This window comes from Pinus tabuliformis, chromosome 7 (assembly GCF_031772625.1).
Source record: "Pinus tabuliformis cultivar Carrire ecotype Pingquan chromosome 7, CPIR1, whole genome shotgun sequence".
NCBI classification, from domain to species: Eukaryota; Viridiplantae; Streptophyta; class Pinopsida; order Pinales; family Pinaceae; genus Pinus; species Pinus tabuliformis.
Window position 1 is genome coordinate 1,257,867,694 of NC_142293.1, and position 72,089 is coordinate 1,257,939,782.

General features: G+C 37.5%; 1 pseudogene; it reads right to left on the reverse strand.

The window, feature by feature from the left end:
• Positions 1-2,444: 2,444 nt before the first annotated feature.
• On the reverse strand, positions 2,445-40,356 carry LOC149251965 (phytochrome pseudogene; annotated as a pseudogene).
• Between the last annotated feature and the right edge of the window lie 31,733 nt (positions 40,357-72,089).

The following is a 72,089-nucleotide window of genomic DNA, read 5'->3' on the forward strand; positions in this document are numbered from 1 at the left end:
TCAAGGGAATGGGGTGTAGGAAACTAATCCAAGGGAATAGAAGTAGTAGAAGACAATACCCTGTGAAAATTTACAAGACAATTTGGAGACAGATAGGGTTTAGTTTTTTAGACACACAAATCACCATAATTGATGAAAATTCCTTGCTAGACAAGATGAGAAGCTTCACTTACTTGTTGAGAGGTCAATTGAGGAATTTGAAGCAAAGGAAGGTGATGAAAAACATTTTCAAGTTCAACTGATATGTGCGAAGCGCTGCCTCTCAGGTGCGCAGCGCACTTTGTATGCGCAGCACCTAAACAAATTGTAGTGTAAAACCTGCGCCAGGTGCGCAACGCCAGGTAGGTGCGCAGTGCCAAAGCCCAGATGCGCAACGCTGGTGAAATTTCGGGTTTTTGCTCAGTTTTTGCCTCTTTCCTCCAAAAAAATGATTTTTACCTTTAGCTCAATCACTTGCAACAATAAAGACTTTCAAACACATAGATGACTTTTTATATCTCCTTGCTTTTGATTTTTCATTTGCCAAACCCACTTCTCTAAAGTCTTAGTCACTTTCCTTTAAAAACTCTATTTTTCATTTGAAGTTTGACTCTTCTTGATCAATTGATGGACTGATGCATAGGTGCTTTTGTTTTTTGCAGTGGCTGGAGTTGGCAAGGTGACCAAGAGCAGCTGCTGAACTTATTACATATAGAAACACTTTAAATTACATAAAATTTGTACATAAAAAAAAAACTATGTTTTCACCTCAAAATAGAGTTTTGAGGTAAAAACCATTTATTGAGCATATCATCAGTGAATTTATGATTTTATGAACTAATAAAACCTCCTCATGTGTCTGCTGACCTTTTATTGAGTTTTGGATGACCATGATGGCAAACCCTAGACCTAGTGAGACTAAAACCCTAGAATTAGTTTTTATGAATGAAATGAAACTGGATGACAGCAAATGACCTAAAAAATGTGACAACAGGTCAGCAGATGAATGTCATGAGGGAAATTGATATGAAACCACTACCATCAGTTGATCCATGACCTAGTGGAATGCAGCTGATCGGATGGGACACCTAACATGCATGCAAAAATAGAAATTTGATCACTGATGGAGCAATGAAGATACCGACACTAACACATAGTAGAATTCAAACAAAGACTTTCTGAATGTGGTCACAATTGTTCTGTGTGCTTGGAACATTTGTTCCAAAGTAGATAATGATAATTCCCACATCAAACCAAAAATTAAAGGTATACATGATACTCTTATATTACAGAAAAAAGAATTCTTCAGCACACATGTCAAAGTTTGACAGAAAAGCCGAAAGGAATTAAAAAAAAATCAGATTGGAAATGGTGTATATAAATGCAAGTGACCTATCAAGCACCTGAAAAGAAATAATGAGTAAACACATTAAATTTCACAGTGTTCACAGAACTGGAATTGTGGTTGTCAAATCAGGAGAAACCTCTCCAAGCATTGATCCACTCTGAGTTGTTAAAACAAAATTGTCCCGTGCAAGTCTAAGGTTTGATGAAGCTTCAATTGATTTCAAATAAGATTCTCCTTCACATACTAACTTGACTGGATTAGGTTTTAGTTTTTGAATTGAATTAAATATCTCACATCTCTCATTATAGATTCATAGAATGGATTTCGATGGTTGTGTTGTAGGAAACATCAGATCTTCCCCACAGTCACCAAATGTGTAGGATAATGAAGTTTTTAGTAGAATTTATGAGATTTTCTTGGTCTTCCGCTTGGTGATGCATCTATGAAAATCTAAGCTTCCATTATGTATAATTTTCTTAGTGAATGAAGATGAGAGAATGGTGAAGGAACTAGTACACTTGGCGGATCTACATGAACTCTATTCATAAGAAAAGGCTATTGAGGAATCCATAGAGGAAGACTAGTTTTCCTGGCTTCTTTCTTCTAGCCATGCCCTGTTTCTTGATCCCTTCTGTTCTTATTTCTCTGATATTTTTATTTATGTCAGTGATGTTTGATCATCAATTTATGATGATCGATGTTTGTCATTGTCCTCTATTTTTTCATGGGTTCTTAGTGAATAACATTGGCTTGCTATGAGGGCAACCTTATCAACATGAAAGAATAATTGAGTCTCCTTCGACATGAAAAAAGGAAAGCATCTCCCATTGAACCTTTGACTATGAATTCTGGTTTTGTCCATTAGACTCTTCATATGTGAATTTAGCATCCTTCTCTACAGAGAAAAGGATCGTCTCTGAGAAGGCCAACACAATTCTTACACAATTCTTCCTCTAATAAATGATATTTTATGTAGCTTAATGGTGCTCCATCATTTTCTTTCACGGGTTCCTTTAATGAGGGAAATTATGCCACCTATTTAATCAGCTGTCATTTTGACTGATATATTTATGCCCTTCAAATCTGGAGCTGCAGATTTTATGCCTTGAAATTGTGCTCATAAAAAATTGAATCCAAAACTTTGGCAGATTTGACAGTAATAATTAGAACCTCTTTGTCTCCATGGCGAAGTCCACTCAGAACACCATCCACATTCATCTGTTCCAAATATGGGATTAGGGGACTTGGATTCTGAACTATTGCCCTGTAGTCACCTTGAATGTGAGTGAACATGTCCATAACGATCTTTATCTGGTCACATCTTGGGCAAAAAGGCACACTCCCACAACATTCTCCTTCAAGTCCCTGCTCAAGTAAGCATTAACAAGTAAAACTACGGGAACTTTTTCCTCCTCTGAGCCATGTCTTTTCAGCTCAATTTGAACAATTTTCTTTTTAGCTCCTTGCAAAGCCAAGTGTACCATCGTTCTTAACTGAGGTTTCCTCGACGAAATTGATTAGAGGCTTCCCCAGGACCTATTCCACTAACAACCCTATAAGTTTGAAATCTTTTATATTCCATCCATTTACTACTCCATAAGCATTGATTGCCAAGATTGGAGTATTTGTTGTTTCAATCAGTCTCACCATCTCATTCGTCATTGCATTCAATTCATCCATTTCCTGAAGTTTCAAATTAGTGAGTTACCTATTTATCGAGATATTTTTGCTACTTCCATCAGTTTCTTTGCAGGAACCTCACAGTATTAACTGCAATGAATGGATGGCATCCATCTCAACATCCTCCCAAGGAAAAATCTTCATTTTTACCATTTCAAGGAATGCATCAAATGAAGATCATGGATGCATTTTCTTACCATTATCTCTGTCCTGCAGGTCATGTTTGGCACCTCCCCAATTGATTTCTTTTGCAGTATGGGATCTAAACCAAAACAAAAGTCTTTTGAATTAAGTCTCACCGCAGCGATTCCACAAACTTTATTCCCTAATGATCCCACTCCAGGATAGCCTGCATAAACAAGACTATCTGTGCTCAATCTAGTGGAATCCATGTGATGCTTAGACAACCATGCAACAATATCTTAGATCTGAGCCTCAATAGGAGTTTCCCCCATAAGCCAAAAGTTTTCTTCATAGTAAAGGGCAACACCATCTCATTTGACAAGATCCATGATGTTGGGCTTCTGAGTGACAATTCCCAAGGTGTGTCGCGAAGTAGCATGTTGCAAAGCAACGCTTAAGTGCACTTAATTCACTTTTCTCTCATCCGAGGAGCAAATTCAACCTCCTTGTTTAGTTGAATTCCAAAAACTTACATTAAGGACTCACAGGAATACCTCAAAGGAAATGGAACATAGAATGGACTAGTGTGATGACAAACCACTAGTCCCCAAATCCTTCTTCCTTTCTGTTGCATATGCCCCTCACTACCTCCATCCAATTCCTTCTCATTGATTACTACAACCATTACTAGAGATGCTATGGAACCCATGTTGGCCATGTATTGAGCATGGAAACCATGAGGTGCTATCAATGTAGATCGATAGAAACTTAGGTGTCTAGGCAATCTCTTGTCTTGAATCATTGTTACAAGATGTCCATAACAATCACAAATCATTCTTCCTCTGTTCCTCATAAAAAAAATCTTGAAACCTGAATGACATCAGTTGCAGGGTAGTGAAGACCCAAATAAGATTCTAAATCATATCTTCTAATCTCAGATATCACCTCACCATGATCATCATCATGAAATTTATAAGCCATAGCACGGTCATATCCTATAAGGTAACACACCTCTTATACAATCATGTCACACAATAACCCAATATTTCCACTAGGGATCGATTTTCAATCGTGATATTTCCTTTTACAACAAGCTTATAGGATTGTAATTCTCTCATTGCAGAGGTGGAAACATTTGAAGTCCCAATAGGCTCAAAATCTATCACCAACGCCACATCAATTCTATGGAGTATATCATAGAAGGGCTTATCCGAACTCTTGGAATGGACGAAAACAGGATTCAGAAGATTGTGTTCTTCAAACTTGGCAGCCTTCTGCAATGCCATGGTATTCGAAGGAGTGAACAAGGTCCTTGCATTACTGCCAATACAAAGAATTTGATGGTTGTCCATGCTGGGAACTACTGTTAGAAAAATTATATATTAGAGAGCAATGGAACACATAAAATACTACAGAAATATAAACACAGAAAACACATAAAACAAGAGAGATACAAATATACGTGGTTCACCCACTTTGGGCTACGTCCATAGAAAAATAGCCAATCCTTCCTTTTATATTATCCAGCAAACTAAAGAGATACAACCTACAACAGATTCACTGTAATTCTTTCTTCACTCTCAATCTCCTCTCTCTTCCTCACTCAGAATACAGATCTATGTAGACGCAATACAATTCCCTCATATATAGCGAGGGGTTTCCTTCTAAGGAAAAAAAAATCCTAAATTAAACATAGCTTCTACCATCATATCTCCGCCTAATGAATGGCCCAAATTGACTACGAAATCACAACATTTTACAAGGCAATTTTACATCTATTTTTAGCTTCGGGAGTGCTTCCCCCAATCCCCCTGCCAAGGGTAGGCTCCCAAAGGTCGTAGCCACCCCCCTAGACCCCCCTATAGCGAATATTTTACGGGCATCGTTGCTACCTGTTATAGACATTTTTGTGCCTTACAACTCCGAGCATGAAATGTCCATAAACCAAGGGCTCCTAAGTCCCTAAAAGTGTTGTTCTAACCCCTAAAGGAACAAGGTCAACAAATTATAGCTTCTCCCAGAAGTTCTCCACCAGAAACTGCTCAGAATAAGTCAAAACAGGATCATTTCAGCTGCTCCACTAGCTAAGTGCGTTGCATAGCACCTAAATCCACTGGCTAGGTGCGTTGCAACATATATAAATGCACTATGAAGGTGCGTTGAGCGAGAAATGACAAATGGTAGTGTCATTCCGCGAGGTGGAGAGACAATGGAAGCTTCCAGAATCTTCTCCTATGACACTTGCCTCACTGAATTCGACCAAGGATGAGTAAGAGGCCTTCAGTCTCCAAGTGGAAGCAAGAACTGACAGAGAGAAGACACTAATCAAATCACAAGCTGACTCATCCTCCTTACACACATCTATATATGGATCCCTCATCTCAGAGATCCAGAGGCTGGAATTTTGCACATTGTAAGGAATTGTTGTTGGTTTTGAGACAAACATCAGAGAATTGGGTGATCTATGCTTTGTTGGAGGTGAAGAGGGGCTTCTTTGTTGGGAGGTTGATGCTGGGTCAGGAATCATCGGTTGTAACTCCTCCTGGATCTTCTTGTTTATCAATAAAAACTATTTGAGTTTCTCCTCCATGCTTTTGTATCATTGATGCTTGTTACATTTGTATGGTTAACTTAAATCTGATCCTAAGTTGTTTATGAATATAGATCCATGTCTTTGTGTAGTTTTCTTCTTCTGTGATCTTACAGGTACTTGGTGAAGCTGGGCAAGTAAGGGAGCAGGTAGCTGGAAGCTGTCAAAGAAGAGAGGGATTGAATCAAAGGATTAGCGCAAGACACAGGTTGGTTCTTTCTATTCCTCTCTATCTATAGTTCATAAAGGAAATACAAAAGTAGTTTTCTCTGTTTGTTTCTAAGGAAGCTGTCACACCTTAGTGGGATAGAGAAGTTCTAAATAGACACTTTTCCCGGTAACAAAATGGCGACTCCGCTGGGAGAATGTCTAATTAGTTTGTTTGTGTATCTCTTGTTGTTTGTTTCATAAACTTATAAGTAGCATTCGAACTGCATTTTCCATAACAAATGCAAAGTAGACATCTGCTGCTTCAATCCATTCACTGGATCTGTTTATGATTTGAACAGCTGATTCATAGACTATCTGATTGCCCTTGTGATAGCTCATAGACCCTCCTTAGATCTACCCCTGATTGTGCATTATTGATTGCTTTTACTCGGCCAAAAACCAAAGACTAAACTGCAAACTGTGACCCAGAACCCGGACAGATTCTTGTTTTTGGCCCAGCGCAGGTACTGTGAAGAGATCCTGCATTTCAACGCACTTCCCGAAAGGGCAACCTGCGCTGTAATGCAGTTTCTCTGTGTTACAGGTGCGCTGATCAGCCTAGCCCTGTGCAGCTGAGGTTCTTGTGCTTCATTCTTTTCAGTTTTGTCTCTGAATTTTGCAGCCTGTGATCAGTATATGTCTGTTTAAAACCCCTTTTCCTTACTGATATTCCGCCTCATTTGTACAAAAGAACTGTAGATGTTTTTGTGTGTTTGTTGAGTCATTTACAGTTTTCCATTGCAAAAGTAGAATATTCGTGCTGTCGTCCTTTGACTTAGATCTGTCGCAAGCGTCGATTTCGATCATAGGAGAAAGTTTAATTGCTGTTTATGGTCGATTATACTTTTACTATTGCCTTTGGTTTGAATTTGTGATTTTCTAGTGTCAAAACGAGTATTCATTTCAAAATCATAAAGTGTCGTAATCATCTCTATCTTTTGATTTCGAAAAGAAGCTTGTTTGTGTTTGTTGCTTGAAAGCAAATTCAGATTTGTAGATCAACTTTCTTTTTAGCATCAATATTAAGAAAGTGAAAAACAAATACATGCATGTGCATTTGCATATAGACAGTCTGTTTGGCTCGATTTAGGAAAGTGCATTTACAGTGTGCTCTTTGCTCTTTGTGAAAAGATTGTGTCTCTCTTTTCCCCTAGTAGCTAGGATTTTCATTGCAGAAAAGAGATAAAAGTTTGCTTATCATCTTTAGATTGCATTTTAGGAATTACATCTACATCTCGTGGTGAACCCAAAAGGCAAACTTCATAAGCAAGATCAAATTAAAATAAATTCAATGAATCTAACAACGCTTTGGAACTTAACGCACAACATTTAGAGGTCTAGGCTAGAGACGTATTCCGGCGTCGTAAAGCCTGGTAACTGTTGTCCTCACTGATGGTTGGGTGATTCCTCCACTTTGAGACGATAAGTGCCAGTACAGACTTGTGCTCCCACGTACCGTCGAGTATATTTTGGGAGACCCCTATAGGCTTAAATCCTTTATCCATAGGAAGCCGTGTCTGCCGCCCTATCGATCGCAATGCACTGAACACAACATTCGGGAAGATTGACTGCCGTACCGTAAAAAGTATTCTGCAGTTTTGCGATTGGTTTGGTACTCCCTCTACCTAGACCTCCAGAGCAGTCCCTTTCATTCCTTTTCAGACTCCTTAACGGAAAAGGTCCATCTAAGCACTTGTCACTTCAGGCTCATTAAAAATCAAAGGAGACTAGAGTCATCTTTTGTTTTTCTCGACTCTTAAAAACTGAAAAAACAAATTGTGTCAAAGCGTCTAAAATTCATTTAATTCGGAAACATACCTTCCCTTTATTTTAGTTGATCGAGTAATCCGCAATCGTGGAAGAAAAGTCAATTGAAACCCCATCGTTCGCGGAGGCTTACGAGTCAACCATCTTTGTCTCCGGAATCGAAACCGGTACGGACAAAGCGAACTCGTTTAACCGGTTCCAAATCTCCTATCAAAGTTAGAAAAAGTGTTCCAACGACATCAGAGACTCCGGTTACTCCAAACATTTCTAGAATCCCTACCTCTACAGAAGAAGTTCAACAGCCACAGAAGGACAGTGATACTGGCCCTAGTTTGAGAATAAACACTTGTGTTACCGAACCAGTTCCATCTACAACCGGTTCGGAGAGTCTTACTCTTCAAACATCTGTCGTTGCCGATTTCACACCTTCTTCGGCACCAGAAATATTTTACGGACTTGACGGTCTTCCCCTTCCACCTGGTCTGATTGCAATAGAATAAATTGTAGAAGATCCTCAAACAAGTACTCCAACGCACTTTGGAGTTGGGATCACTCTATATCCTTCTTCATTAGAAGTCAGTCTACCACCAGCGGAAGCTCCTGTAGGATCGCTAGGTAATATTTTGGATAGACTATAAATGTCTGAACAACCGTCAACATCTAGGACTGTGTCATCTGACACAGCGACGACAGAACTCCCTGCTATCACTCCGACAATGTTCGCCGGCATACCATCTGTCCCGACTAGCTCTCAACCGCTAGAAGGAGCTCACTCAGGGGCTATTTCGACAGTATGGTCCGTTCCTGTTTGTTCATCCGGAATAATATCCGGAAACTCTTATGTTGAGTCTCAACAAATTGATCCATTTGGAGGTCAATTTGGGCAGTCCGGTCCCCAAGGGCAAACAATTACCTTGAGTTCCGGAATACAACCATATGGGGGACCGTACACCCTTTCATTATCCCTTCCGGGAGGATATCCATACGGGAGTTCACAACAACGTTCAGGTTATACTGGAATTACCTCAAGTGGTTGGGTACCTATACTACCTCAACAACCAAGAGTTGTGTATTCAATGCAACAATGCGTACCTATGTCGAACATCCCGACTACGCTAGCTATTGTGACGGTGTCGCAAGTTCAAACGCTGCCTGTTGTATGCCAACCTCAGGTTTCTCAGGTTGTAATGCAACAACCCCTTGACCCTACGACTCAACCACAATCGCCGACTAGTGGAGCGACACAGGTCCAGACGGGTACAATTACCCCTCACCTTGGTCAAACGGTTAGTATCGCGCAACAGCACATGGCTTCACAACCATGGCTGGTGCAATACCAACAACCGCAATTCCAACAAGTATACCAAGGTTCTGAGTAGCAAATCTTTGCGAACAGTGGACAGCCGTACATTCAAAACGGTCAAAATCAACCATTTTACAATGGTCATGTCCACCAACCTTACCAAACATACCAGCATCAAATGCATTATGCCGGTATGCAAAGACCAACTGCTCAGGCAATCCCATCTTATCCTGGGTATGCTTCACCTAACCTGAATCAACAGTTACCCTTTGTGGCAACCTTAGAGTTACCTGATTTAAATCGGTTAACAAACGATCCAATTGCTTACGCCCCTTGGTGGCCAGCGATTCTGCATAAACTTCCATCAGATATTCCTAAATTTAATGGAAATCCGGGTGAAGATCCATCGAATCACGTGATGACCTTTCATCTATGGTGTTCATCAAACACCCTAAATGATGATTCGATAAGACTTCACCTCTTTTAGAGGACGTTAATGGGTCCGGCGGAAAAATGGTACATTGAATTGCCTAGAGCTTCGTTCGACAACTTCAGTGCCTTAGCCACAACCTTTTTAACCCATTTTCAATTACCAATAAAGTACGAAACGGGAACAGAACTTCTTACCAACTTCAAACAGACAACGGCCACTCACATATCTGATCATATACATGAGTGGCGACGTCGTCGTAGGATGGTAAAAACGTACGTCCCCGATCAGCTCTTAGCTGAATGGTTTATCAAGTCATTACTGCCTTCCATCACGGAAGATGTGGCAAAGGGGGGAGTCGTAACAGAAGAGCAAGTTATCGCTCATGCACAATATCTGGACTTGATTTATTCTCAGTCCGACACGCTCTACGACAAAATACCTGACGCCCCTAGACCAGAATTCTCAATTCCTCCTCCTCCTAAATCAAACAATGACTCTCATGCCGGCGATGGCGTGATTGGCACGACAGACACGAAATCGACAAAGGCTACATCCAAAAAGGCCCGTAAGATTTCTAGTCAAAATGAAAATGAGGAACTTCTTGCCTCAGAAGTAAATGCCGTGTCGACCGACAAGGGCAAACAGCTGAAGCAACCAGGGGGCAAGAAGAAAAAGAAAGGGAGAAAAAAGAAGCAGGATGATTCATCTCCTGAAAACCTTCTACAAACCCTTCTGGGCAAAGGAAACCCCTTGCGGGGTGTCATATATGCGATGAGGATCATTGGACGAGAGATTTTCCACATAAAGTTGAAGTTAAGAAACTCTTTAAGAGTTCAAAAACCTCAGCAGTATTGACTGATCCGTTTCCAAACCCAGGAACCAAACTGGTTGCTACGGGAATCCACAGCTGTTGAATAACAAGGCTAATGAACAACCTAGTAGTTCGACAACAACTTTGACCGAAGTTGTGCCACCCATCATTCCTGAACAAATGATAAAGTCGCCAAAGGGAGTAGTACACAAATCGACATTTAATCCTCGTGCAAAAATAGCACATAATTATAATATAATAGAGGACCTGGCCCAATCGTCGTCCGCTATGTCGACACTTGAGGTACCGCAAAATTGCCTCTCCCAAGAGCAAGCTTTATTATCAGCAATAGGTGGGATTGACCCAATGGATTCCAATCTTGTGGCCTTTGATCATAAAGGATATGACCCTCAGTTACCAGCTCAACTAGCTTTCCTTATTCAAGTGAAAGCCCTCAACAAAACTGTTCATCGAACAATTATTGATGAGGGGGCATCCACATGTATTATGTCGATGAGTTGCTGGAAAAATTTAGGCTCACCACCCTTGTCACGATCGTCAACAATGTTAAAATCATTTGATGGACGATCATACACTCCATACGGGATTTTAAGTAACTTGCAAGTTGATCTGGGGCGTAAAACAGTAGAAATTGATGTTGAAGTAATCAACGGAAACCTTGATTACAACATCCTACTGGGAAGGCCCTGGATATATGCCATGTCCACAGTTGTGTCGACCTACTTCAGGAAGATTGCATTTCCCTTCCAAGGAGGAATTACAATCGTCGACCAACAAACATTTCTCCCCAACAGTTCACAAGTTACGGGAAGCATTCCAATGATCCATGGAAGCAATCATTCGCTCCAAAATATCGGAGTAGGTCTCCTAAAAGACCCTGCCTTAATGGGTACTTTTGCCCTACCGCCTCCGAGTAATCTGGCGGAAATGGCCATAGTGGAATATGAAATCTTCTATATCTAATGGATTCAGAAGATTCCTAAACATTTTGTCAGCATGGATCAAACCCAAATCAACGCTCATCGAGTGTTTGGATAGATAGGTCTAAGGAGTATGGCACCTCTTCAAATCCTTCATCTCATGTACATTCAACAGAGGAAGGAATCATTCATTCAATGATAGGAGAGGCACCATGGGAAGATTACCACCATCACTCCCATCTTCAAAATTACCGCGAAGATTATTCCAGCAACCTTAATCATCCTTCAATTTTTGATTCTCTATCAAATACTGTAAATATGGAGGAGTCTCGAGGATGGTTCTTATCTCGTGTCGACCTCGTCAAAAAATGAAACAAGGAGTCATGAGGATAGTTCTTTTACTATGTCAACCTCATTAAAAAATGAAACAAATCACCTTTCCAAATCTCAAAGGTAAACCTTCATTCCAACCACTGAGTTGAATGCAATGAAGCTTGGGGGCATGCACCTCGATTTGCGTGCACCTCGATTTGCGTTATTATGCTGGGGGCATGCGAACTTATCACGAGCAGTGTTACTGTAGGGTTCAAGCTCATTAAAAAATAAACCCGCCATGAACAGTGTTACTGCAGGGTTCAAGCTCGTTAAAAAATAAACCCGCATCGAGTAGTTTTAGCACATAGTTCAAGCTCGTTAAAAAATAAACATAAGACATGAGCAAATGTTTCCACCCGCGTTTAAGCTCATTAAAAAATGAACTATTCCCTGGTAAATAACCACCGTGAATGTAGTACTTCAGCCATTAAAGCCTTGGTCGTGTTTGCACCGTCACCTCCACTTTTTCATTGGCCGATCATTCACCTCCACTTGATTGTTTACCCATTTTGAGGAACAACTGCGAAGAGTGATTTCATTAGCCATCATAGTGACACTGCCGTGATTGGAAAATTCCAAACCTTACCTAGAATCAGCTGCTACCCATTTTATCACTCGTTCCTCAAAAGACGAGTCTTCTTTAAGCTCTTTTCAACTGACTCGTAAAATATGAAAAGATTGCCGAGTCCTTGGCCTTCCAGCTCGTTAAAGGGACAGGAAGTGCTATCCCTCATCTAGATTTTAATCTTTTTGGACCTGAGGGATTATTGCACAAAAAGATCGAGCGCTTGTTTTGTTCGGCTCGTTAAAACTATCAAAAATTCATCCCTTCTGTATTGTTTTATACTTTTTCGGACTTAAGGGATTAGATGACGAAAAATGAATTTTGGAATTACCTTTACGTACCTTTTCAGACTCTCTAAAAATGAAAAGGACCGAGTTATCTTTGTCGTTAAACTCGTTAAAAAGATTAATAGCGACAAACTTGTCTTTAGACGAGAACGAGTTTCACTATCGCTAGGCTCGTTAAAACATAGCGATGGGTTTGCCCAAAGGGAAAATTATAGAAAAAGCATATGTTATCCTCCTCAAGCTTGACAAAAATAAAGAGGTACTGGTCAGCAATGACTGGGGAAAAATTGGGAAGAAAACTCAAAGAATCTTTATTGGTAGCAAGTCGCTCTTGAACATGACACTTCCACTCCGTGTCCGAGTCAGGTTGGGTTGTTTCATTCACCAGTCACATCGCCATGGTCACACCATACCATCCAAATTTGGGGTTAATGCTACCAATCCATCACATTAGTGTCACCGACATGTTCAAGAGAAGTCATCTAGAAAGGCCACCTGTGTCCCACCCACTACCATAGATTATACTCCATTCTTTCATGACTGCCACCCTGAACCGTATATCATCAGATCGTTTTCACCTCCATCAAAATCATTTGCTCCGTTCCATGTCATTGATGTGGGATTCATTAAGGCCCTCCTATGACGGACCACTTCTTGTCGACATCAGCTCATTATCCAAGAAGTTGGTCTAGGAACACCCCATTCAGTACTTTGAAGCTTGCATGCCTCAATGGCAAGTTTCTCACTTCCGGCGACAGGTTTACATCAATGACCTTCGACCGAAAGATTTTGCGTGGTGTTCGACACCAAGTCCTTTATTCACACCACGTGAATTGTACTGCAGTACCTTGAGGATCATTATCATTATCGGTGATTGCTCTTGCGCTTGTTAACAGTTTACATCATTGACTGGTAATCAAGCGATGTCTTTCCATGTTCGACTTCAAAAAATTTCTCACATGGATCGACTTGTACTTCGAGTGAAGATCGGATGAGATTGAAGACCCCGGATCTAGTTTCATCCATCCGGGCTGCGATATATATTCAGGGAAATAAAGACATTAAAATGTACAGCATTGCAACACAGATAATCATCTTACCAAAAGAATGATGGCTCTATCAGAATCATCAGTCTACAATCAGACGATTGTCTGTCCTATGTACATGAAAATGAATTTATAAAGCTGAGCATGGGAATGCCCGCCTCAGCTAGATCATGAAAACAGTATGAAGATAATGTATTGTATTGTATCTTATTACAGGTCTCCTCCCAGCATTGAAAGAACTTCGGATCCTCATAATAAAGCATTTCACCCGATTAACGGCCTCATACTTTAGGGGGCAACTGTTATAGAAATTTTTGTGCCTTACAACTCCAAGCATGAAATGTCCATAAACCAAGGGCTCCTAAGTCCCTAAAAGTGTTGTTCTAACCCCTAAAGGAACAAGGTCAACAAATTACAGCTTCTCCCAGAAGTTCTCCACCAGAAACTGCTCAGAATAAGTCAAAACAGGATCATTTCAGCTGCTCCACTAGCTAAGTGCGTTGCATAGCACCTAAATCCACTGGCTAGGTGCATTGCAACGCATATAAATGCACTATGAAGGTGCGTTGAGCGAGAAATGACAAATGGCAGTGTCATTCCACGAGGTGGAGAGACAATGGAAGCTTCCAAAATCTTCTCCTATGACACTTGCCTCACTGAATTCGACCAAGGATGAGTAAGAGGCCTTCAGTCTCCAAGTGGAAGCAAGAACTGACAGAGAGAAGACACTAATCAAATCACAATCTAACTCATCCTCCTTACACACATCTATATATGGATCCCTCATCTCAGAGATCCAGAGGCTGGAATTTTGCACATTGTAAGGAATTGTTGTTGGTTTTAAGACAAACATCAGAGAATTGGGTGATCTGTGCTTTGTTGGAGGTGAAGAGGGGCTTCTTTGCTGGGAGTTTGATGCTGGGTCAGGAATCATCAGTTGTAACTCCTCCTGGATCTTCTTGTTTATCAATAAAAACTATTTGAGTTTCTCCTCCATGCTTTTGTATCATTGATGCTTGTTACATTTGTATGGTTAACTTAAATCTGATCCTAAGTTGTTTATGAATATAGATCCATGTCTTTGTGTAGTTTTCTTCTTCTATGATATTACAGGTACTTGGTGAAGCTGGGCAAGTAAGGTAGCAGGTAGTTGGAAGCTGTCAAAGAAGAGAGGGATTGAATCAAAGGATTAGCGCAAGAGACAGGTTGGTTCTTTCTATTCCTCTCTATCTATAGTTCATAAAGGAAATACAAAAGTAGTTTTCTCTGTTTGTTTCTAAGGCAACTGTCACACCTTAGTGGGATAGAGCAGTTCTAAATAGACACTTTTCCCGGTAGCACTACCCCATTAAGAACTGGGGTCCAATGCAGCGATACCTTTGAATACAGAAGATAATCAGGCTCCACACCCAACAATCTCCCACTTGGAGACTAATTATAGAAACTCTATCATTGCTTCATTTTTTGGACAATGACTCCACTTTAGACCTGGATGTTTCTCATCTTCTTCATCATACTTGAAGACCAATTGAAACTGAGCAGCTTCTCAGCTTCTCCCTGGTTACAACTTTTGTTAACATATCTGCGGGATTATGGCTAGTGTGTATCTTTTCCAACTTCAACTGTCCATCTTCCAATGCTAACCATATGAAATGGTACTTGAGCTGTATATGTTTAGTCTTGGAATGAAATGCAGATTTCTTTGCAAGATGTATGGCACTCTGGCTGTCATTGTATAGCCTACCCAACTCCTGCTTCTTACCCAATTCATCCAGAAACCTTTGTAACCAAATCATTTCTTTACTAGCCTCTGTAGCAGCAACATGCTCTGCTTCTGTTGTTGAGAGTGCAACAACACTTTGCAGTTTTGAGACCCAACTAGCAGCTGTTCCACCTACAGTAAACACATACCCTATTGTTCTCCTCCTGTTATCTCTATCACCCGGCATATCTGCATCAACATATCCCTATAGAGCAATGTTTGAACCACCAAAGCATAATGCTTGATTTGTGGTACTTCTCAAATACCTGAGAATCCACTTCACTACCATCCAATTTTCTTTTCCTAGATTGTTCATGTACCTGCTTACAACTCCCACTGCATGTGCAATATCAGGCCTTTTGTAGACCATTGCATACATTAAGCTTCCAACTGTTGATGCATATGGAACTTTAGACATATGAGCCATTTCTTCCTGAGTCTTGGAACACTCCTCCTTACTTAATTTGAAACGGCTAGCCAAAGGTATACTAATTGGATTTGCATTCTGCATATTAAATCTTTTCAACACCTTCTCTATGTACTCACTTTGAGACAATGTTACTTTGTGATTCTTCCTGTCTCTAGTTATTCTCATACCAAGGATTTGTTTTGTAGCACCCAAATCCTTCATTGCAAATGAGTTCACCAATTTTCTTTTGAGCACATTTATTTCCTGCATGTTAGAACCTGCAACAAGCATGACATCTACATACAATAACAAGATAATATAACTACCATCATTTTTCCTTTTGAGATAAACACAATGATCAAAGTGACATCTAATATAACCTTGTTTAGACATAAACCTATCAAATTTTAGATACCATTGGAGCCTGTTTTAAGCCATACAAGCTCTTCTTCAACCTTCACACTAGTTTCTCCTTCCCTTTTACCTCATATCCTTGTGGCTGCTGCATATATATCTCTTCCTCCAAATCCCCATGGAGAAAGGTTGTCTTTACATCTAACTACTCAAGTTGAAAATCTTCAGCGGCTACTAGACTTAAAATAGTTCTGATTGAAGTCATTTTAGCAGCAGGAGAAAATATCTCATCAAAGTCTATACCCTTTTTCCATGCAAACCCTTTCACCACAAGTCTAACTTTATACTTTTTTCTACCTCCATCTTCTTCCTTCAACTTGTAAACCCATTTATTCTGTAATTTTGTTTTACCCGCAGGCAACCTGACTAAGTCCCAAGTTTGGTTATGTGCTAAGGAGTCCATCTCTTCTTTCATGGATTGCTCCCACTTCTTCCTGGTTCCTACCTGCACTGCTTCTTCATAACATTATGGTTCACCAGAATCAGTCAACAGTACATAATATAATGAAGGAGAGTATCACTCAGGGGGTCCACTTATCCAGGTAGATCTTCTAACACCACTTTCAGATGTTTGAGGTGCTTATTGCCTTTATGGTTGTTGTTCTAGACGTTGATCATTATGATTTTAAGGCACCATCACTATTTCTATGATCTCGTCAAGCACTGTGTATTCTCTGTTTTCTTTTTCCTGTTTCTTTTCTTGCAGCTGATCCTTATACAAAACCTTTTCATTGAATATGACATCTCTACTCCTAATGATTTTGCGTTTTTCATAATCATAAAAGTGATAACCAAAATCATTAACACCAGATCCAATAAAGGTACATTTCTTTGATTTTGCCTCAAGCTTTATTCTATTTTCTTTATCAATGTGGACAAAGGCTTCACAACCAAAAGTATTTAAAAAAGAGTAGTTTACCTTTTTACCTATCCATGCCTCCTCTAGAATACCACCATCCAAGGAACTTGAAGGCCCTCTGTTTATTAGATAAACAACAATATCTATAGCATCTGCCCAAAATTGTAAAGGCAATCCTACATGTAATCTCATGCACCTTGCATGCTCCATGATTGTCCTGTTCATCCTTTCTGACACACCATTTTCTTGTGGTGTTCCTGGAACTGTCTTCTCTCTGCGAATTCCATTCTCTGAATAGTACCTATCAAACTCTTTGCTGCAATATTCACCTCCATTGTCTGATCTGAGACACTTCAACCTTTTTCATGTTTCATTTTCAGCCAAAGCTTTCCATTTCCTGAAAGTATCAAATACATCAGATTTATTTTGAATACAATAAATCCAAGTTTTTCTAGTTGCATCATCAATAAAAGTAACATAATAACAAGAGCCACCAAGAGATGATACCTAAGAAGGTCCCCATACATCTGTATGCACAAGCTCTAATTTTTCGCTCTTCTTTTATTTCCCAACTTTAAGGAATCTGACTCTCTTCTGTTTTCCATAAACACAATTCTCACAGAATTCTAAATCAACATGCTTCAAACCTGGCAACAAATTTCTTGTGTGAAGAATCTGTATCCTCTTCTCACTCATGTGCCCAAGCCTATGATGCCATAATGTTGTATTTTCTCTTGTAGAGGTTAAAGCATTAACAGAATTAGAAATACCATTGCATAAATACAATGTAGCAACCTTTTCTCCTTTTGCTATTACTAGGGATCCTTTAGTGACCTTCCAGGTTTTATCTGTAAAAGTAATCACACAACCTTCACCACCCAACTGCCCTGTTGAAATAATATTTTTCTTTAGATCTGGAACATGCCTTACCTCCTTCAATAGCCATTGATTTCCATTTTGATGTTTTATGAAAACTATACCCATTCCAATGATTTTAAAAGGTTTATCATCACCAAATAGAACCTTTCCAAAATCTCCTTGAACATAATCATGAAAATGTTTCCTATCAGGTGTGGCATGGAATGAGGCGCCCCTGAATCTACCACCCAAGCATCAATAATATTTTCTAAAGAAAGAATCAAAGCATCTTGCAACACATCACCTATCACATTCGGTTCATGATTGTTTTCTTGGTGCATATCTCCTTCTTTTCCCTTCGAAGACTTGTAGTCTTTCTTCAGGTGTCCTTTCTTCCCGCATTTCCAGCACACTATCTATGATATAGACTTGGATCTGCCTTTTCTTGACTTACTGCGATATCCAGGACTCTTTCCTCTTTCCATTTTTCTTCCCCTAGTCTCTGCAGTCAAAGCATTACCTGATGTCTCACCAGAGCTTTTCCGTCACATTTACTCGCTAAGGATTGCACCGACAACATCATCAAACTTTAAAGTACTAGATCTAGAGAAAGAGTTACTAATGGCCATAACTAAACCATTCCAACTTTCTGGCAATGAGCACAGAAATAGCAGAGCCCTAACTTCATCATCAAAAGTTACCCCTATAGAACTTAATTGACTGGTAACTGTATTAAATTCATTTAAATGATCAACAACAGATCCACCTTCTGACATTTTCATATTAAATAAATGCTTCATAAGAAATACCTTATTTTAGGCCAAGGGTTTTTCATATAGTTTGGCCAATGTCGACATTAAACCCTCTGTCGTCGTTTCCTTTGAAATATTAAACACTACCGACACCACTAGGCATAGCCGTATTGTTCCAAGTGCCTTTCTATCGAGAATATCCCATTCTGTGTCTTTCATACTCGTCGGCTTCTTTGCCTTTCTGCTCAATGGTTGGTACAGATCTCTCTAATACAAATAAGCTTCCATCTGCATCTTCCACAGCTGGTAGTTTTGGCCATTAAATTTTTCAACCCTAAACCTACCATCTTCCGCCATTGCTCCCACTCGAACCAGGAACCCTTCTCTCCTACGAGTTTATCAGCCAAATATACCTTTGGCTCTGATACCAATTGTTAGAAAAATTATATATTAGAGAGCAATGGAATACATCAAATATTGCAGAAATATAAACACATAAAATGCATAAAATAAGAGAGACACAGATATACGTGGTTCACCCTGTTTGGGCTACGTCCATGAGAAACAGCCAGTCCTTCCTTTTATATTATCCAACAAACTAAAGAGATAAAACCTACAACAGATCCGCTGTAATTCCCTCTTTGCTCTCAATATCCTCTCTTTTCCTCACTCAAAATACAAATCTACATAGACGCAATACAATTCCCTCATATATAGTGAGGGGTTGCCTTCTAGGGCAAAAAACCCTAAATTAATCATAACTTCTACTGTCAGATCTCCGCCTAATGAACGACCTAGATTGACTACGAAATTACAACATTTTACAAGGCAATTTTACATCTATTTTTAGCTTCGGGGGTGCTACCCCCAATCCCCCCGCCACGGGGGTGCTCCCAAAGGTCATAGCCACCCCCCTAGACCCCCCGTGTAGCAAATATTTTATAGGCGGCATTATGAACTGGGGTCCAATGCGGCGATACCTTTGAATACAAAAGATAATCAGGCTCCACACCCGAAAACTGCACGAGTTGACACTTGAAACATATCTGTGGAATTTTCACTCTAAGAAATCATGTCAAAAGTATTCTCATTCACTACAACCATGCACCCAAATGGATGAAGCATCTTTCTCCTTTGTATTTTCTACAAATATGCACTAACTACAACTGACAATAGAAAATTTTAGGGGCAAATGTTCGCCCTTTGGCGAAATTAAGGGGTTTTAAATTTTTAGTGGGCGAATATTTTGTATCATAGTACATTTTTACAAATCACCTCAAGGCCACCTTATTTTAAGGGAGAGCCTAAAAAAGGTAAATTTAGCCCTTGAAATTAGGAGTTACAACCTTCCATTCGCCCATTTTCAAGAATAGGTTTTATTTAAGTGAACCCATTTTCAAGAATAGGTTTTATTTAAGTGAATCCTATGGGCCAAAGGCCCAAATACCATATGTATAAAAGAGGTATGGTAAATAAATAAAACATCTTTTTATACTTACTCAAAAGGTATGGTAAATAAATAAAAATATAAATAAACTAGACGCATGGTAAATAAATAAAACCTCTTTTTATATTTAGTCCATAACCCTCGTTTTATTTATGAAGGCTCAAGAAAGAGGTTTTATTTAAGTGAATCCTATGGGCCAAATACCATATTTGTAAAAGAGGTATGGTAAATTAATAAAAGTATAAATAAACAAGAGGTATGGTAATTAAATAAAACATTTTTTTATATTTACTCCATAAGTCACCTTATATTTACGAACACTCAAAAAATGCGTTATATAAACCTATGGGCAAAATACTATGGGACAAATAACATGGACTAGATTGTTATTAATACCATGCAAAAAACATTATTAACCCTAATATCAGTATTAATAAAAATAAAAATGGCACATGGTATTGACCCATGGTATTCACCAAAATGGCACATGGTATTGACCCATGGTATTCACCTGGAATGTAGCCTATTTAAATGGGGGAATTAAAACAGCATAGATCCATCTTTACTCTGGATCTACTAACCCCTGAGAGGTATCAAATATCGTGATATGCAAACTAGCATAGAGTGAAAAAATATTTGATCCGATCAAGAGTAAAAATGGATGTTGTAATTTAATGTATGTTAAACATTTTAGCTTGGTTAAAATAAAAAATAAAATAAAAATCAACTATTAATTTTATTAATTTTTATAAATTACTAATAGTAATTTTTAAGCTCCAGGTTTATGATAACCCATGGTATTGACCCATGGTAATACCATGGTATTCATGTGAGCATAGACTATTTAAAGGGGAAATTCTATCATCTTAGATCCATCTTAATTCTGGGTCTACTAAGTGCTCAAAGGGATAAATAGATTTCATCCCCCTAAGAGTGGTAGATGTGGAGTTAAGATGGATATAAGTTGGTTTTTATGATAATGAAGATATTAAATAGACTTAAGAAATTATATTTTAAAAATATCTTAAGGTGAATGGTTAAAGCATAGACATTGGACAAGCATATTTGTATACTTTTGTTTTAACCTGAAACAAATCCAGGGCTAAAAGGAATGGATTGATTGCACTAGTCATCCTTCTATAACTTTCCAACATATGCTGGAGCAAACAGATTGTAATTTGGGTAATTTTTCTAATTGCAAACAGGAACATACTTGTTTATTGGCAAGGTGGTTACGAGGTCCCTAGAAGTGATGAATTTGAATTTTTCTTGGTTTTATATATAGTATTAGATTTTTTCTCATGCTTTCTGTGAATGGCACAGGTGAATTTTATTCTACACCCACTAGGTTATTGATATGTAATTTCGGTAATTTTGATTTCAAAAGATATTTTAAAGAAATGCAATGATTTCATTTGTGTATTCAATAAACACAAGATTTTATAATTGAGTAAAATAGTCGCCATGCCTGGTGAGAGATTCGCCAAAAAATTATATATACATATCATATTATTTATAAAATCGCCTTCCATTTTTCCTATATACCATGGAGATTCGCCCATTTATTATACATGTAAATTTAAGGGGGTTCTTAAAATTTTCCCTGGATGGAACAATCTCTAAATCCTTGTTATCTATTGTTGAGTCACAACTTTTAACACCTTGAAATTTAGTCCATGCATCCCAACTTTAAGAAATTTAAGAACTTGTCTCAATCCCTCATCTCCCACATTTGCATCATCATTTTTATCAGTGTCAGTGTCTGAGTCTTCAGTAGCTTTAAGTGATAATGAAAAGGAAGCATCTGCATATTCTCCATTCCACTGCAAGTAGACCACCTTCTCCTTGTATTTTTGATTTTTGTTGAGAAAAATTCAAACATAGGAATGCCTGAAGCTCCTGCAGCGTTAAATAACAACAAAATTATATGTGATAACATAACTAGACACATGAGAGAGAAGGCGCCAAAGGTTGGTCTCAGTCTGAGACTTGCAGAGTAAGAAAGCATGGCTTTGGGTTCACAATGCTGACCTTCTTCACTGCATATACCCTTCGATGCGAGATGAACATGAACACAAGGACTATGTTAGGAATGTGTTTCACAGGATGCATGCTTGTGCCCGCAAGATCTTTACCGCATATACCCTTTGATGCAAGAGGAACATGAACACAAGGAATGTGTTAGGAATGTGTTTCACGGGATGCATGCTTGTGCTCGCAAGTCATTATGGGACATTGGGAGTCCCACTGGGAGCCCCTCCTGGAGAATAGATCTCAAATCTGGCAGGCATGCTAAGCCGAAAGTGGCATCGACCCTCGATCCTTCCAAATGCGCCCTTCCTTCTCCTTCTTCCTCATGGAAAAACCTTTCAAATGGAGGGAAATAAACCATTTTGATATTTGGAAAAACCTTTCAAATGGAGGGAAATAAACCATTTTAATATTTGAAAGAAACAAGTAACCTTAATGAAAATTAAATAAAACCTTTCAAATGGAGGGAAATAAACCATTTTGATATTTGGAAAAACCTTTCAAATGGAGGGAAATAAACCATTTTAATATTTGAAAGAAACAAATCCATGAAACCTTAATGAAAATTAAATGAAATGCTCTTCTGTTTATCAAGGGAATTAAATTCCATTAAATAAAAGGTTGAGTCTTTTCTTTTGTTTAATGGGAGGTATTTTTTATTATAAATAATTATTAATTTATGAAAAAAATAGGTTTTTGTGTCACTAAATATTAATTGAGGGAGTTTTGGTTGATTTATCAAAAGTGAATTATGGTGATATCAAAACAAGTTTTGTGTGGTTAAAAAGTGAAGAAAAGTACTAAAGTCACGGTAATGATCAATCATTATTTCCAATTAAATGTTTGGTTTAATAAGGATAATTTAATGGTGAGAGAGCTTTGGTAGTGGTGGTGCATAAAAAAATATCCAATGGTGAGATAGCATTCGAAACGTTATAAAAGGACAAGAGACTATTAAATAGAAAGTAATATTAGAAAAAATAAAACAATAAGAAAGAAAATTTCTTGAGTATCAGCAGATGAAGAAGATAATTGAGCTTGGGCTAGTTGGTACTGAAGTTCTTTTGCTTCAATTTCAAAGAGACAGTTACTAGAAAATTTTCTCCATCAGATCTGTATTGGGAAATTTCTTCCCATTGAGCAGGTTCATATGCATTGGTGAAAATTTCCACGATCTTCTGCTGATATTTGGATTTTGGATTTTGTCGGAAATTTATAGCCCGATGACCTTTCTTCTTACATATACAATAGTCAAAATTCTTTGAAGGAATCTTCCTTCATTTAAATAATGATTTTGGCCTGGTTGAGATGATGTTTAATAGAGGCAGTCAACATGAGAAAGGTAATACTTTGGCTCTCACATGTTTTAGAAAATTGATATCTCTTGATATCTCTTTTTCCATAAACATTAGGGGTGAAAAAATAGCATAGCTTCTAGAGCTAAGTTTGTTCCAACTTAGTTATATATTGAACCATAAAAAGGTGTTGACCTCATGGATATGATAGAAATTTGGTGGCTTATAGGATAGTATTGTCATAAAATAAGAAGGGTAGACATCAAAATAACCTTTGTGTGGTCAAAATGTATAGTGAAGTGGTAATGTCATAAGATTAATGATATTTCCAATGAATTGTTTGTTTTAGTAAGGATAACTAATCTATGGAGATTTTCCATGATGTTCAACAGAGGGAGTCAACATGGAAAAGGTTATCGTTTGGCTCCCACGTGATTTAGAAATTGATCTCTTTGTCTATAAACATTAGAGGCAGAAAAAATCCCAGGCTTGAGAGCTAAGTTTGTTCCAAATTAGCTATATCTTGAACCACAAATTGTTGTTGACCTCATGGATATGATAGAAATTTGGTGGCTTGTAGGGTAGTCTCATCATGAAATAATGTTGTCACTTATTATCTAGTCATATATTTTAATCCTAGACTAAATTAGTCATTTAATTTAGTCACTTTTAGTTTAGTCACTTATTAGTTAGTCGTATATTTTATCCCTAGACTAAATTAGTCATTTAAGTTAGTCATTTTTAGTTTGGTCACTTAAAATTGCTCAAATTTAGTAATAATTTACTTGAAATAATTGCAGTGACTAACATTTTTAGTCACCTAGTCATTAATTTAATCATTTTCTACTAGTGAGGGAGGAACTCATCCAACTAGCTTCACCTAAGCCTTCTCCACCTTCTGCCAAGGCATACCAACCCATAGTTCTAATCTTTGTTTTGCAGCCACCATGAACAACCACCTTGGGAAAATCCAACCTCCCTGGAATGCTCAGCTTAGCCTTGGGTAGTGTGCACCTTCCTTACACATTCTCTCACTTTCATGCATCTCTCCAACACCTTATTCCACTATTCTTTCCTTCCTAAATCTTTCAGCTAATTTCCCATAGAAAACTAGGACATCCTGTAGCAAACTAGGACATCCTATAGCAGTCCCTGTAGTAGATTATTTGACCCTGTTTTGATAATAAATTCTAGTTTGACCATAGGTTAGGTCCTCACCTTAGATTCCATGCCTCCAAGTTCCACCTAAGACCATCTCTCCCATGCCTTTCCTCCCTGCAAGATCAGATAACATAACATAGCATTTACATTTCTGAATTTAGAAATTAAAAGACTATTTTTTTGTAAATGCAACTTGAGATAGTTAGTGCATGCATATATGAATCATAAGATGATATAAAAACTTCCCATGTCCAATTAGGCCAAATAGCAAGATGATAAAATGAAAGGTTAGCTTAGTTCATTTTTGCAAGTAATTTGTGTCATTTCCTAGCTAGATGATTCATGTCATTTTTCTTTTAGTAACTTTCATTTCCTAGATAGACAAGCATTTACTTTCCTACATTAGAACTAGATTTACATTCACTGTCAATAGTTAGTCTCCTTCTAGACAATAGAAGACTGGTTTGAAACCCTAGTGGTCTATCACCCCAGTTGAGAAGTGACATGAGTAGAACGTTGCATTTGTTGTACATATAGCACTGTCACCTCCAAGTTTGTACAAAAGCCCAAGTTGATAAAGTAAAGTTAGTAGCCTTAGAAGGTGCAAAATCCTTACTGCAATACTGAGGCTCCTCAGGTACCTCTTGTATCAAAGTCACACTGGTCTTTGAACCTAAAAACATTTGAATGGCATATTGTGATAACATAGTTAGTGAGGCTAATAGCTTTTGATCCCAACCAATCATTATTGTTGGTGTTCAAACTTGCCACTAGAAAACGGTTGGAAGGACCCTTTGTTAGGGAATTCTGTTAAAAAACTAAGGATAAGTTTATGAAATAGAGAAGGCATGCTTACTTGTTTGGTGAACAAAATTACACAGATTATTTACACTACAAACAAGTTACATTTGTTAAGGGACATTGTTGAGGAGTATCTATTTTGTTAAAGTAATCCAGGACTTGAAACATGCACATGAGGCCGTGTTGGTATGCATAATGAAACCTTGGGATTTTTTACTGTGTTAGACAATTTGCCAGGGTAGTAACAATGCCCCACTTTTACCATCCAAGAAAGCTCCCATTGATGAAACATGCCAATTATGAGTAGCAGTTCCTTTTGAGGGTATGTTTTCCTTTAATGCCACTTAGCAATCAAATACCCCAGGACTTGGACCTAAAATTGTTTGAATAGAAGACTGCACTAGCACAGGTAGTGAGCCAACTAGCTTTTTCAAGCATTCAAACTTGCTACGAGATAATGATAAACTTCATAGATGAACCACACTACAAAGAGGTCACCTTTGGCTAAGGGTTTCTATCAAGTATTATATATTCTATCAAAGTAACCCAAGACCTGATCCTGGCCTTATCTGTGCATAGAAGACGGTTAATATGGGTAGTGAGCCCCCCAAGCCTTTTAACTTGTTCATAATCATTGTAACCAATGTGTCATTATTGAGTAAATGGATAAAAAATTTGTTAAACCCACTTTATGTTGGAGGGTGGTTATCACTTTCTACAATGTAGTTAGTGAGCCTTACCTGTTTGGAAGATATTACAATAAGCCACATTCAAATGGGAGACATGGTGGGGGGAAATAGTAGTGCCTTCTTTCTCCCGCTACAACAAGTCCTCTTTGATCAAACATGCTTGTTTTGATGTGTGGCTTCTATTGAGCGTATTTATTCTATTAAGATCACGTGGGACTTGAATACCTAGTAGTGCTAGTACTTGAACCTAAAATAATATGAATAGAAGACTGCACTAGCACATGTATTGAGACCACTAGGTTTTTAACCTGTTATTCATTGTTTCCATGTTCACACTTGCCACTAGAACATGCTTGGATGGACTTTTGTTATGGAATTCTCTTTAAAATGAAAAGAATTGGTATAGCCAATTTATATAGCCTAGTCTATAGAATAGAGGAGGCCTAAACATCTGTCTATGATTTAAAACTTCATATATGATCCATACTAACAAAATAGGTTACCCCTAAGTAAGTTCCATTTAGGAGTATCTATTCTGTCACAAGAAACCATGTTTTGAATCTAACCTTATCTTCTGCCAGCTTTTGAACATCAGTTATTATTGTTGCTTGTGTTCTAATTTGTGACTAGACAACAGTTGGGTTGTACTGTGATATATAATTTTGTTAAATAACTAAAAGAACTATTTTATCTATTTTAATTGGCTTAATACATGAAACAAGCAAGGCATACTTTGCCTTTTTAGGGCACACAACTTCCTAGATGATCCACACTACAAACAAGTTACATTCGACTAAGTTTTTCCATAGAGGAGTATCCACTATATCAAAGTAACCCAGGTCTTGAACCTAGCTTGATTTGCTACTAGTATTTGAACCTAGGCCATCATTGTAGCTAGTGTTCAAATTTGTTGCTATACCATGGTTGGATGGACTTTTTTTAGGCGACTAAGTCATATCTCACATGTGTGGGGGGAGTTTGGGATCTGCTCTGGTGATTTTTTAGGTGGTTATGGATTGAAACAGAGGTTGTTTCCCTCCCAAGAAACCCCCCATGGCTATAAAACCAACCCTCCCCCTCCTAAACCTTAAATCTAAAAAAAAACCTAACTCAACCCTAGCAATTTTGACAATCAATGGTAATGTTAAATTCTTAAAGTATTTTTACTTAAATTTTTAACAGTACCATTAATTGTCATAGGATGTCTGAGATTGGTTCCAACCTTATTGGATTTCATATGGAGAAAGTAGAATTTCATATCCACTTAAAATTTAATAGACTTAACAATTATCATGATTTTAGGATTGGTAGGATTGCAAAAATCTCATTGAATTCTATCATGTATGTGGGTATGGGATTGGAATTTAATCAAGAGTGTGAAGTCCTTTATGTACCTTTGATGTTGGTGGTATTGATTTTTGAACTCCTCTGATGTTGGTGGTATTGATTTTCAAACTCCTTTTCTATGGCCTTAACAAAAATGCACCCATCACTCAAATCAAAATAATTGGCTAGGCATGTTAATATTTTTCTACCATATTATAAGGTTGAGGAGATGAACCCTTCTCAAACCAAAACAATTGGTTGGGAATGTTAAAATATTTCAACTTTTACTAGATTATAAGTTGAGGAATCTAATTGTGAAGTTCTAGTAGTGGTGAATAGGTGATGAGTTTGATGAGTGATCATGTTGATCAGTGATTTGTAGTAGGCTAGTGGTTGCATTGTTTTTGGACTCTAGAGACCATTTAGAGCCTCATTGATTATGTATTTTTTTGTTGATATGTATTGTGCTCAATTCAATTTTGATATATTCTCCCTTACATCTAATATACATGAGCAAAATTTACATATCTGTCTTCAATGACTTGGAATCATGGTTTGAAATATTAAAAACAATTTCTTTCATTATAGATTAATTATTTATATGTATTTTTTCAAATCTGGTTCATTGAAAATGATTAGACCCCATTCTGGTTCAAAAATCGATTAGATAGGTGGGCTATTGTTGAGACAGGGTCCCCTAGGGTCAATTTTGGGGAAAAAGCCCAAGTTTTGGGGAAAAAAGCCTAACTTTTGTTGTAAAGAATGTAAAGTCTCCACAAGATGTGGTTGCAGAGCACGTAGATAGTAAAGTATCATAAAGGGTTTTACCGTTCCTTTATGTATGTTGTGTCAGCTTGTATAGACCTACGCATGGTCTGCGGACCATGGGATTGTATAAAAAAGAGAGTCTTACAGAGTCTAAAGCAATGATAATGATAGATAATGATGAAATGAATGTAATGGGTGAGTAGAGGAAAGAGTGAAGAAGTCTTAGAGTAGAAGAGAGGCTCTGCAGTTGTGTGTGCAGAGGCCTAGAGTTGAGTCCGCAGCTGAGTGTGCGGACCCCTGCAGCTGTGTGTGCAGGGAAGCCTTGAGTCTGTAAGAAGAATTGAAGCATTAATAAAGATATTATTCCATAAATTCTTGTGTTTATCTATTTATTTCTGTTAGGAATGAATGCGCTATTATGTTATGATGAATGATGGGTTTATGAACTAATACTATATTGATGCGTGATTTTACATGATTTATATTGTCATATGAATGCAAGTAATAGTAACTATTTATGTGAAGAATATCTTGTTGCCTCTTAAATTTATTGAACACTTAAATCGATCTAGGTATATACAAAGTTAGGAGTAATCACAGAGGCGCGTAAGTGGTTTATTCACCTGTTTAGGGTCCGCAAAAGATAGTCGTAGACCTTCGTGGAGGTATAGAATATTATTAAGGGAAGTTATATCGATAAGCCCTAAGGGCTTACCTATCTACACGAAGGTAGGTTTAGGGCATAAAACGACATCACACTCATCTCTGGGTGCGGAAACTTGGTTCCAGCATCCCCCCATACTGCTTCAGGTTGTTATCACTCAGATTTTCCCTGAAGTTGTAAGAAGAGGGAAAGGGGTCCAAGGTAACCACAAATCAACTTTTGGGTACAGAATCTAGCCAATCTGTACTCAGAGAGGGCTCTCTCTTTAAGATTTAGCTTTGTTTTATAAGGTATTAGGCTAGTTATGAAGTCTTGAGGGTTTTGATTGTGTTTGGTGGTGAAATTCAATAGCAGATGGGTAGAATTGACTATTTCAGGCCATTGGGCTAATGGAGTCAAAAGAGGATGGCTCAACTGGATTTGGTTTTTTCAACAAAGGATGGCTTCACAGGGCAAGATAGCTAAACAGGGAGTAAATGGAGGCTTGAAAAGGTGGAATGGACTTAAAAGGGATGAAGGGAAATTAAGAATCCTTCAACATGTTTTAAGAGGAGGGAACTTGGATGATCACCAATAAAAAGTAGTTAAGAATTTTTTACTAAATGATCAAATGATAAACTAAAAAGTAAGAGCAATTAAGAGTTCCTTGCCTATGATAGTTTAGAAGAAAACATTTAGAATAAAAATGATTGAATATATATTGCACTTAAGCACTTTCTAAATTAAACTTTTTCGTTTTAATATTCAGATATGAAACGTAATTGAAATATTAAACAAGAAAACTGTTGGAAATAATACTGAGAGGGGGGGTGAATCAGTATTATCAAGTTCTTTTAACAAATCTTCCTTATTTATACTTTGAATTATTTTTGCATATCAGTACCATAAAATAATGAGCATGAACAAGAAAAATAGATAGTCACACCAAAGAACACCAGATGTAAGGTGGAAACCCAATGTGGGTGAAAACCACCTGCTGCAATATGTCTCTATCTTCTTTCAAATTAGAAACTCCTTTTACAATGATTTTGTACTGGTGCAGTCCTTTACCAGTACACAGGCTGCAACCTGCAGAGAGCTGCAACTCTCTCTCGTTTTCCAGTCTTTCTTGGAAGGGAGCTACAACCCCCTACTTCTTTTCTTACAAGGACCACTTTTCATAAATTTTCAAACTGGATCCGACAACAACATTGAAGCTCATAATCAAACAACCTTCTGAATCACCCAATCACCAGATCCATACATATACAATGATATTATGAGAGTTATCAACCATATCTAGTACATAAAGATAAGTCATTAATCATGTTGTTATCTGAACTCAATACCATTAACCAAACATCAGTTATGCACCCAAAACCCTACAGAATAGTCAAAGGCAGTTAAAACAAATTTTAAGCAGGGATCGCAACTTCACTGGTATAGATCTGCGGATATCTGTACTACCTCCGCACCTGCGCCTTCTGTGGCACTGCGACCACCGCACCTGCGCCTTCCGTGGCGCCTCCGCACTGCGCCTTCTGTGGCGCCTCCGCACTGCGCCTTCTATGGTGCCTCTGCCCTGCGCCTTCTATGGCGCCTCCACACTGCGCCTTCTGTGGCACCTCTGCACTGCGCCTTCTGTGGCGCCTCCGCACTGCTCCTTTTGTGGCGCCTCTGTGGCGTCTCCACACTGCGTCTTCTGTGGCGCCTCCGCACTGCGCCTTCTGTGGCGCCTCCGCACTGCGCCTTTTGTGGCGCCTCTGTGGCGTCTTCGCACTGCACCTTCTGTGGCGCCTCCGCACTGTGCCTTCTGTGGGGCCTCCGCACTGCGCCTTCTGTGGTGCCTCCGCACTGCGCCTTCTGTGGCGCCTTTGTGATGTCTCCGCACTGCGCCTTCTGTGGCGCCTCTCTGGCGTCTCCGCACTGCGCCTTCTGTGGCGCCTCCGCACTGCGCCTTCTGTGGCACCTCCGCACTTCCGCAGCTGCAGCGCTCGAGAGATCACCCTTCACAGATTCGCTTTCAACTTCCCTTTCATAGATCAAACTTTTAAAACAATAACCCAATATTTCAGATCTTAAGATATTTGATTTGCAAGAATGAATTAGCCAAGTGATCTCCTTTGCTTTATATAGGCAAGCTTCTTCCTAAAATCATGGATCAATACCATAGATAACCAATACAAGGTGCCCAAAAACATGGGGCTCAATAATACCAAGGACTAACCACCATGGACCAAAGGTAAGTTCTCCAACATATACACACTTTTGACGAGGTACCATGGTCCAAAACCATAGGTTCAAATACCAAGGACTAACTACCATGGACCAAGGGTAAGTTCTCCAACATGAAAGTGCGTGAACTTTTTCTCTACATGAAATAAACTTTTCTCTGCATAAAAGTGCGTGAACTTTTCTCTACATGAAATAAACTTTTCTCTGCATATAAGTGCGTGAACTTTTCTCTACATAGAATAAGCTTTTCTCTGCATATAAGTGCGTGAACTTTTCTGCACTATAATTTATCATCTGAGATGAGTGGGTTGCCATCAAGTACAACATATGTATCATAAAGCCATACCAGAATCATAATGCCAACAGAAAACAATAACACATGAGATATAAAATACTTATCTATCCGGTGTTTGACACATGAATCCTGTGAAAAGTCCTTTGTATTAATTCTTCATCGAGTCAGCCATACAAGATTTTGTCCAACAACGCTTTATTCCAAAGTAATAAGTTTTACAGAAATTCTAAGAATCCACCACAATACTTCAAATGAAGAAGTATTTATACTAATTTCTAAACTAAAATATCTTGAAAAAATATCAAGATTGGTTTTACAAATATCTCCAACTCTTTACATTAATTGAACTTAAATGAAGAACATTCAAAATTAATGAATCTATTTGGTACTATGTTTATGGATTTATGGTGATGAAGAAGAGAAAGTCGAATTTGGTAGCAACTCTCAATTGATGATGAAGCATCCCAGTCACTAACTGCATCCTTCCTTTGTGCATTCTACCCCAAAAATTCTGCAAACTTAGGGTCCAATGATACGCTTGTATATTTCAATACGAGATAGATATGTAAAAAGTGAAAGAGGTTATTATAGATAAGAATGTTTTTGAGATAAAACTCTCTCAATTTCCCAAAATTCAGCTTTAACTGCTCACAATATTTTTTTCAAAAAGATGTCAAAAACAGGACTTTGCACAAACTGAAAAATAGGTTGTGAAGACATGAACTTATCTCCCTTTTGGTAATACCTGTGTAAAAAGTGATATAGGTTTTTGTAGATTAGCCTGTTAGGAACAAAAAAATCCTCCATTTTCTTGAAATACTTCTTGGATTTTCCACAATAGTTTCTGCAAAACTATGACTTAAACAGGAAATTTCTGAAGAATGTACCATTTCTGCTCTGATTTCATCTTTTAACCTTAAATTCCTTTCAACTGTTTTTCACTTTTACTTTGGATAAAATTCATTGTAGCTAGTGGAAGTGTTTTCATCTTTGTTTAACCCTTAATTTCTTCATGCTTACTTTTACTTTTTACTTTTACGGCTCTGTTTTTCATCTATCTTCACTTTGACATGAATTTGTATGCTCTGTTTTGTAATTGTCTTCCCTGTTGTTTGTCTTCATGCTAGGTGATTTACTTGAATTGGTATTCAATCTGATACTCTTTGACCCTGATACACTTTGACTGTTCTTTACTGTGTCCTTTTACCTTCACTGTATATTTAGGTTTTTACTCTCTATTTCAACAGTAAATCATTTAATTTCATGTTTCCTCTGCTTATATTTTAACTGTATGTTTTATTTTCCATCTCTATTTGAATAGATTTGATAACAATCTTGGAGTAAACAGGTCTTATGACTAGTATTAAGATTGTTTATCCAAGGTTGTGGTCTTCTGTTCACCTGTAAAACAAAACAAACTGTTAAGAAAGCATTGGTTTTCATGGGAGGTTGAAAAGGTTACATTTGAGCTTGAAAGGTCTGTGAAGTGAGTCCAGAATTCTTTTAGGGAGGTAAGCCATGCTCGAATTGTTTAACAGAGGATTAAGGTGGCGCAGATGGGTTTCATAGGGTTTTACTACACAATTAGGTGAAAACGAGCAAAACTGGGGTTTTTGTGTTTAAACGGGTAAAAGATTGATATTGGCGGGTAAGTTTTGAATGAATAGTGGACAGATGGCGTCAAGTTGATGATGTGACATCTTGTCGTTAGCGGGAGGCGGTAATTGGTTTTTATCACACCATTATTGGAGGGGAGGCGGTATTTGGGCTCGAGCTAGCGATTCCATAGAATGAATGACGCGTGGCGGAGGCACTGTTCACAAAACCACTCCGCGATCGCACGCTAACGTTCGGTCGTGGAGGGTCCTGCGATATGCATGACAGTTGTCAGATCTGGAAGGCATGATCGGATGGTTATCAGGGATGAAAAGTGAAGGGAGTTTAATGAGGGCGGGCCCAATGCAATTAACGATTATTTAATCGTATAGGGAGCAACATGATTGGTTGGGAAGGCTATTAATTAACTGTGAGGGTTAATTAATCCTGTTTTAATGTAGCAGGGGGGTCGGGGTTCTTAATGCATTACTGATTAACTTATTAATCCCTTTTTAAAACATATATTTTAATCGGGGGCGGGATATATAATATTTCGGGGTTTTTACATAGTTAAAGTAATACGGGAATGGGTAGAGTTTTATAAGGGATTTATATATTAATCAGTTAGCAGTTAATATGACATTGAATGGGAAAAGTGCTAAGTGTATAAAATTTTCATGTGTACATTAAAACTTAGGCTAAGTGAATAATGAGGGTCTTTATGTAAAATATATTAATTTCCCTAGGTAAAATAGGATTTTACTTAGGAAAAACTTATCAAGGGAATGTATGACTTATAAAGGGGTGTGATTATTGATGAATGAGCTTAAGTACTTAAGGCATTATAAATTATTGGGCCGAGGGTCCGGTCCCTCCAGAAGTTAGAGAAATGCTCTGAGCCCCTCTAATTTGATAGATACCTTGGTACTTAGGGGAAATTAGTGAAAATTTAGGGAAAATGAATAGGGGAGTTAATTGTTCTGACTTTGCTTGCTTGATATGTCTTTCATGTACTACATGCCTTTGCCTTGTGATGAAAATAAAATATTTACACATTCACACTTATCGTTCATCACATGTTATTCTGCAACTAACATCTACCTACCCTACCTACTTTAACCTAGCAATTTTACTTCTTTATTAGGGTGCACTTAGACTGGCAAACTCTCATGAAACTTTCTTTTCTTTTACATGGTAATGCCTATCTAAGTCTACACTTATTACATCCAAGGGCTCATATTAAACTGTTGAGCTCATTTTTTCACTCTACCTATCTACTTATTTGCCAAGATTACACTGTTTGGTCAGATATTTATTCTCTATTTCTACAACATGAAATTGAAATGTGAACTAGCCAAGCTTAAACTATTTGACTACTCATGAATTGTGGCATAGGTGACAAACTGCACACAATTTTTATTATACAAAAGTAAAAAAGTAGTGGCATTTAGACTTGCACACTTTCCTGGTCTTTTCTTTTTGTTGGCGTTCATTTTCTTTCATTTTTTGACCTCTTATTATTTTTTTTACCCTTTTATTATTTTTCTAGGGTATACCCTCTTTACATTTTTTTATTTTTTATTTTTCATAAATATGGAAAACCTTTGCAGCAATTAAAGGTATGAACATATTTCATAACTAGATCAAGTCAATCATGATATATGACACCTATTGGTATAGGGGCATAACACGGGTGAGACTTCATTCTGCGTTTTGCAGGTTGATACTAAAAGGGCCAATAGTGTAGTGATTTGTTTGGTAAACTTAACTCTATACCTGGGTCAGGACCCACTAAGCCAACAAATGGTTTAGTTGCCAAGACCGAGATTTGCATAAAGAGATGTGTGATGTCACATCAGTGGAATCCAACAAAGAAACAAATTGAGGAGTGGTTGGATAGAAAGATCCACGAATTCGTGGCGCAAGAAAACAAAAATTTGCGATTGATGAAAGAACAGTGGTTGGACAGGTATCTATACAAAGAGGTACACAAAAATTTGTGTTGTTCCTTCCCGATAAAGCTATACAAGTGGATCGCTAAATTGGCAGATGGCTAGGGAAGGTGGAGGCTTGACGGTCCAATACTGTGGACCACGGAGTTAGTGCAGAGATTGGAAGCCTCTGAAGATAAGATCACGTGCACTGTCAATCACTAGCTTGATCATGTCATAAGAGGATTTGTGACAGAATTCGTGGTCGATACGTCAATCAGCTACAACGAAGCAGAAAAATTCTTCTTCAAGGGACTGTGAGGTAAGTATTTAAGATCTTTGAATACTTGGATTAAAATGATCTTGTGTGAAAAGCGGGTTATGCAATTACCTAGATGTTTGGAGCTATGCAAAGTGGAAAGTTATTCAGGGACAGAAGGAGAATAGTTCCTGAATATAGCCCACTAATTGAGCCTCCTCTGAGTGACAACGAAGGAGCAACACAGGCTTCACCGCAGAGTGTTACCTAGTTAATAAGGCAAGGGTTCCCGCAAATACCCAATCCTCCCACACCACCTCCATCTTCACCTCCACAGCATACACCTTCGCCCACACCACCACCACCTCCAATACTGTTCAATATGGAAAATGTAGTGAAGTTGCCCATTTTCAAGGGCCTGGGAAATGAGTACCTGGACTAGTTTTGGTTTGTTGCAAAGGCCGTGTGGACAACCCAGAATATTACAGATGATCAGATGAAGAAAGCAACAATGGTTACTACTTTACAGGATCACACGCTAACGTGGTACATTAACTACTACATTGATAACCCAATGTCTGCATTGGCAAACATTCAGACTGTATTGAATAAGGAATTCAGTAGGCCTAAGTCTAAAGCGCAATCTATCGTTGGATTCAAGGAAATCATGATGAAGCCTGGTGAAACACCCTAGGAGCTAGATTAGAGATTGAAGTGCAAGATCCGTGAAGCTAACATGAATCTTACGGATGGACAACACCGCGAATGGTTTGTAGCTTCGCTCTTGCCTCACCTAAGGGTTGCTTTATCATAGCAAAATATTGGGACCTGGGCAAAAGCCCTGGAAATTGCGATGATATTTCACGAGACACCGATTCAAGATGCTGCTTTGGGATTTCATCAAATTCATGCGGAGTTGCAGAGCTTTGCCTAGAGTTCCAAAGTCTAAATAAGGATAGAGTGGCTCAGCCAGAGGTATGCGAAGAAGTTTGGTGTTTGCATTGTATGAGTCAGGGGAATCATAAAGATCATTGCCCCGTCTTCATGAATTATGTTGCAGGAGGAGGAACGATGCCTCTGAGGCTGGAAGCTCAAGTCGGACCAAGTACAGGGCCCGCAATGTGGTGTGCTATCTGTTAGGTAGCTGGAAAACATGTAACAAACAATTGTCACTTGCTACAGAAATTTGTACAAACACCGCAATAACTCTTTTGCAACTTCTGCAAATCAGTGGGCCACAATGAGTGGAACTACTGTAGCTATGAGTTGATGATGGAAATAATGCCCACGTATCTAATGCAAACAGAGACTCGGCCTCCGGATCAAAGCATTGGGGGAGCGCAGTGGATATCAAGGTTGTGGATGAGGCCGAGGCGGAGGAGGACCTGCGAGAGGTTGGGGACAAATTATTTGCTATAATTGTGGAGTGCCAGTACACTATGCATGAGAGTGTATGAACCTGACGTGCCTATCATGCCGATACTATACTCAGTTTGACCACGTGACAAAAGACTGCCTTATATTAATAGCTAAGATGTGGGAAAAGGGGACACAACCTCAACAACCTACCCAGAACCTGCATATGGTGAGGGTTGAACCCTGCGAAGAAGATCCTAAAGTGTATATTGTGATGCGGAGTGGGATGACGACTGGAGAGGATAAAGGAAAGAAGCATGAATAAAGTGACTGGGTCTGCAAAGCTCCAGAAAAGGAGGTTGGATTTGATTTGGAGTGCATGAAAGAAACTTTCATGGAGGCGAAGAAAAGCTTCACTGAGGTCACTACCTCAGGAAGTCAGGATAAGCTATCTAAAGTAGTGGACCCCTGAAGTTGCTTCACAATAGCAAGGCCATGAAAGGATTACAAGAGTTGATAAATAAGTGTGCCAAAAAAGAAAATTCTCTTAAAGGACCTTGCGTACTCAGAAAAATTGGTAAGCATAAGGCAAGAATAGGGAGCGAGATGAGGCTCACTATGCAAATAGGAGAGTATGATTCAATTGAGGATGGCAAATCAACAGAAGGTTATCTCCATGGGAAGATTGTAGGGAGTGACAGTAGATATTAAAGGCGCGAACGCGTTGGCTGATTTCGAAGTGATAGAGATTGTCGATGGCAACAATCCTCACCCCACGCTCCTTGGGGTCAATTGGGATATTGACATGAATGGGGTGATCAATTTGAATAAGTGGGACGATGTCATTTGAGAGGAATTCACTCTGTGTAGTAGTACCTTTGGACCCTGCAGAAGGACCGCGCTATACTGAACGGTCCGCGATTACAAAAGTGACAATGATTTGGACCAGATCTATAAAATAACAATGTGAGACCAAGATTGGGTGAATCTGACAACAGATGGACGCATTGCATGGGACCTCGAAATTTCATTTACATCATATTCAGATGAGGAGTTGGAACACTGGTAGAATAGGTTGCATGAAGTATCTACGTTGTGTTGTAACCTAATGACTAAATCGATGCACTGCATATCATCGCAGGTGAGATTGACTTATTATGATGGTCTAATGGATGTAGATAAATTTTTGGATGCATTTGAGAGGGAAGTGCCTGAGAAGCATCACTTCCAGGAATTGGATTTCGCGCTGCATGCTATACCAACAAGATGGTGGGGTATGCGTAAAGATAGTTTTAACAGATGGTGTGCATACAAAAAAATGATGTGGTTGCAGTTTGGTCACCCAAAAGTGTGACTGATAGAGAAATATGATGGGAGGAGTGATCTACGTGAACACTTGGAAAAATGGACTGATGCTTATGGAGCAAAGCTACAACTGGAGTGGTTGCATTTGTTCTGTCACACTTTGGATGCAATACTAATGAATTGGTACTTGGAAACAGAGCTCCTCCATGGCACTGACGAGTGGGACATTTTGAGACAGGGATTCTTGATGACATTCAGCTTTGAGGATGTATTTGAGTGCATTGATGAAGTGTTGTAGGAGGTCAAGGCAATGATCTTTTGAATACTGCAGGATCCCTTGGATTTGAGTCAACCAGATTGGAACACACAGCTGCACCATGTGCTAGAGTGATACAATGTGACTGCTGAAGAAGAAGACGAGGACCCAAGGAACATTAATATTCCAGAGGCATAATGTCACCACGAAGTGGAGGGACGGTAGATAGAGAATCCAGATATCACCGTTCCACTGAAAACTAGACAAGTAAACATTGGAACAAAGGCAGAGCCGAAGTTTGCAAAGATAGGGGACTACTGGGATAATGCTACGTTGGATAAGGTCACTGAGTTACTTCGTGAATATCAGGATTTGTTCCCCCAAAAATTTTCAAACTTAAAAGGAATCATAGACGATTTAGGAGTGATGAAAATAACGTTGAAACGAGACACGAATCCTGTTAAGCAGAGGCCATATCGCCTTAATCCTAAGTACAAGGAAAAGGTTCGCTTGGAGCTAGACAATATGTTGGCAACAGGTATTATTGAACCATTGGAGGAATATGATTGGGTGAGTCCAATGGTAGTTCAGGAAAAGAATCATAAGGATGAGATAAGGATTTGTGTAGATCTCAAGAAGCTAAACGATTCTTACTTTCATGATCCCTTTCCAACTCTGTTCACAGATGAGGTATTGGATAATGTTGGCAGAAAGGAATCATATTCATTCATGGATGGGTTCTCTGGATACCATCAGATAATGATAGTGCCTGAAGACAGAAGTAAGACTACCTTCGCGACTAAGTGGGGATGCTTTCAGTATATGGTAATGCCTTCTGGACTTAAGAATGTGCCAACAATCTTCTCACGCATAGTCATTGCAACATTCAAAGAGTTCATTCCCAAGTTTCTGGAGGTATATTTTGATGATTGGACAATGTTTAGACTAGTAAAGTGCCATGTCGCTAGTTTGTGCTTGATGTTGGATACATGCCAAAGGTATCAGATCGTGTTGAACTTGAATAAATGTTTATTCCACGTCCCTTTGGAATCTTGCTAGGTCATGTGGTATGCAGACAAGGCTTAATCATGGACCCTGCTAAGATTATGGTTATAATTAATTTGGAGGTGCCAAGGAGTGTTAAACAGTTGCGCACAATGCTAGGTCATACTGGATCGAAAGTTCATCAAGAGTTATGCTCAGATTACCATGCCGATGGAAAATCTATTGAAGAAGGACACTACATTCTGTTGGAATGAAGAATGTTAGGGGAGTCTGGATGTATTAAAGAATAAAATGGTTACCGCGTCGATCATAGTCTTCCTGGATTGGAAGAACGAATTTCATGTGCATGTGGATTCATCGTGTATTGCACTAGGAGTAGTGCTGAAATAGGCCGATGAAGGAGAATTGGATCACTCGATAGCGCTTGCAAGCAGGAAATTGTCTAAGGCTAAAAAAAATTACTCTACAATAAAGTGGGAAAGGTTGGCTATGATGTACGCGCTCCAGAAGTTTAGGCATTACTTGCTAGGCAGACACTTTAAGATGTATACAGACCATTCTGCATTGAAGTACCTAGTCAACAAGCCTGTGTTGGGGGGAAATATGCAGCTGGCTAACGTTGTTTCAAGAGTATGATTTCAAAGTAATTGTGAAGCCAGGGCGATTTAATGGAGGGCCAGATCATTTATCGTGCATTGAAATAGGAGAGGATCCTACCAATTTAGAGGAGGGCTGCTTGATGCGCAACTCTTTGCAGTGTGTGTAGCAAACAATCATTTTGCAGACAATATCCACTTCCTGACTACGAGAATGGCTCTAGAAGGACACACTAGTCAATAGAAGAAGGAATTTGTGGTGTGTGCGGAAGATTTTTCTGTTATTGCATGTCACTTATATAAAATGGGATCAAACGAGATACTACGACAGTATCTGCCTGATTTTGAACGAAGCAGTATCCTACTGAAGCTCATGGAGGGCTTGCGGGAGGCCATTCTTCAAGAAAAGAAACAACGCAAAAGATTTTACGCGCTGGGTTGTGGTGGCCAACATTGCATAAAGATTCCAAAGCATATTGTAGGGTGTGCGATGCATGCCAAATAACTGGTAGGCCATCAAGGAGGGATGAGCTTCCTTTGAATTCGCAGGTATCATTATAGCCATTTGAGAAGTGGGCGATTGATTTTGTAGGACCGATTCAACCTTTGGGAAAGAAGACGGGTGTGTGTATATCATCACTGCAACTGGGTACTTGACCAAATGGGCAGAGGCACAACCTGTAAAGGACCGTGCAGGGGAAACCACAACGAAATTTCTGTTTGAGTAAATGTTGACCAGGTTTGGTTGCTCGAATGTTTTAATGAGCGATCGGGGTATGCACTTCCTTAATGAAACAATCAACGTGCTGATAGAGGAGTTCCAAGTTTATCATCAACAGAGTACGCCATATCACCCTCAGGCCAATCGGATGGTTGAAGCGTTTAATAAGATATTGGAGGACAGGATGAGAAAGGTTTGCAATGCACAGAGGAATGATTGGGATGTGAGCATATCAGCTGTGTTATGGGCCTATAGAACTACTTGTAAGAAGCTTACTGGTCATACACCATTTAGATTGGTCTATGGCATAGAGGTTGTGATGCCTATGAAGTATATCATGCCTAGTCTACACATAGTGATGTTCACAGGGATGGTAAACTACAGAGCCTTAGAAGAGTGGCTCACACAGTTGTCAGAGCTCGAGGAAGATAGATTATTGGCTAGATTCCATCAAATAGTTCAGAAGGAACGCGAAAAGGCATGGCACGATCAACACATCAAACTGTGCACCTTCAAGGTAAACAATTTAGTTTTATTGTATGACAGTAAGTTTGATAAATTTCCAGGAAAATTCCAAATGCACTGGCTCGGTCTATACGTTATCAAAGATATTATTGATGGTGGAGCAGTTCATCTTGTGAAATTGAATGGAGATCCATTTCTGGGGAAGGTAAATAGAAGCTGATTGAAGCCATACATTGGGGATCCAATCCAATGACTACATGATGGTAGCACAGTCTTAACACTCCAAGCAGCTGCAAGGAAGTGGGGGACTATAAAATACATTGCCCAGGTTATAGAGCTGCATGATAAGAGGACTACGCTAAACAAGAGGATGTCAAAGTACAAGAAGAAGCGTGAAGGGAGTTGTGCCATAGGGGTGGAGACCATGCAATGTAGCCAAAAAGTGACCATTATCGTCACTGTTCATGATTTAACTACCAAAAGATGGTTAGGAGGAGGGGGCACCAACATTTAAAGAATTTAAAGCTCAAATCAAGAGTGAAATCTTTGGAAATCTTCCGCCAATATCACATTTATGGACGAATTTTAGGGGGAATGGTCAAATTTGAATTCGAATTCGCCTATAAATTATAGGTGGCCATCCAGTAAGAAACACTTTGTGTTATGAGAATTTCTGAGTTGTGCTGTCTATTGTGCATGAACTGTGAGTTCTTTGAGGATTCTCTTGCAAACCCCGTGTTCGCTCAATATTCCGAGTCAGAGAGAAAGATTATCTGGGACATCATGTTAGGACCAATTTCCATAGAAACTGCAAGCGCTGGAGAGACAGTTGCCTCTGAGGGAGTTGCCCCTGAAGTTGTGAGTATGGAGGTTCCAGAAACGGTGCCTATGGTGCCAAGGTTGCCTAGGCCGAAGCCTACACCGACGAGAGAGGTTCCCAAGCCGAAGAAGGATAAGCAGAGGAAGCTGATGCCAATGCACGAGTCAACAAGGAAACATGTAGCTACACAGGCTGAGTGGAAAGAAAAGCCTAGTGAAAAACAAAAGGGGAAAGTGGTAGATCTTAAGGCTGAGGAGGGTATGGAGGAAATAGATATTGAGGGGGTAGACCCTATTTTTAAGTTGTTGGAGTATATCCCTCCACGCCAGGGCAAAGTAAAAGTACCAAGGGACCCAGATGAGGGAAAATTCCTCCTTAACACACCCTTGTTACTGGAAAACCTATGCTTTGAAGGTCTGCACTTGGTGTGGATCCCACATTTGAAGCTTGAAGATTGGGATTTGGCAAACCTCGAGATGTTCCCCCACCTGGCGACAGACACCTTCATGAGGAGGGTGTTCTACAAGGAGTCTAGTGTCACCATGCTGGAGCTGGTGGAATGGATTCATGGAGTTAACAAGTCGGGGTTGCTGAACCTGCTATGGGTGCCTCACTACCACCGCACTCTGATAAACCTAACTTTCATCAAGCAGTTTTTATGCCTGGTGCACGACGGGTGCCTGTGGATGAGTGAGTCAATCCCCATAACTGATATGTTGATCCATCATATCAAATTATTACCTCATTCAGGACTGAATCTGGTCAAGGTGTTTGGCAGAAAAATGAGCGAGCGTGACCTCACTGAGAAGATGAATGACGAGTTCAAACCTGTCAAGAAGCCGCGCAGGTATTCCATTACCAGCATTAGTGACCTCGCGTGAAGGTTGCAACTCAAATTTGGCTTGCAAAGTCATGAGGAAGTGCCGTGTGGACGAGGTGCTAGCACCGATAGTTTCTTTAGCAGCTAAGTGCACAGAGGGCGTATAGTTCACCTGGGCACGCTACCTGTGTAGCGAGTTCCTCGCGAACTGCAGAGAGGCACAGGACAAAAGTAAGACTTTTCATTATTCATGGCTATTACTCTCGATTGTGATAGTCACGTGGGAGTTGCTGGAGGATAGCCAGTTCCCTCTGATCGAGACAAATTTACCAGAAGTATCCAAGTTTGCATCTCTATGGGCTAGAAAGGATGTTGTGCAAGTTAGAGAAAGAAAAGTATTTTGGGTACTGATGGAGGCGATAATCCGCGCAACATCAACCAAAAGTCGTGGTTTTCGCCAACTGTGTATAAGCATCTACCTAGGTACGTGGAGTTCAAAGCAGACTTCCATCATGTTTATGTCCGAGTGCAAAAGGATCTGGATCAGAAGTGGTTCGACTTACCCTACTTGGCTTTGGATGAAACTATTATAGAGGTCCTCAAGCGTTGGCCAGCAGATTAGCATGTTGCATCTGATGAGGCCGCTGGGACTAGCAAGTCTATGGAGAAGAAGAAAAAAGAAGCAGTGAGACAGAAGGTTCAACTGTTGGCTGAGAATAGGAAGAAAGGGGTCGAGGAGAAGGCCTTAGTAGAAATGGAGTGCACCACAAAAGAACAGGTAGAGAAGGAAGAGCGCAACTCCAAAAGGAGTCAGAAGTCTCCTTCACCCCAAATGGAGGAGGAAGAGCAGTCAGACCAGGGCGACAGAGATCAGTAGGAGAGTACTTCCTTACGAGCGAAGCAATATAGGGAGCATGAAAAGGAAGGACCATGCAAAGGATGAAAGCCACCAAGTTGTCACTAGATCCAACTACCTTGACAGAGGGCGACTTGGATGATATTGGCGATAAGGTGCAGGATACAATAGCAGAACTGTTGTAGAAGTTTGAGTAGTAGCAGAAGCAAGCACTGGTCACCATACAGATGGTTCGGCATGAGCTATAGATCCAAACAACTAGACTCCAGGCAGGTGCAGGACAAAGTAGTGTTGCATCAACCAGTTTGGCCCTGGGGACCACTCTAGCAGCGAAGATGGTTTGGTCAATGGATCTCCGTAATTTGTGTTGCCTGATGGAGCTTTGAACACGGAGACGGCCACTGACAAGGCTATTGTTAGCACTTTGAAGAATGTGGGCCTCAACTTGGCTGCGCTCCTCAGTGAGTTCCTTCACACACTACAAGTAGGTGTGATCGCAGAGATTAAGGCCTGGGAGCAGCGTGTGCTGAGCATGATTAGCGAGTACAGGGTAAAAAATGAAAAAAATTTGATGGAGAAAACAACCGTGATGGATGCATAGAAGAAAGTCCAGGCGTAAAATGAACAAATTTCATCTGTGGTGATCGAGGCATGCAGGATAGTCCCTGAACTGCATATCCCAGAGGAAGCATTGATGGATGTGAAGATAAGGAAGTTGGCTACATGTGTGTGCAACATGAATATGGAAGTGGTCGAGGTTCAGCTTGAACTGAACCTAAAGATAATAGAGCTTGAGTTGAATCCACAGCCTTCAACTCCACCAAAGGTCAAAGAACATCGTGAAGTAGCTATAAAGGATAGAGTCACAACAGTGGATGCTGCGGCGGTAGATTGCACCATGCTCTTTGAGCAGTCCATGGAGGTAGTCACAACACTGCAAGAAGATCCTAACCTAAAAAGGTTAAACATAGAAGATCGTGAATTGCAGTAGTAATATGATGAAGCAAGAGCGATGATGCGCATGGTCGCTATATCACAGCGATTGTACAAGCTGCATGTAGCAAAACAGTTGCTCGAAAAGGTGGAGGTAGCGCAAAGGAAAGAGGCAATCCCCAAGGCTAGATTGGGGCCTTAGTTGGATGAGGCCTATGTTATCTCTACCACCATTGAGGAAAAGTTGGCAAGCCTGTAGAGAACGCAAAAAAATATCAAGGAAGACATCCCAATACCAGCAACAGAGCAGCTAATGGAACAGATCAAATAGGAAGCCACCTAGAGCGCACTTGAGGTAGCAGTGGTACAAGTCGAGCTAGGAGGTCTCTGCAGTAAGATCTCTGCGCCAATAGAGTGACTCGGGGGTGAGTCACAATATTTGTGTTGTGGGCCTGTTGGGATTAGGTCCCTTATTGTGAATTTTGGGGCAAAATCCCAAATTTTGGGGCAAAAAGCCCAACTTTTGTTGTAAATAATGTAAAGTATCCATAAGATGTGGTCACAGAGCATGTAGATAGTAAAGTATCATAAAGGGTTTTACCCTTCCTTTATGTAAGTTGTGATGGCTTGTATAGACCTTCCCATGCTCTGCAGACCATGGGATTGTATAAAAAGGAGATTCTTAGAGAGTCTAAGGCATAATGATAGATAATGATGAAGATGAATGTAATGGGTTAGTAGAGGAAGGAGAAAATAAGTCTTAGAGTAGAAGAGAGGCTCTGCAGCTATGTGCATAGAGGCCTAGAGTAGAGTTCGCAACTGAGTGCGTGGACCCCTGCAACTGTGTGCGCAGGGAAGTCTTGAGTTTGTAAGAAGAACTTAAGCATTAATAAAGAGATTATTCCAGAAATTCTTGTGTTTATCAATTTATTTCTGTTATGAATGGATGCACTATTATGTTATGATGAATGATGGGTTTATGAATTAATACTATATTGATGCGTGATTTTACATTATTTATATTTTCATATGAACATAAGTAATAATAATTTTTACGCGAAGAATATCTTGTTTCCTGTTAAAGTTATTGAACACTTAAGCTAATCTGGGTAAATACGAAGTTAAGAGTAATCAAAGAGGTGCATAAGTGGTTTATTGACCTGTTTAGGGTCTGCGAAGGATAGTCATAGACCTTCACGGAGGTATAGAATCTGATTAAGGGAAGCTATATCGATAAGCCCTAAGGGCTTACCAATCTACGTGAAGGTAGGTTTAGGGCATAAGACGACATCATGCTCATCTCTAGGTGCGGAAACTTGGTTCCATCATCCCCCCATACTGCTTCGGGTGAGAATTCAGTCCATGCTCCATAGTTTGATGCCGAAAGGGCCATTAGTGTAGGGATTTGTTTGGAAAACTTAACTCTGAACCTGGGTTAGGACCCACTAAGCCAACAACTGGTTCAAAACCTAGTTCTGGTTTTTAAAACTATGCATAGATATAGGGATGGATCTCTATGAATTTGGGACAAACCTTTGGATTTGGTTGAAAACAATGAATTTTGAACTTTATGGTTGAATTTAAGTGAAAATTATGATGTAGCCTGGACATTGTGCCATTTTCATAATCGTTTCAAGCATTCTAAATTGCCACTATGTTAGAAAAATTTGTTGAATAACTAGATAAAACTTACACTTATTTTAGTGAACCCACATTTTTTTTTATTGGCTTCGTGTTATCATGATATGCCTATTGCACCCTGACCTACTTGGGAGAGACTATAACCAATGACATTCAAGTTGGAATTTTTTGGCTAATAGGCTATGTGTGGAGAGTATCTTTTCCGAAAAAGAAACCTAGTACATGCACTTAGCCCTCAATGCTAATATGTGTGGTGGCACACCCACAAGCATGAGCACAAGAATAAGTGTGTGCCATTGCTGAGACTTGAACCATGGTGGGGGTCATATGCAATGCCCCACTTAGATTGATCTAGCATTCCACCTTATTTACAAAACCCACTTATGGAATAGAAGGGGTGAAATTATGTGTTTAGGTAACTTCAAGCTCAGTGCAGCCGTGTATAAAGGTAAATTGTGTATAATTATATAATGACTCTTTGATTATAGAAAAATAGTTGACTATGGTAAATATAGAAGAAACACTACCCATAAAAGAATACAAATACATGTCATTTATAAATTTAGCTTGAAGTTACTCAGTAAATGCCACTCTTCATTCATTGGCAAGTAAAACTTAAAACCATTATAGGTAAATTACCATTTGGTAGTCAATTTCAGTAAATTATTCTCAAATAAGTCCCTTACGGTGGATTTTAGGCACTGTAAAAGCTGGGAGATTGTGAATAAGGGGTCGTGGGCCAAGAAAATCCCATACTCACTAAGGTACTACTGTGCTATACAAAAACCCCCCCATTTCAAATTTTTAATCTTAGTCTAAAAGATGCTAAATAAGAAATAGGTTCCCTTTAGGATATAAAAAAAGCAATAATTTTTTTGAGTAAAAATAGATTTTCCATACTTTTCATATAAAAGTTGCTTTATGAGTGTTTGGAACTGCTCATTGCAAATTGCAACTGCTTAAGATCAATGAACATCCATTTGAAAGGTTGCGATGCGACCAAAGTCATCGCAAATTACTCATCACAAAGTTTTAAATTGAAATGATCCATTTATAAACATGCGATGCGATATAACTATCACATTTCGCATATCGACAATCCTAAGGAATAAGTTAGGGCACTTCGTTGAAACTTTGTGATGCGATAAGGCTATCGCATATCACATATCGCCATCCATAGGAAAACATTGAAACCACTCCATTGAAACTTTGCGATGCGATATAACTATCACGATCACATATTTCATATCGCGCTCCCAATAGAAGCAATTAACATATAATATGAATACTCACGATATAATGTTAAATCAATTATAAAGGAAAACATGATTTACGAAGGAAAAACACGATTTTCCAAGTATGAAAGGAACCGACCAACTCTATGTTCCAGCTCATCACTCATCACAATCGCAACAATACAAAGAATTCTTTCGGACATAGTGCTTGTAACTCTTGATTTGTGATATGCTATATCTCTACAAGTATTAAAATAATACAATCTCTAATCGCAAAATCGCAGAGTTATGACACTTGTTCTAAAAGGACCATTGCAAAACTTGTGATGCGATATATATTAATTTGGCATTAAAGTTTCATGTCATGAGGTTACAGTAAAGCATTAAGAGGCAGTTATGGTTACAATCCTTTAAGGATTTCATCCTTTGTGGCTATGTACAATATGAGATCTTTTGCATCTAATGCGAATAACTGCTTTTAATATGTAATTAGTTGTATTGACTGCTCTCAAAGTTTTTTGCCTATCATGCTCCTCTTTCTCATTTTGCAGTGTAAATCCAGAATCACACAGTCAATCAAGATGTCTAAGAATGCTTGAAAGACAAAGGCTCCCCTTACAATGGAAGAAGGACAAGGAAAATTGGTGTTAATCTCAGATACTACCTATCAAGGCCTTGGTAAGATCTCGTGGGAAGGCATATATGCTTTGCTTGAAAGTGAGAATCCAAAGGAGATAGAAGAAGAAGCAAGAGTTGATTGAATTGATGAAATTAAAAACATGCTCAGTGATTTGGCCAGCTCTTTCCTCCATCGAATGCCTGTGCAAAGATTTTACCATATAATGATATGGTAAGATAGGTAATCGAGAGCATTAACATAACGACAGAGCTTTCTTCACAACTAATGGAAGGATGTTCAGATCCTTCAAACCTGAAGACATCAAGAGAATGTATCACTTGCCAGATCCCCAATGACACTACAACAAATCATTCCTGGAAGCTTTCGCCAAGGAGAATCAGATAGAATCAGAACCTATCAAGCAGTGGAGACACTTTCCTAACAAGAACAAACATGAATCATCTGGTATGTATTCCGTGGACTCCTTAGTATCTCCATATTGTTATGCTACTACTATGATGTGTAGACTCTTTGGAAGCCCCGATTCTACTAGATTTTCTATTGAGATGGTTCCATTGATAGAAGCAGCGATAAACTCCTTTGTCATGGATTGGGAAACTATCCTATCGGATAAAATGGCTAGTCAAATACTGGATTATAGAAAGAATAGATTTGTCACTACTCGAGTTATTCCCCCGTTCTATATCAGTGCTTATATAGTTGACACAATTTGTTTTAATTCCGACCTTCCCATCCTAGGTTGGAAATGGACTGTTCAGGATCCAACCCCCATTCATATTTACCATAAATAATTATGGAAGTCTAAATACAAGAATCATTTATACAGGATTTTCCATGGTTTCATTTTACCTGTCCATCAAGCTATCTTTAACAAACCTGATCCTCGGCTGTCTGACGAAGATAGCTTTTATTTAACCTCAATCGGCAGTTGGTTTGGGGAATAGAGGTTCACCTATATTAGGGTTTTGGGCAGCATTATAGATCCTCATGTCCTTCCACTTTACATTCCAGATAAGCTATTAGCCAGGGAAGTATCCTACCAGATAGTGGAAAATGGGATGTCTAGAAATTTTAAAGACTCCAAGAAACAGTTGTGGCCTCCCTTTCCTCTTTGCTACGGCACCTACTCATTGCATCATGTTAAACATGCCAAGAAAGAAGAAGACAAGACAAAGGATATGATTCTAGTTGTTATCCCTAAAAGGAAATATGAACCAAATAAGTTTGCTTTCAATTTCACCACTCAGATGAAAGTTAATAAATTATTGCACGAGAAAGATGAGTTTGATGACTTATTTGCTTCAGCAAAGTTATTCTCAACAGTAAGTCATCTAGAAAAATTCAAATTGGGTGCTAAGAAAATGGGCAAATTCATTGAATACAGGACACAAAGGTTACTGACAGTACCTCTGGATTTATTAAGTACTACACCAATCATTTAGCAAGCAGAGCACAATAGAGAGTAGGTTATAGAAAATATTTCTGGAGAAGTTGAAACAATTGATAAGGCGATTGAACGACTAAACACTGATTTTCACATTGATCCCATATTGATTAAAGAATGGGAGCAATCTAATCAACAGATCAAAAGTCAAAATGATCCTCAAAACATTATCACAACAGTGACTCTTGGAACACAATGGCTCATTATTCCTGATATTGTGATTGAAGAGACACCTAGCAAAGACACAACTAGAAAAGAGATAGAAATAATCCCTGAAAATCCTTCAGGAGAGATTACATTGAACATTGAGGAAATTCCACCCTTGGATGTGTTTTACAGCCCAAAACACAGGGCTGTAGTCAAGAGGCAGAGGAAAAAGAGGAAAATAGACCAAACATCATCCACAACTCCTCAATTTGAATTTATGAATGTCATATGGAAAGATTCAGAGGTCAATCCTTCTGAGGATTTGACTAAGTTGTCTCAATTTGCAGGTGCAAACACAGCTGCTAAAATTGATAGGGCAACTGAAGTGAATCAATTGATCAAAGAAAAGGATCAAAAGATTGATCATCTTGAATAACAATTGGCAGTAGAGCAGCAAAATATTAATCAGCTTGAAGAACAATTGACAATAGAGAAGCAGAAGAATGAGAAGCTTGAAGAACAATTAAATCAGGAAAAGCAGAAAATTGACCAGTAGGCTATGCAAAGACAACAAAAACTGTCTCAAGAGCTCGAGAATCTTAAATTGACACATCAGCAAGAGATTAAATCTAAAGAAGAGAAAATCACACAATTACAACTCTCTATAGAACAATTCAAAGATTATCCCAAGGTTGAGGAGTTTAAGTAGGAAGCCTTAGAGGCAAATAAGGCTTTATCTGAATAGCTGAATCTACTCTGCCAAAGAATATCTCTTATTAACCATTATGCATCACAATGACATCACTGATTGACCAAGAAGTTAATACGAGGCTATAATTTGAAGATGCGGATGATAAAGTAAAAAATTATCTCTCCTGGCAAAGCAGAAAAGATGGAAGAGCTCCTAAATTACCTAAAATTGAAGAGTCTCATAAAGAGATATTGTTTTAAAAATGGGAACACAACTGATAAAAGTAGAAAGACCTACCTCTAGGGCCAGGGCTATAATGAATAATATTGTTGGGCTGGTGAATACAACTTATATGGTGCCAATTTAATTTCTGATTGTTCCCCAGGAAATATTCCAAAGGCAAAAGTTTTAGAGAAGCAATGGAAGTAAGATTTGGACACCAAGGAGGAGCAGCTCAATAGAGTACAAGGTCTTAAATGGGATGCACATTGGTCCTTTGTGGTTAATCCACATATACAACAGATGAATATCAAGTGCCTTGGTGATGCCATTGATTGCATGACGCCCGAGCTCTCAGATGCCATGTACACAGGACAATTACACTCCAGGATGAGTCATCCTCCAGAAATCCAAAACATGCTCTAGATTTGTCAGTTGAAGATACAAGAGAAAAAAAAGATGCGATGAATCTCTTCAAAGGTTATCACAATTCTATTTTTGAAATTCAAATCCCATATTTTGAGGAAGGCAGTTCCAACAACTCTCAGCAATTTTTTTGGACAGTTTGTTTTTAATTTTACTATAAAGACCCTTTCATGTCATTTTAGAAAGGGTCCTCAATTCGTATAAAAATAGAATTGATAAGTTTGCACTTCTACACTTCTTATTTTATTTTTTATAAGACATGGATCGAGGTTCAGACGTGTTGTGAAAGAGCTTCAAAAGACTTGCATCTTAGTATCCTCTTGGAGTTTTCAGAATAAGGAGATTGAACCAGATTGTTACTTGCATAACGAGACTCAAATGCATATGGTACTTCTATAACTATTCTTTTTTTCTTGTTTTATGTAATTAGCATTCCATTGATTTTATATTATCGATATATTCTCATGTTTCAAACAACCCTGTATTATTTCACTTTTGAATGACCTAGAATTGTTATATTGTGCATAGATGTCAATGATAAATATTAGTATGTTATGTGATATGTTTTCACATTAATTTGTTTAGTTTCTTATTCAAAGTAATCATCATTTAAATACATCTTTCTATAGATAAGTGAATAATCTATATTATCATTTGTCTGTTAGGAATCATCAATAATCGCATTATTATGAGATCACTCGGGTTATATAGATATATCTATATATTTTAGAGCTTATAGATTAATCCACCTATCATCTTTTTATACATTTAAAACACCCATTCATCAAACCATACTTTATTGGGACACTGGTCCCATAATATCCAGTCGGAGCCACCATACCAAACGGAAAAGGAGCTACACTAAGGTCCGGACCGAGTGGTTATCCCCCAATTTTGGTGCTACAATTTTAGAGGCATCAACATTTTTGGCGCTAGAAGGAGGGCCTCACTATGAATGGTGAGTAAATCTAAGTCTACATGCCATTCTAAGAGAAAAACTCCCTCACCATCACCTCCAACTTCTCCTTCGCATTCTAAATATCCTATTCCTAAGCGAGAAGTTGAAAATAAAAATACAAAACCCATTGCTGAAAACATAAACAAGCTAGACAGTTCTTCTCCTGAACCTCCTGAAATACAATCTTTGATTCATAATCACCATTGGATTTCAATATCCCAAGAAGAGTCTGAGTTATCCAATGTAGTGTTACTTCCCAATATATTCCATCGCAACCGTTTACTAGGGAAAAGAGTGAAAATCTTGGCATTCCACCAGTTGAATTCCCTCTACCAATTCGTAAAAAGGCTAGAAAGACACCATCAGAATCTAACAGTGAGACTTTGTCCTTATCATCATCCATTCCATCCATAAATTGCAAGGCCATCCATCTATTTCCCAACTTCAGATCATAGTCCAAACAGGTACAGGAGCTTCAACATCCTCTACCCAATCACTTTCAACTGCTTAGTCACCCTCTTCTACTATTTCCTCAAGAATGACACATAATCAACCTCAACCAAGGCCATGGACCAACCCAGGAGTTGTCAGAAGGCCTACACCTTTAACCCAATTTCCAACACATCCAGAAAAATGGCTACCTAAATTTAATCCTGACAATGGTCTGTTAGCAGAAGAACATATAAACAATTTCATGTTATCGATTAACTTGAATGGAGTAATAGAAGTAGATGCTGTTGTTAGACTATTTCCATACACTCTACAAGGAGCAACAGTATCATGGTACTTTTCGTTACTACCAGGTCCTATCAATAGCTGGGATGCTTTCCAAGAGCAATTTCTAACTAAGTTTGGAGACGATAGGTCTACAAAAACTTTGATTAATGACCTCTCCAACCTGAACGATGAATCAAAAGAGCCCATTAAGGACTTCAACTCACGCTTCAATAAGTTGTTGAATAAAATACCTATGACATCCAAGCCTAGTGAGGAGGTCTGAAATGAATGGTACATTTCTGCTCTGCCTTCAAACATAGCCATCTTCGTTGATAGGGTTGCCAAGCCAACATTAGCAGAAAATATGAAGGAAGCAATAGTTGTTGAAAAATGTATCCTTGCTTTGGAAAATAAAAACACTCTAGATGAAAGGAAATCCAAAAAAGTTACCTCTAGAGATGATTCAAAGAAGAAAGCAACCAAGGATCCATATGACATGGAATGTTTACAAAATGTTCTTAAAACTATGTCTAATGAAATGGTTGAAATAAAAAAGCAGGTAGCTGAAACTTTTACGAAAAGACCATTTAGGAATTTTAAAAGAGATCAGCCAACTGATCCTAAACCACCTAAAGCTATATCTAACACATAATCCAACCTGGATGATGAAGAAGAAGAAGATATAGTTTTATCAGCTGAAGAAATGGAAGAAGATGAAATAGTTGAATGTCATGGAATGTGGGACTTTTTCCTACCCAACTCTGATAATGAAACTGAATAGGAAGCTCTGCCAGTAAACACCAGAAGTAAAAGTATAGTAGAGCCTAATCAAGCAAATCATAAGAAGAAAAATTCAAATCCTGTTACTAAAGAGAAAGTTCCTGCAACAAAAGCTCCTGTTGCATCTCCCCACAATCAACCATCTTCATCCAATCCTCCCTCATCATCTAAAATGCTAGTAGTTTCAAATTCCATGGATTATAACATAGTGGAAGATATGAAGAAGACCCGAGCAAATATTTCTCTGCATGAACTTAGCAAGCTCAAGCATCAACAAAAGTTGCTACTTAAAGAATTAAATGCAGTACCTTCTTCTCCTCTTCCAACTAGTGTATTATCAAATGCTGTTAGAGGATCAAGTAAGCCACCATCTGATAAGGTGGATGCTACCGATGCCGTTTTGATTGGGGATAGGTAAAATTCTCATAATCCTCCTTTTCTCTTGACTTATGAGATCTACAATAGAAATTTGCATAATTGATTGATTGATTCAGGGGCTTCATCAAACATAATGCCAACATCAGTTTGCTCCAAGTTAAATATTGAACCCCAGAAGTCCGCAATTCATATTGTCCAATTAGATCGAACTAAGGTTCAAGTTTTAGGAGAAAAATTTTAGTTACTATCAGATTATCTGTTGATCCCAGAGTTGTCCAAATAATTCATATATTAATTGATGACATCCCCGAGTTTTATGGTTTGATCCTTAGTAGAGATTGGTCTGAAAAACTTCATGGTTATATTTCAATTGATTGGTCTAACATGTGGCTTCCCTATAATGGGAAACCAAATCAAATCCGAATTGATCGCGAAAAACATTTGACTCATGCAATAACTGAGTTTGAAGAAGAAAATCAACCTGTAGCCTTCAATAATAACATTCTTAGAAACTATTCGGCTGAATCATTTTTTGGGAATTTCAATGCTTAGCAATCTATTTTTCCTATTAATAGTGTCATATCACAAATCGAAAATGTCTCTCGTACCGATACTTCTAAGTATGTTAGTGTTGCAGATGAACTTGTAGATAAACCTAAATCTAATGACGATGCAAGAGCAAGATGTATTTTAGTCAATCCTGAAGGAGAAAAAATGATGTCATCATGTAGATTAGAATTTGAGTGTACCAACAATACTGCCGAATATGAGGCATTGATTCAAGGTCTCTATAAAGCAATATGACTGAATATCCAATATATGAAAGTATTTGGTGTTTCCGAAATTGTCATTAAACAAGTGAGAAATACTATACATTGTCTTTTGGGGCATTTGAAACATTATCAATCACTTGTTCAAGATCTCATAATTCATTCTCTAGCATTTGACATTTCTTCTATTCCTAGATCACATAATGTAATAGCAGATCTCCTGGCTAATGTTGCTTCTAAACTCCTTCGATCCGAGGATTATAGTCCAGATAGATTCTCTATTGAATTAATTTTTTGGCCATCTGTCCCAGATAATGTCACCAATTGGCATGTGTTCAATCAGGATGAGGATATGTTAAATTTCTTGACATCTGAAGGATCTTTTGATAATCAAATTATCGATGAAAGCGATCATGATCTTCAATTAAAGCAGAGACTCAATGAAAATCCTATTCCTAAATATGTGGTCAAGATAGAAGATCTTTACGATATTAAGGATAGATTCAAAAAGGTCACTAATGCAAAACTTCAAAGTTCAACTTTAAGGTTTGAATTAGTAAATCTTGGTATTGATGCCAAACCAAAAAATGTCAATCTAGGACTTGGACTTTCATTAAATGAAAGATTTGCTTTCATCAATTTATTCAAGAAATACACAAATCTTTTTGCTTGGAATTATGAAGATCTGAAAACTTATGATACCTCTATCATTCAAGACACAATTCCAATGATCTCTGATGAGAAACCTGTACAATAGAAACTAAGGAAAATTCACCCAAATCTTGAAAGTCAAATCAAAGTAGAGTTGAATAAACTCCTTAAAGCCAAAATAATCTTTCCTGTTAGACATTCTAAATGGGTCTCAAATTTAGTACCTGTGAGGAAAAAGAATGGTGATATTAGGATTTGCATAGATTTTAGGAATCTCAACAAAGCATGTTAGAAAGATAATTTCCCATTACCAACAATAGAGCAGAAACTTCAATCAGTAGCTAGCTTAGAGTTAATGTCTTTTCTTGATGGTTTTTCAGGATACAATTAGATCCTGGTACATCCAGATGATAGATTAAAGACTACATTTAGAATCAAATGGGGAACATATGCTTATCAGAAAATTCCTTTTGGTTTGATAAATGTTGGAGCTACTTTCCAACAAGCCATGGATATAGCCTTCAAAGGTTTGATCAATAGGACGGTCGTTGTTTACTTAGACGACATAACTATCTATTCTAAGAAAAAGAGCAATCATCTGCATGATTTAAAGCAAATATTTGAATGTTGCAAAAAATATGGGATTTCCTTAAATCCCAAGAAATCATTCTTTGCTCTTAATGAATGTAAAATTTTAGGGTTTATTGTATCCAAAAATGGCATATACATTGATCCTGACAAGATAAAAGAAATTTCTAATATCCCTTTGCCACATAATAAGAAATCTATGCAATCATTTTTAGGACAGATAAATTTTGTGAAAAGATTTTTTCTTGATTTTTCTCATATTGTTTTACCCTTGCAATCCATGATTAAGAAAAATTCAGTCTTCAAATGGGGACATAATGAAAAAGAGGCTTTTGACTCGATCAAACAAGTGATCATTAATGCTCCTGCATTGAATACTCCGAATTTTTCTAGTCATTTCATTTTGTATACTTTGGGCACTGAAACATCTTATGTTGTTGTTTTAACACAAATCAACGATAAAAAAGTAGAACCACCCATATCTTTCCTTAGTTATAATTTGCAGGGTGCTGAGCTTAATTATTCTGAAGTAGAAAAACAAACCTTCGCTGTGTTTAAGTCTATTAAACATTTTAGACCATTCCTCCTAAAAACACACACTAAAGTAATAGTCCCATTCTCTGTAGTGAGACAATTGCTAGTTCAAAGAGAATTAGGAGAGAAAAGAGCTAATTGGGTAACAACTTTACAAGAATATGACATTGATATTAAAACAACCAAAATTGTTAGAGGACAAGGTTTTTGCAGATTACTCGTAGGAGCTTCCAATATACCAGATCATGAAGATTCAGATAGTACTACACAAGTAAACGAGGTAAGTATCATTGACTCTGAATCTCAATATACTGATCTGATCTTTTATTTAAAAAATGAATATGCTCCCCCTGAATTCAACTACAAAAACAAACATGCCTTAAGGTTAAAAGCCAAAAACTATGAAATCATCGATAATGTTTATTCAAAAGAAACTATGATTATGTTTTTTTAATATGCCTTTAAAAAGCTGAAGCACAAACGGTTTTGCAGGAACTACATGATGGCCTAGCAGGTGGACATTTTGGAGGAGAAACTACAACCTACAAAATACTACATGCTGGATATTATTGGCTGAGTTTCTTCAAAGATGCCCATGACTATGTGAGGAAATGTAAGATTTGCCAAATTGCTAGAGGGAGACAAAGGAAAACAACCTTTCCTTTACAACCAGTTAACATTGAGCAACCATTTGAACAATGGGGGCTTGATATTATAGGAGAGATCATTCCATAGTCTTCCAAGCAACATAGATACATCATCATAGCCACAGACTACTTCACAAAGTGGGCAGAAGCAATTCCACTAAAGGTAGCTAATTTTGATGTGATTATCAAATTTATTGATCAGTTCATCATTACAAGGTTTGGTTTACCTAACGTGCTTATCTTTGAAAATCCATCTTATTTTTCTGGAAATAATATAATTGAATTTGCTCTTAAGAGAGGTTTTAAGTTAAAATACTCTGCAAATTACTATCCTCAAGGAAATGGCTTAGTAGAGTCAACTAACAAAATTCTCATCAAGATTATTAAAAGAACTGTTGATCAAAACCAAAAGAATTGGCATAAATCTTTAATATTTGAATTATGGGCAAATTGTATAACTCAGAAGGCCTCAATAGGTACTTCTCCTTTTAACTTAAGTATAGGAAAAAAGCTATAATTCCACCAAATTCAGCCCTCCCATCTCTAGCCATAGTACAATTCATTGAAGAAACTACTTCTTCCTCTATTCAATCAAGGTTTGATCAAACTCTTAAATTGGATGAGGAAAGAGAAAAGGCCAAAATTACTCATGCTAAACATCAGCAAGTCGTTAAATATTCTTTTGATGCAAGTCCATCCAGCTCAAAAACATTACAGATTGGTGATCTCGTTTGGAAATGGGACAAAGCACATGAAGACAAAGGTAATCATATCAAATTTCAGAAGATGTGGCTTGGACCATTTTAGATCGTTGAAAAGATAGGCTCATCAACGTTTCTACTGCAAGACTTATCAGGAAAGGGAGATTCTCTTCCTATGAGTGGGCTTATCTTAAAGAAATTCTTTTCCTAAGGAGGTAACCCCTCCTTACTTGTACATATTCTTTATGCAAATTTTGTTTTCTTTTAAAAATAATGTTGTAAATAATAATCATTGGCTTTTTACTATTTTGAAAATCTCTTTGAAAGAATATTGTGACTACTTTATTTTAAAAAGTAGAAATTTTCAAGGAAATGATTACAGTTTTGGAAATTAGATAAAAACATGAAACTCTAAAATCCTCTTTAAATTTGTGAAATCTTTCAAACCTTGAAAATATAGTAAATCATTTCGAGTTTTATCAGTTGAGAGAGGTTATTTATAAAAAGGTAAATTCTTTCTCCAACTAAGCATCTATAACTCTATAAATGTCATTCATAAACTCTTAAGGAGTCAAGAATTCACCCCATACACTAGGTTTATGATAGTTTAGGGTGTAATTCTAAAATATATCTGATTTAAAAGATAATAGGTCTCATTACGAGCCTATTTACCATGATCATAGGGAACTAATTAAGCTGGCATTACCAATACTGCATACCAAAACAGGGCAATGGCTTATAATCAATAGACAAGGTGTCTCATCACGAGCCATCTTGTTCAGTTTAATTACAACCAGTGAATGTCATTGTCATCTTCTGGCTATCAAACCAGGGCAATAGCTTTTAATAAGATAAAATATGAAAAAATATATATGTAGATATATCTTTCTGAATTTATCTTTAAAAGATTATACTCTTAGATGGATGGGACAATGAATAGTTGATGGTTAAATGGTAACCCTGTCGAGACTATAGATGTTTGTTGGCAGCAGTGGCACTACCTGTGAGAAAAGAGTAAATTTAAAAGCTAAGTTGGAGGAGCCCCCTACTTTATCTTTAACAACTAATCAAAGCTTGAAGAAACCAAAAAAAAAAATATTTATGATAAGGGTTTGTAAAAGAAATTGCAAAATTGATATCTTTGTTTTATTCAGAGTAAATTTTTTATCTAACCAATTCCAAGATAGTTCCCTTTTCCTCAATTGATTCTACTTAAGAAAGTGTTAGAAACTTCATTATTTTATTCAGAGATAACTGGTTCTTCCAATGAATTGCCAATCGCTGTGCTATACAACAACCCCCCTATTTCAAATTTTTAATCTTAGTCTAAAAGATGCTAGATAAGAAATAGGTTCGCTTTAGGATATAAAAAAAGCAATAAAATTTTTTGAGTAAAAATATATTTTCCATACTTTTCAGGTAAAAGTTTCTTTATGAGTGTTTGGAATTGGTCATCGCAAAAACGCGATTGCTTAAGACCAATGAACATCCATTTGAAAAGTTGCGATGCGATCAAAGTCATCGCAAATTCCTCATCGCAAATTTTTAAATTGAAATGATCCATTTATAAACATGCGATGCAATATAACTATCGCATTTCACATATCGGCAATCCTAAGGAATAAGTTAGGGCACTCTGTTGAAACTTTGCAATGCGATATAGCTATCATGATCGCATATCACATATCACGCTCCCAATAGAAGCAAGTAACATATACTATGAAGACTCATGATATAATTTTAAATTAATTATAAAGGAAAACATAATTTACGAAGTAAAAACATGATTTGCCAAGTATGAAAGGAGCCCACCAACTCTACATGACAACTCATCACTCATCGCAATCTCAACAATACAAAAATCGTAGAGTTATGATACCTATTCTAAAAGGACCATTGAAAAACTTACGATGCGATATATATTAATTCAGCATTAAAGTTTCATGTCATGAGGTTATGGTAAAGCATTAAGAGGAAGTTATGGTTACAATCCTTTAAGGATTTCATCCTTTGTGACTATGTACAATATGAGATCTTTTGCATCTAATGTGCATAACTGCTTTTAGTATGTAATTAGTTGTATTGGCTAATCTCAAAGTTTTTCGCCTATCATGCTCCTCTTTCTCATTTTGCAGTGTAAATCCAGAATCACGCATTTAATCAAGATGTCTAAGAAAGCTCGAAAGACAAAGGCTCCCCTTACAGTGGAATAAGGACAAGGAAAATTGGTGTTAATCTCAGTTACTACCTGTCAAGGCCTTGGTAAGATCTCGTGGCAAGGCATATATGCTTTGCTTGAAAGTGAGAATCTGAAGGAGATAGAAGAAGAAGCAACAACTGATGGAACTAATGAAACAGAAAACACGCTAAGTGATTTGGCCAACTCTTTCCTCCATCGAATAGCGGCCCGTGCAAAGATTTTACCATATAATGATATGGTAAGATGGGTAATCAAGAGAATTAACATAACGAACAGATCTTTCTTCACAGCTGATGGAAGGATGTTCGGGTCCTTCAAACCTGTAGACGTCAAGAGAATTTATCACTTGCCAGATCCCCAGTGACACTACAACAAATCATTCTTGGAAGCTTTCACCAAGGAGAATCAGATAAAATCATACCCAATCAAGCAATGGAGACACTTTCCTAACAAGCACAAACATGAATCATCTGGTATGTATTCCATGGAATCCTTAGCATCTCCATATTGTTATTTTCCTGCTATGATGTGTAGACTCTTTGGAAGCCCCGATTCTACTAGATTTTCTATTGAGATGGTTCCATTTATAGAAGCAACGATAAACCCCTTTGTCATGGATTGGTCAACTCTCCTATCGGATAAAATGGCTAGTCAAATACTGAATTATAGAAAGAATAGATTTGTCAGTACTCGAGTTGTGCCCCCATTCTATATGAGTGCTTATATAGTTGACACAATTTGTTTTAATTCCGACTTTCCCATCCTAGGTTGGAAATGGATTGTTCAGGATCCAACCCCCATTCATATTTACCATAAATACTTATGGAAGTCTAAATACAAGAATCATTTATATAGGATTTGCCATGGTTTCATTTTACCCGTCCATCAAGATATCTTTAATAAACCTGCTCCTCGACTATCTGACGAGGCTAGCATTGATTTAACCTCAATCGACAGTTGGTTCGGGGAAGAGAGGTTCACCTATATTTGGGTTTTTGGCAGCATTACAGATCCTCATGTCCTTCCACTTTACATTCTAGATAAGCTATTATCTAGGGGAGTAGCCTACTAGATAGTGGAAAAAGGGATGTCCAGAAATCTTAAAGACTCCAAGAAACAATTGTGGCCTCCCTTTCATCTTTGTTGCGGCACCTACTCATTGCATGATTTTAAACATGCCGAGAAAGAAGTAGACAAGACAAAGGATCTCAGTCTAGCTGTTATTCGTAAAAGACAATATGACCCAAATAAGGTTGCTTTCAATTTCACCACTCAGATGAAAGTTAATAAATTCTTGCACGAGAAAGATGAGTTTGATGACTTATTTGCTTCAGCAGAATTATTATTAGCAATATGTCCTCTAGCAAAATTCAAATTGGGTGATGAGAAAATGGACAAATTCATTGAATACAAGACACAGAGGTTACTGACAGTACCTCTGGATTTATTAAGTACTACACCAATCATTCAGTAAGCAGAGCACAATGGAGAGCAGGTTATAGAAAATATTTTTAGAGAAGTTGAAAAAAGTGATAAGGCCAGTGAACAACTAAACACTGATGTTCACATTGATCCCATATTGATTAAAGAATGGGAGCAATTTGATCAACAGATCAAAAGTCAGAATGATCCTCAAAACATTATCACATTAGCAGCTCTCGTAACACAACGGCCCATTATTCCTGATATTGTGATTTAAGAGACGTCTATCAAAGATACATCTAGAAAAGAGATATAAATAATCCCTAAGAATCCTTCAGTAGAGCTTACATTGAACATTAAGGAAATTCCACCCTTGGATGTGTTTTACAGCCCAAAACACAGGGTTGTAGTCAAGAGGCAGAGGAAAAAGAGGAAAATAGACCAAAATTCATCCATAGCTCCTCAATTTGAATTTATGAATGTCATATGGAAAGATTTGGAGGTCAATCCTTCTGAGGATTTGACTAAATTATCTCAATTTGCAAGTTTATACAGAGTTTCTACAATTGATAAGGCAACTAAAGTGAATCAATTGATCAAAAAAAAGGATCAAAAGATTAATCAACTTGAAGAATAGTTGGTAGTAGAGCAGCAAAAGATTAATCAGCTTGAAGAATAGTTAACACTAGAGAAGCAGAAGAATGAGCAGCTTGAAGAAAAATTAAATCTGGAAAAGCAGAAAATTGACCAACAACAACTGTCTCAAGAGCTCGAGCATCTTAAATTGACACATCAACAAGAGATTAAATATAAAGAAGAGCAAATCACACAATTACAACTCTCTATAGAATAATTCAAAGATTATCTCAAGGTTGAGGAGTTTAAGAAGGAAGCCTTAGAGGCAAACAAGGCTTTTTTCTCAACAGCTGAATCTACTTTGCCAGAGAATATCTCTTATTGATCCATTATGCATCACAACAAGATCACTGATTGACCAAGTAGTTAATACAAGGTTATAATTTAAATATGTGGATGATAAAGTCACAAATTATCTCTCCCGGCAAAGCACAGGATATGGAAGAGCTGCTAAATTACCTAAAATTGAAGAGTCTCATAAAGAGATATTGTTTTAAAAATGGGAAACACAGTTGATAAAAGAAGAAAGAGCTACCTCCAGGGCTAGGGCTATAATGAACAATATTATTGTGCTGGTGAATGACAACTTATATGGTGCCAATTTAATTTTTGATTGTTCCCAGGAAATCTTCCAAAGGAAAAAGTTTTAGAGAAGCAATGGAAGCAAGATTTGGACACCAAGGAGGAGCAACTCAATAGAGTACAAGGTCTTAACTGGGATGCACATTGGTCCTTTGTGGTCAAGCCACATAGCCAACAGATGACTATCAAGTGCCTTGTTGATGCCATTGATCACATGATGCCCGAGCTCTGAGATGCCACATACACAGGACAGTTACACTCCAGGATGAGTCATCCTCTAGAAATCCAAAACATGCTCTCAATTTTTCGGTTGAAGATACAAGAGAAAAAATAGATACGATTAATCTCTTCAAAGGTTATCGCAATTCTATTTTTGAAATTCAAATCCCATATTTTGATGAAGGAAGTTCCAACAACTTTCAGCAATTTTTATGGACAATTTTTTCTTAATTTTACTATAAAGACCCTTTCATGTCATTTTAGAAAGGGTCCTCAATTTGTATAAAACTAGACTTGAGAAGTTTTCACTTTTTCACTTCTTAATTTATTTTTTATAATCCATGGATCAAGGTTCAGACTTGTTGTGAAAGAGATTTATAAAGACTTGCATTTTTGTATCCTCTTGGAGTTTTCAGAATAAGGAGATTGAACTAGATTGTTACTTGCATAACGAGACTCAAATGCATATGGTACTTCTATCACTGTTCTTTTTGTCTTGTTTTATGTAATTAGCATTCCATTGATTTGTTATTGTTGATATATTCTCATGTTACAAACAACTCTGTATTATTTCACTTTTGAATGATCTAGAATTGTTATATTGTATGCAGATGTCAACGATAAATATTAGTATGTTATGCGATATGTTTTCACATTACTTTGTTTAGTTTATTATTCAAATTAATCATCATTTAAATACATCTTTCTATAGATAAGTGAATAATCTATATTATCATTTGTCTTGTAGGAATCATCAATAATCACATTATTATGAGATCACCCGAGTTATATAGATATATCTATATATTTTAGAGCTTATAGATTAATCCACCTATCATCTTTTTATACATTTAAAACACCCATCATCAAACCACACTTTATTGGGAAATTGTTCCCATAATATCAAGTCGTAGCCACCATACCAAATGGAGAAGGAGCTGCCCTAAGGTCCGGACCGAGTGGTTATCCCCCAATGTTGGTGCTATGATTTTAGAGGCATCAACATTTTTGGAGCTAGGAGGGCCTGACTGTGAATGGCGAGTAAATCTAAATCTACAGGCCATTCTAAGAGTAAAACTCCCTCACCATCACCTCCAACTTCTCCTTCGCATTCTAAATCTCCTATTCCTAAGTGAGAAGTTGAAAATAAAAATACAAAACCCACTACTTAAAACCTAAACAAGCCAAACAGTTCTTCTCCTAAACATCTTGAAGTACAATCTTTGATTCATAAACTCCAATGGATTTCAATGTCCCAAGAAGATTCTGAGCTATCCCAAGGGAGTGTTACTTCCCAATACATTCCATCGCAATCACTTACTAGGGCAAAGAGTGAAAAGCTTGGCATTCCACTAGTTGAATTCCCTCTACCAAGTCGTAAAAGGGCTAGAAAGACACCATCAAAATATAACAGTGAGAATTTTTCCTCATCATCATCCATTCCATCCATACCATTGCAAGGTAATCCATTTATTTCCCAACTTCAGATCACAGTCCAAATAGGTACAGGAGCTTCAACGTCCTCTACCCAATCACTTTCAACTGCTTCGTCATCCTCTTCTATTATTAGCACAAAAATGGCACATAATCAACCTCAACCAAGGCCATGGACCAACCCAGGAGCTGTCAGAATGCCTACACCTTTGACCTAATTGCCAGCACATCCTGAAAAATGGCTACCTAAATTTAATCCCGACAATGGCCTGTTAGCGGAAGAACATATTAACAATTTCATGTTACTGATTAACTTGAACGGAGTAACGGAAGAAGATGTTGTTGTTAGACTATTTCCATACACTCTACAAGGAGTAGCAGGATCATGGTACTTTTCATTACTACTAGGTTCTATCAATATTTTGGATTCTTTCCAAGAGAAATTTCTAACTAAGTTTGGAGATGATAGGTCTACAAAAACTTTGATTAACGACCTCTCCAAGCTGAACGCCGAATCAAAATAGCCCATTAAGGACTTCAACTCACGCTTCAATACATTGTTGAATAAAATACTTGTGACATCCAAGCCTAGTGAGGAGGTCCGAAATGAATGGTACATTTCTTCTCTGGCTTGAAAGATATCCATCTTTGTTGATAGGGCTGCCAAACCAACATTAGCAGAAAATATGAAGGAAGCAATAATTGTTGAAAAACGTATCCTTGCTTTGGAAAAGAAAAACACTCTAGAAGAAATGAAATCCAAAAAAGTTACCTTTAGAGATGATTCAAAGAAGAAAGCAACCAAGGATCCATATGACATGGAAGGTTTACAAAAATTTATTAAAACTATGTCTAATGAAATTGTTGAAATAGAAAAGCACGTAGCTGAAACTTCTACGAAAAGACCATTTAGGAATTTTAAAAGAAATCAACCAACTGATCCTAAATCACTTAATTCTATATCTAACGCAGAATCCGACCTGGATGATGATGAAGACAAAGATACAGTTTTATCAGCTGAATAAATGGAAGAACATGAAACAATTGAATGTCATGGAATGTGGGACTTTATCTACCCAACTCTGATAATGAAAGTGAACAGGAAGCTCTGCTAGTAAACACCAGAAGTAAAAGTATAGTAGAGCCTAATCAAGCAAATAAAAAGAAGAAAAATTCAAATCCTATTACTAAAGAGAAAGTTCCCGCAACAAAAGCTCCAGTTGCATCTCCCCACAATCAACCATCTTCGTCCAATCCTCCCTCACCATCTAAAACGCTAGTAGTTTCAGATTCCATGGATTATAACATAGTGGAAGATATGAAGAAGACCCAAGCAAATATTTCTCTGCATGAACTTAGCAAGCTCAAGCATCAATAAAAGTTGTTGCTTAAAGAATTAAATGCAGTACCTTCTTCTCCTCTTCCAACTAGTGTATTATCAAAGGCTGCTAGAGGATCAGGTAAGCCACCATCTGATAAGGTGGATGCTATCGATGTCATTTTGATTGGGGATAGGTCAAATTCTCATACTCCTCCTTTTCTCTTGACTTATGAGATCTACAATAGAAATTTGCATAACTGCTTGATTGATTCAGGGGCTTCATCAAACATAATGCCAGCATCAGTTTGCTCCAAGTTAAATATTGAACCCTAGAAGTTTGCAGTTCATATTTTCCAATTAGATCAAACTAAGGTTCAAGTTTTAGGAGAAATAAATTTAGTTACTATCAGATTATCTGCTGATCCCATGGTTGTCCAAAGAATTGATATATTAATTGCTGACATCCCTGAGTTTTATGGTTTGATCCTTAGTAGAGATTGGTTTGAAAAACTTCATGGTTATATTTCAATTGATTGGTCTAACATGTGGCTTCCCTATAATGGGAAACCAAATCAAATCAGAATTGATCGCAAATTTTTTTTTGACTCACATAGTAACTGAGTTTGAAGAAGAAAATCACCCTGTAGCCTTCAATAATAATAGTCTTGGAAACTATTCGGCTGAATCATTTTTTGGGAATTTCAATGCTCAGCAATATCCTTTTCCTGTTAATAGTGTCATATCACAAATCGAAAATTTCTCCTGTACCGATACTTCTAAGTGTGTTAGTGTTGTAGATGAACTTGTAGATAAACCTGTAAATAATCCTTTATTTTGGTCTTTGTATTTTGATGGATCTAAATCTAATGACATTGCAGGAGCAGGATGTATTTTAGTCAGTCCTGAAGGAGGAAAAATGATGTTATCATGTATATTAGAATTTGAGTGTACCAACAATACTGTAGAATATGAAGCATTGATTCAAGGTCTCTATAAAGCAATAGGCCTGAATATCCAATATCTTAAAGTATTTGGTGATTCTGAAATTGTCATTAAACAAATGAGAAATACTATCCATTGTCTTTCAGGGCATCTGAAACATTATCAATCACTTTTTCAAGATCTCATAACTCATTTTCTGGCATTTGACATTTCTCCTATTCCTAGATCACAGAATGCACCAACAGATCTACTGGCTGATGTTGCTTCTAAACTCCTTCCATCCGAGGATTATACTCCAGATAGATTTTCTATTGAATTAATTTTTCGGCCATCTGTCCCATATAATGTCACCAATTGGCATGTGTTCAATCATGATGAGGATATCTTAAATCTCTTGACATCTTAAGGATCTTATGACGACCAAATTATTGATGAAAGCAATCATGATCTTTAATTAAAGCAGAGACTCAATGAAAATCCTATTCCTAAATCTGTGGTCAATCTAGAAGAACTTTATGATATTAAGGATAGCTTCAAAAAGGTCACTAATGCAAAACTTCAAAGTTCAACTTTAAGGTTTGAATTAGTAAATCTCGGCACTAATGCCAAACCATAAAATGTCAATCTAGAACTTGGACTTTCATCAGTTTATTGAAGAAGTACAATGATCTTTTTGCTTGGAATTATGAAGGTTTGAAAACTTATGATACTTCTATCATTCAACACACAATTCCAATGATCTCTAATGAGAAACCTGTACAACAGAAACTAAGGAAAATTCACCCAAATCTTGAAAGTCAAATCAAAGCAGAGTTAAATAAACTCCTTAAAGCCAAAATAATCTTTCCTGTCAGACATTCTAAATGGGTCTCAAATTTAGTACCCGTGAGGAAAAAGACTAGTGATATTAGGATTTGCATACATTTTAGGAATCTCAACAAATCATGTCAGAAAGATAATTTCCCATTACCAACAATGGAGCAGATAATTCAAACAGTAACTGACTCAGAGTTAATGTCTTTTCTTGATTGTTTTTCAGGATACAATCAAATCCTCGTACATCTAAACGATAGATTAAATACTACATTCAGAACCAAATGGGGAACATATGCTTATCAGAAAATTCCTTTTGGTTTGATAAATGTTGGAGCCACTTTCCAATGAGCCATGGATATAGCCTTCAAAGGTTTAATCAATAGGACAGTCGTTATTTACTTAGATGACATAACTGTCTATTCTAAGAAAAAGTGCAATCATTTGCATGATTAAAAGCAAATCTTTGAATGTTGCAAAAAATATAGGATTTCCTTAAATCCCAAGAAATCATTCTTTGCTCTTAATGAAGGTAAAATTTTAGGATTTATTGTATCCAAAAATGGCATATACATTGATCCTGACAAGATAAAAGAAATTTCTGATATCCCTTTGCCACATAATAAGAAATCTATGCAATCGTTTTTAGGAAAGATAAATTTTGTGAAAATATTTGTTCCTGATTTTTCTCATATTGTTTTACCCTTGAAATTCATGATTAAGAAAAATTCAGTCTCCAAATGGGGACATAATGAAAAAGAGGCTTTTGACTCGATCAAACAAGCGATCATTAATGCTCCTGCATTGAATACTCTGAATTTTTCTAGTCATTTTATTTTGTATACTTTGGGCACTGAAACATCTTATGTTGTTGTTTTAACACAAGTCAACAATCAACAAGTAGAAGCACCCATATCTTTCTTTAGTTCTAATTTGCAGGGTGTTGAGCTTAATTATTCTGAAGTTGAAAAACAAGCCTTTGCTGTGTTTAAGTCTATTAAACATTTTAGACCATTCCTCCTAAAAACACACACGAAAGTAATAGTCCCATTCTCTGCAGTGAGACAAGTGCTAGTTCAAAGAGAATTAGGAGAGAAAAGAGCTAATTGGGTAAAAAATTTACAAGAATATGACATTGATATTAAACCAGCGAAAATTGTTAGAGGACAAGGTTTTTGAAGATTACTTGCAAGAGCTTCCAATATACCATATCATGAAGATTCAAATAGTACTGCACAAGTAAACGAGATAACTATCATTGAATTTGAATCTCAATATTATAATATGATATTTTATTTAAAAAATGGATATGCTCCCCCTAAATTCAGCTACAAAAACAAATGTGCCTTAAGGTTAAAATCCAAACACTATGAAATCATTGATAATGTGTTATTCAGAAAAAACTATGATTCTGTTTTGTTAAGATGCCTTGAAAAAGCTGAAGCATAAACGGTTTTGCAGGAACTACATGATGGCCCAGCAGGTGGACATTTTTGAGGAGACACTACAGCCCACAAAATACTACATTCTGGATATTATTGGCCACCTTTGTTCAAATATGCCCATGACTACGTGAGGAAATGGAAGATATGCCAAACTGCTAGCGAGAGACAAAGGAAACCAGCCTTTCCTTTACAACCAGTTAACATTGAGCAACCATTTGAACAATGGGGGCTTGATATTATAGGAGAGATCGTTCCACAGTCTTCCAAGCAACACAGATATATCCTCACTGCCACAGACTACCTCACAAAGTGGGTAGAAGCAATTCCACTAAAGGTAGCCAATTTTGATGCGATTATCGAATTTATTAATCTGTTCAACATTACAAGGTTTGGTTTAGCTAACGCACTTATCTTTGACAATGCATCTTATTTTTCTGGAAATAATATAGTTGAATTTTCTCTTAAGAGAGGTTTTAATTTAAAATAATCTGCAAATTACTATCCTCAAGGAAATAGCTTAACAGAGTCAACTAACAAAAATCCCGTCAAGATTATTAAAAGGACTGTTGATCAAAACCAAAAGAATTGGCATAAATCTTTAATATTTGCATTATGGGTAGATGGTATAACTTAGAAGGCCTCAATAGGTACTTCTCCTTTTAACTTAGTGTATGGGAAAAAAGTTGTAATTCCACCAAATTTAGCCTTCCCATCTATAGCCCTAGTACAATTCATTGAAGAAACTCCTTCTTCCTCTATTCAATTAAGGTTTGGTCAAATTCTTAAATTGGATGAGGAAAGTGAAAAGGCCAAAATTACTCATGAAAAACATCAGCAAGCTGTTAAATCCTCTTTTGATGCAAGTTCAGCCAGCTCAAAAACATTACAGATTGGTGATCTCATTTTGAAATGGGACAAAGAACATGAAGACAAAGGTAAGCATACCAAATTTCAGAAGATGTGGATTGGACCATTTCAGATCGTTGAAAAGATAGGCTCATCAACATTTCTACTGCAAGATTTATCAGGAAAGAGAGATTCTCTTCCTGTGAATGAGCTTATCTTAAAGAAATTATTTTCCTAAGGAGGTAACCCCTTCTTACTTGTACATATTCTTTATGCAAATTTTGTTTCCTTTTAAAAATAATGTTGTAAATAATAATCATTGGCTTTTTACTATTTTGAAAAGCTCTTTGAAAGAATATTGTGACTACTTGCTTTTAAAAAGTAGAAACTTTCAAGGAAATGATTACAGTTTTGGAAATTAGATAAAAACATGAAACTCTGAAATCCTCTTTAAATTTGTGAAATCTTTCAAACCTTGAAAACACAGTAAATCATTTCGAGTTTTATCAGTTGAGAAAGGTTATTTATAAAAAGGTAAATACTTTCTCCAACTAAGCATCTACAACTCTATAAATGTCATCCATAAACTCTTAAGGAGTCAAGCATTCACCCCATCCACTAGGTTTATGATTTTTTAGAGTGTAATTCTAAAATATATCTGATTTAAAAGACAAGATGTCTCCTTACGACCCTGCTTACCATGATCATAGGGAACTAATTAAGCTGACATTACCAATATTGCATACCAAAATAGGGTAATGGCTTATAATCAAAAGACAAGGGGTCTCATCATGAGCCAGCTTGTTCAATTTAATTACAACCAGTGAATGGCATTGTCATCTTCTGGCTATCAAACCAAGGCAATGGATTTTAATCAAATAAAATAATAAAATAAAATATGAAAAAATATATATGTAGATATATCTTTCTAAATTTATCTTTAAAAGATTATACTCTTAGATGGATGGGACAATGAATAGTTGATGGTTAAATGGTAACCCTGTCGAGACTATAGATGTTTGCTGGCAGTAGTGGCACTACCTGTGTTAAAAGAGTAAATTTAAAAGCTATATTGGAGGAGCCCCCTACTTTATTTTTAACAACCAATCAAAGCTTAAAGAAACCAAAAAATGTTTTTATTTATGATAAGGGTTTGTAAAAGAAATTGCAAAATTGATATCCTTTTTTTATTCAGAGTAAATTTTTTATCTAACCAATTCCAAGATAGTTTCCTTTTCCTCAATTGATTCTACTTAAGAATGTGTTAGAAACTTCATTATTTTATTAAGAGATAACTGGTTCTTCCAGTGAATCGCCAATTGTTGTGCTATACAACAACCCCCCCATTTCAAATTTTTAATATTAGTCTAAAAGATGCTAAATAAGAAATAGGTTCCTTTAGGATATAAAAAAAGAAATAAAACTTTTTGAGTAAAAATAGATTTTCCATAATTTTCATATAAAAGTTGCTTTATGAGTGTTTGGAACTGCTCATCACAAATCGCAATTACTTAAGACCAATGAACATCCATTTGAAAAGTTCCGATGCGATCAAAGTCATCGCAAATTCCTCATTGCAAAGTTTTAAATTGAAATGATCCATTTATTAACATGCGATGACTATCGCATTTCACATATCGGAAATCCTAAGGAATAAGTTAGGGCTCTTCATTGAAACTTTGTGATGCAATAAGGCTATCGCATATCACATATCACCAATCCATAGGAAAACATTGAAACCACTACGTTGAAAATTTAACTATCGTGATCGCATATCGCATATCATGCTCCCTATAGAAGCAAGTAACATATATTATGAAGGATCACGATATAATGTTAAACCAATTATAAAGGAAAACATGATTTATGAAGGAAAAACATAATTTTCCATGTTTGAAAGGAACCTTCCAACTCTACGGGCCAGCTCATCACTCAACGCAATCACAACAATACAAAGAATTCTTTTAGACATAGCACTTGTAACTCCCGATTTGCGATATGCGATAACTCTACAAGTATTATTTAAATAATACAATCGCTAATCACAAAATCGCAGAGTTATGACACATGTTCTAAAAGGACCATTGCAAAACTTACGATGCAATATATATTAATTCGGCATTAAAGTTTCATGTCATGAGGTTACGGTAAAGCATTAAGAGGAAGCTATGGTTACAATCCTTTCTGACTATGTACAATATGAGATATTTTACATCTAATGCGCATAATTTCTTTTAGTTTGTAATTAGTTGTATTGGCTTCTCTTAATGTTTTTCACCTATCATGCTCCTCTTTCTCATTTTGCAGTGTAAATCTAGAATCACGCAGTTAGTCAAGATGTCTAAGAAAGCTCGAAAGACAAAGGCTCCCCTTACAGTGGAAGAAGGACAAGGAAAATTGGTGTTAATATCAGATACTACCTGTCAAGGCCTTGGTAAGATCTCGTGGAAAGGCATATATGCTTTGCTTGAAAGTGAGAATCTGAAGGAGATAGAAGAAGAAGCAAGAGCTGATGGAACTGATGAAATAGAAAAAACACTCAGTGATTTGGCCAACTCTTTCCTCCATCGAAGAGCAGCCTGTGCAAATATTTTACCATATAATGATATGGTAAGATGGGTAATCGAGAGCATTAACATAACGGACAGAGCTTTCTTCACAACTGATGGAAGGATGTTCGGATCCTTCAAACCTGAAGACATCAAGAGAATGTATCACTTGCCAGATCCCCAGCGACACTACAACAAATCATTCCTGGAAGCTTTCACCAAGGAGAATCAGATAGAATCAGACCCTATCAAGTAATGGAGACACTTTCCTAACAAGCACAAACATGAATCATCCAGTACGTATTCTGTGGACTCCTTAACATCTCCATATTATTATGTTTCTCCTATGATGTGTAGACTCTCTGGAAGCCCTCTGTTAGATTTTCTATTG